Here is a 72,089-nt window from a genome sequence, read left to right as displayed (position 1 = left end):
GTATTAATAAAGAAACAATTTGTTTCACTATTTTCATAATTATAAGTACTGATTATAGCATGATTATTTTTTATGTTTTTGTATAACTTGGAAGTATGTTTTTGAATGAATAAATGACCTTTCTATGAAATAAAATCTGTCTTTGCAATGGAAAGATGTGGGTAAAAAAAGAAAGGAACTGAGCAAAAAATGATATGCCAAGATATCAATATGATTTAAAAAAAAATATTTTTCCTATTTGATGATACTCAAAAACACTTCGTTTTGTAGCTGGTACTAATAACAACAGAAGAACATATACATGTATAAATGTATGAAAAATACCGGGAACAGCTCATTATTGAATAGCTCATTTACAGTAATATGCACAATAATATTGTTGCACTCTGATTTCTGCCTTTCTACTTAAACAATAGCAACATCGAGTAATAAAGCTACAAATTAGTTTCGGCCTAAAATAATTGAGCTTAGCCCTTTCAAACTTAAGGCTGCATTGGGCTACGTTTAGCTTTTTGACAAATAGTTTGCTGGATTGCTGGACAAGTCTTAATACACAAGCTGTACACGTTCATCCTTATTCTGAAGGTTCAATCATTTACAGTGAAGATGTTGATACTTATACTCGAAAATGATACCAATGTAGAAGGTATGCTCTTGCAAATTCATCCTTTATTCGTCAAGCCTGTCTAGCGTAGGCAGGTCCTGTTACCCAATGTAATTGGCCATCCTGATAAATAGCTTGTCATCACCCTCACGTATATGGCCAACCATTTTTATTTGAAAATAAACCCCCAGGTACATACTATATAACCACGTCAAACTGATGATCAAAAACTCATATTACAATTTAGTCATTGAAAAAACAAAAGACGTAACTGTTAGATTCAGTTTTGAACTTGCTCGCTGATGTAAAATAACTTATTAAACCAACATCAGAAAAAACGGAATATTCATTCTTCCTGACATTATTTTCTGTATAGAATGCCATTCCCTTAGCGTTTAGTTATTAGATCATTTAATATTTTCAAAGTGTAAAATATTCAGAAAATCCGACATTGCCAAACAATAAGGCATACAAACCTGTCCATATATTATATTGGTCTTATTTGCAATGAGGTATTTGGTATTTATCCTTCCTTGAGAACATAATACCATTACCAACAAGAAACGCCGCAATGCGACGAAACCAGGTTTTCAATGATTGACCCACGAACTTCAGCCTGTGTCAGTTTTTTTTCTGTTTTTAGTAACAGTAACCTTGACCCTAGGGACCCCAAACGCAATCACATGAAATGTGTTCATAAACTCTTCCTTTATACCAAGTTGAGTCAAGATATGTGAACCCTAACTAAAGTTGTTCAGTTTCAACCTTTTTTCTATTTTTAGTAACAGTGAACTTGACCTTGACTCTAGGAACCCCAAATTCAATCCCATGAAACGTATCAATAAACTCTTCCAATAGAATAAGTTAAGTAAAGATATGTCAACCCCTTATTTTCATGATATTGTGCCATTTATCTTGACATAAGTTGACTTCATATTAACATTTTTTTGACAGAATGGTTACTTTGTCAAATATTTACAATCGCTCTAGACTTTCTTAACGATGAACATTAATTCATATTGTATAACACGTACGACCACTGATGACATTTGTAAGGCGGAGTTCTCAAAACCTCGTTGTTGACTTGAACACACAAAAAAATACTACGCTACGAATTGCATATTTGTCTAAAAATAGTTACATACATGATGTCGGCTTGTTTACATTTATACATTTACATAGCATAATTTGAAAATAATAACGAAGAGAAATAAAAACTTTCGTCTGCATTTGACAGCCAAAACAGACATGACGGACATCGTTCCAAATTATGTCGAGATTTTAATAAATTTTGAATTGGATTCTTTGTCAGGTTCAGACAATTACGTTTGAGCGGACATAGATTAAGAAACATTTTTCGGCAATACTTTTGTAACAAATGAAACCAACTGCTTGGAACATGCACCTCCTTAAAAGCGATTCGAAGCAGTTGAAGAGGATAAAATACAGCAGATTGAAGGCCAGCATCAGTCTTATTCCACCAAAAGGATTACAAAATGGGGACCAAACCTATTTCAAGGTGAATATCTTCCGATTACTTTTAACAATACTACGAACATTTGAATTCATTTCCAACCTTTATCTGTAGAATACCCATGCACCACTTTGACAGTTCAAATGTTATACTCAAATCACAACTATGAGTAGGAATATTTAACCACATATTGATGCATAGGACAACTATTGAATATTCAGAATCCATTCAGAGAAAAATACCTGAAAACATATCAAACATTTACAAGTCAACACATTATTTTCATAAACTAATTAATTATGTAACAATAGAATTCTTGCTACCATACAATTGGCCAAAAATGTCCAAGGCTCTTAAAAATGAAAAAATGAAATGAGACATAATCAATTTTTTTTAATCAATCCCCATGTTTTATTGATATTTCATAAGAATCTCATAAAATGTTTTTTTATCAGTAAATTATAAGCCATATGTAATTGAAATGCGATAATGGTAAGCATACACAGCTTTCATACAAAATGCATATTTTTTTAGAATGGCACTTTGAAATCTATGCTACTGAGTTAGATTTCAAGAACGTCCCGATTGAAGACCTCGATCAAAAGCTCCACAATTGTCATTGCAAACCGACACCGAAGCAGACTACAAATGTAAACAGTCACCCCCAGTTCACCAATCGAAGAAAAATCATGAATAGACCCATAAAGGATATCGGGCGAAACATTGAAATTATTTGGGATGTTCAATTTATAAAGAGCAATCGAACATTAGATGGAAACTAAGGAAGGAAGATCAAGACCTACTAAACACAAGAACATTCTGACCTCATGAGATCTGAAAAGCATTTCAGGGTATCTCAAAGGGAACGAGTCGTCCCCGATTGTCCTGTGAGAATGTGCTTGGTATGTACCGGCCATACACTTCGAAATCGGTTGGATGGAATTTCATTACCAGCTAAGGAAGGACAGCATCGAGTTTTTACATGACTTTGAACGAGAATACTGGGTCCTAGAAGATAATTTACGCCACAGACTGGGCACTTTGTTCAGTTAAGGTAATGCAAGCTAAAGGAACGTATGACGGCTTCATGAAAAGCATTTGCAAAGCCGCTCAATTTGATCAGCAATACACAGCACATTTCTTGCGTGTTACAGCCATTCAAACCATGAATGAAGCTGGTTTTGAGGCACGACACATTATGTTTATAAGTGGACATTAAAATGAAGCCTCCTTTAAGTCTTTCAATTGTGGCTTCAGCACTAACAAAAAAATTGTATGAGCAAAATGCTTTCTGCTTTAACTGAGAGAAATTCAACAGACCACCCGTCAGGCTCATCGACTGCTCTGAAACCATATCACCCAACATAAAGCATTCAAGAGAGCAAAATTCTGGCTTATTCCGCACAAATGCTTAAATAGACCATTGGACACAATATAAACCGACCAGACTTATTCAGAGCAGCGATATTTCAAAACTTCACAATAAACATTTCAAAAATTGATGAGACTATGCGAAAAGTTTCTTTAATGGACTGACAAGTTTTGGTTGAAAAAGGTGTACAATTGTTTGTTATTGACATAATTGTGTATAAGCAAGTGTTAAAAAATTCCGATTCCTTAAAATCTGATTTTTTGAGGTATTTTGACATAGCCTGTAAAGTTAATATACCTGTTAAGGATGATCAAACTTTATTTCATCTGAAAGTTTATGATGTAAGCCATTTCCTAAATGATTTTCACTATTATTCATTTAAAATGTCTAATAAAGGCTAAAAACGAGTCAAGCACAATTTCTTGGTTTCTGGACAATGGAAATAATTTAATTATTTTGCCGGCTGAATGATCAAATTTACATTAGTCGTCTGTAAAATTAATTAACCTTACAATCTCTAGATATACTTACAGATATACTTACATAGTTCACGCAAAAAAATCCAAAAAAAAGAAGAAACGAATTCACCATGGCGCAGAGTTATAAAATATGAGGACGGTTTACGCATCATGGGCGATAACGGCTATTTAAAAAAGCGAACGCACTATGAACTTGTAACTTCCCTTCGCTTGATAGTTACTTGAACTGCGTTGAATTATGTAGAAAAAAACTACTGCGTTCATACAGAATAAACGGAAGACAACACGTGATAAATCCTTAAATAAAAGTGCCCAAATATTGCTGATAACGTTTAAACCAGCAAATTGTATTATTTAGGACGTCTGTCTGATTGGAAAACCAAAAATTGTGTTAACCATTATATTGTGCGCGTTTTTAGTTTTGAAAATGATTTGAAGTGCATTTTATGTGAAGTTATCAGCGTAATTAAGAAAATGTGGTGCTAATCAGGAGACTGTATACAATTTAAAATTATGTTGTGCTTTAAAGACATTCAATTGAAAAATATATTTAAAAAGTATCGCCTTTTACAAACCTTGAGTGAAATAAATCAGAGTTGATGTATCCTAAAATGATATTAGCGTGTGCCTGTATCATATTGAGCGTGTGACACTATATCCGACACCAACGAAAACACCAAAACAATCACCAAAGCATCAGATGCAGGTCGCTGCCAGAGTGTATATTCCTGCCAGGCAACAAGATGACTGGGTGGGATATTGAAATTAAAATATGGAAGTGGTTTAGCCTTTTGAAGCAACGCCATGGCTGGGTAAGAGATAGTTTCTTAAATGATGGATGTGGAGGATTCGGAATGGGTGTCCCCTTCTGACAAACAATACAATAGCAAGTTGAGAGATTGTGACTAAAACGATTACTGTTGAGTATGCGGAAGTGTTGTCCCTTTATGACAACCAACAACATGGTTGACTGGAATATTTTGACTAAGATGGCATCACTTACATGTGTTCTATTTTTAAATCAAATTTCACTGCTGAGTGAGAGATTATATTCTGATTCTGAAAGAGAGTGTTGAACATTTCAGTGCAAAAAATAAACTAGCACGCAAGCCCTGTATAGGCCTACTCAGAGTCAGTATCTTGCTTAAATTTGTGCCATACAATTTTGGTCGAAAGCCCCTTCTACCAGTTGCAATCCAATTAATTGAGATTCCCCATTACAGTAACGTCAACCCGTAACCTAGGATCTAATAATATACACTTGCGCCAAAGCACTGTTGAATAATATTATCGTTCAATTTATAATTCATAAATTTAAATTGGCTTATTTTGATGTTTAACAGACAGAAAGGTTCTAGCAATTAAACAAATTGTGTAGTGCCGAATTATTGTTTGTTACTTACAAAGAACTTGCAAATATTACACTTACGCTTTAAATGTGTACTTTATCAAACGTAATAAAAATAATGGTTTGTACCAGGGGTCCAGTACGAAATAACTAAGATTTTGTACCTTGTTCATTAATTCAGACAGAAAATAATTGTAAACCTTAAAGTGAAACTCTTATTCAAAATCAATACTGATAAACCTTCAACTACTTACTGAATAATGCACTTATGGTAAATATTAACTACTGATAACAAGATTGTACCCGTGAATTTAATATCAGAAAGCGCAAAAATATTAAATGATTGTTGAATGCTCAAAGATTTACCGTGGTTTTACTATAGTCTAATTGGATAGAAATACTGTATTTTATGCTCATATTTTTTAATTAAACGCGATATCCTTCATAAGATCCATTGTTTTTGACATTTATTCATCCTTTTAGGAATATTTAAACAATATTATGAATTGTGGTAAATCTTATTTGGAAATAAGAATGCATCTTTAATGAAGAGCTAATAATTAAAAAATAAGTTCGTAATAAATGGTATAACAATTGACTATAACTTTTTGATAAAGCTATTAGTTGTATTCGCATTCATAGGCCTGAGCTAAACCTTAGTTACAATAGGAGATAGATTAATTGAGATACTTTATTTTACCAAGTAAAGTTTAGTATATTTACTTCCCGATGTAAAATGCAAAATTTAATGTTGATAGATCGTAAACTTGCTTTCAGATATATTATTAAGTGCATGCTTGAGATCAGTGGGGGGCTTTGCAGTAAATTTCCTGTTTATAAGAGCATCCTTAATTTTCAATATGCTATCGTTTGTAAAATCCAAATTCATGGTTGAAAATTAATTGAATACTCAAGTATCATTTCATTAGCTGATATGTTTCGTCATATAATTATATAATAGCTAAATGCTTCAGGACGAGCTTTAGTTTGCAAAATATCAACACACATTTTTTTTTTGGCGTATTTGCTGTACTTTTTTTAAGATATCTCAAAAGAAAACTAAAAGTCTGTTGTATACGTCATGTATGTTTATTAATTATATTTATAAATCTAAATCGGCATCAAACATTATTATATGTTAAGGTGGTGGTATGGTTATAAAACTTTTTGATGATTGGTGTCATTCATGTTAAAGGACAAGTCATCTTCAGCCTACGAACATTACGTATGCGATAACAGCCAACTTCAGCCAACGTTCAAACCAGTTCTAACGTATGCAAGGATATGGCAACGCCCAGCCTACGTACACACGAGTAATTACATATGCAAGAAAATGTCAACGGCAGCCTAGTAAAAACGAGTAATAATATAAACAAGGACATGTCAACGTATGCATACGTACTAACGAGTCATTACTTGAGACTCAAGGGTGAAAATGAATGTCATGTGTCTAAATCAAGTTCCCACCTCAATAAACAGGTAATTGTCTGTATGTTTCTGAACTTTATTAAATGTGTCGAAATGTTCACAGCTCCGTAGATTATAAGGGTCCACGTATTGGCTGTAAACGGATAAAGCTGTAATAAGTACGGTGGAAGTTCTCCATAATTAAATTTATTTACTAGGATGAATATGTGTTTGCATTCTTCTTCTATCAGGACAGCCAACCAAACATATATAATCAAGTTTTCAATCGGCGCAAAACGAGTTAGACCCGTCGCTATTTCTGTTGCCTCATTTTGAAGTTTTTAGAATGTTTCATTTTCATATTCATTATAATTAACCCATACTACTGAATAATATTCAAGGTTAAGCCTTAGTAAAAAAGTTTAAGTTTTTTTTGAGCATTTCAGTGAAGTTTGATATAAAAGCTTGCATTGGACCAAGAACTAATTTCTCAGAGTAAAACTCCATGGAAGCGTGCAGGGCAACGCTCTAGGGTAACAACCAAGGTAATGCTCCTGGGGTAATGCTCCTTTCAACTTGATGGGTAACGAGCAAAACAAACAAACAGCTGCTCGGAGCTGTAAGCTTTCCCACTGATAGTTAAATCACACACGTAAGCGGATTCAGAGAATTTCCATCTTTCCCTTTAAAATTTCTCTTTGTTATTATTGTCACTATAAACAGGAAACTGTATCATTTTCTACCGCTGTAGGTACATGTACGTATCATGATTCCCGTGATGTTTTCCGCTTGATGCAAGATTATGCATGTTAAGTTATTTGTCAATGCTTAGTTTTACATATAAATATCATTAATACGGATTTCAAAATCGTTACTTTTGTGGTGGTTCTGTATATACAGGATGCACATGTTAACATTAAGTAATCTTTGTTTAAGACAGGCACTTATGCTATAAGTGCAGGCGACGATTATAATCGCTAGCTTTCTATTGTTGAGGACTGGTTACCAAGAAGTACTTTCGATCTAAAAAAACAATGTATTACTAAACTTTCTGAGTGTTAGTGTTTCATTTAACAATGTGGCTGTTGGATGTATTACTTTTCCTTCTGGTAGTATGTTATGGTAAGTAAACTGTTATATGTTTTTGTCATCTGCACATAAATGTAATGACGAATAGTTTATGCATTTAAATGTTAACCTAAAGTGAATGATTTTGCTCTGAATTGTTGGAAGTCAAGGTAAAATATATATTGTCCTAATAAGACCATTTTTATTGGTTAATATTCCTTTTTTACCCTTTTACTCATGGCTACAATTCAATGTGTATGCAGACAAACGTCCATGAATATACATTAACTGACTAATGCTGCATTTATACGCCCGATATTCCCTTGGGTAATTTTGCTCACGGAGAAAAATACATGATACTCATGATGACAATTTGCATCCTGGATTATTTTTTACCTAAGAAAATTATTTTTCTTATAAAAGGCCAGTTGTTTCTGGTGAAGAAATACATGAAGCATTATTATAAAGCTTGACAAGATATTGAAGTTTCTAAAATGTCAAATGTTAAATGTGCCTAACTTTGGTGCAATAGCTCTTTCTTGTTGTATATTACAATTTGATATCCTATACCATTATATAAAATGTTTAAAATGTATAGGCCAATTGATATAACAGTCGGGTGTACTCTCCAAAATGTTAGTTTTTGACATAAACAATAACGTTAAGGAAATAGCTTGTTGTATAATGACTTTTATATACGTATGAGTCTTAACAGATATTATATGGTTAAAAGTGAAAATAGGTACTTTAATAGACGTCAAAGTGTTGTTTAGTTCCTTTGATTTATTTAGTTTTTGATTTGGATTTTAGACAGGAGCTTGCACATATTAAATAATTTATTTAAAATAATACCATACCGCAATATTCCTGGCTTAAAAAGAGTTGTTAGTTTTATTTGAAAAGGAACTTACATGGGGGAACACGTTATACAAACGATTAGTTATAAATAATCATAAATTAAACATCCTTATAAACTGTCTACTTGCTATTACACTGTCAAGACGCTATTTTACTAGCTGTTTAACCTGTACGCAGATTGTAACTTGTATTTGTTGGTTATGGATGTGTTACATTTAAAGCTTAATAAAAGTTAGGTTATGTTATATAAAAGCGACTTTAGTGTTTGAGGTTATATTTGTTTATTGGTCCAGCTTTTTGTAGTCTACTGATTCATATGAGTAAATCAATTACAGCCAAGTTCCGAATTATCAAACCGATAACAACATATTTGCCAAAACACTGCCATCACATTCGATAAAAAAAAGACTTGAACACTATGAATGAACATATTTCTTTAAGCGGGTACGTCTTGTTTGCACAAGTGAGTTATCAAAAAATGGTTTGTTGTAAAAAGGACGAAGCATAAATTTCTCACTAACTAATAGATAGGCATTCAATCCATTCAGACTTAAGGTTATACACTGTTCAATTAATTTCCCTATACATTCAAGTCAAACAGACAACAATTCAGATAGAAAAAAAACATTTCTAGAGTTTAACGTATGTGAAAACCATACATTCCTTAAAATTCAGTTCAAATAAAATTGATTTAAGCAATGAGAAAAGTATTTCGCGTTGCTTCTACGAACATTCACAGTTTCGCACCTTTTTTTTTCAAAAATCCATGCTGCATCAGGCCGACAGATAGCAAGTTCAAGTTCTATCAATTTAGTTTTCCATCTCTGATATATTTATGAAATGTTTAGGTATTGGACTAAATTTAAAGGAAATTCACTACAAATTATTTGCATCACTTAGACATAAACAAAATATCAATCTGAAGTAGCATTCTGAATACAAAGAGGGCATCCGAGACCGCATCCTGACCGCATCTAGTCATTTGGGATTAAATACCTTTACCCAGATACACCTTGTTGAGTCACGGTAATGTTTTGTATATTTTAGTTTTATAAGAAATCAACACACACATATATATACATCCTTGATATAATGTGTAAGTGTATTGAGAGTGTACCGGCAATACACACGATTGTACCATCGAAATGACATTTGAGAACAAAACAAACCAATGTTCGACGATTGAAGGTAGTTTAAAAATCAGCAGCGTCAGATGTCGTGTTTAGGGTTGTATCGAAATCAGGTGGTTTTGATGTTTCTGTGTCACTAAACCGACTAAAACGACCAACATACATCATCTTTTTCACCTACTAAAATGACCAATATACAACACCCTTTTCTTTTCCCATGATCTTTTGATGATTTGTTCTTTAACGTTTGTTGTGATTTAGCATTGCAGAGATACTTTTGTGCGAAGTTTAACCAACATGCCACGTCCTTAACATTTCGCTACGTGCAAAACAACGTCTGCATGATTTTCGCAAAAGTCCAGATACGAACTTTCACAATTTTAAACAGTTAAATATGATATTTAAGTTAAAATGTGACTCTAATCATTAAGGTGTTTAATTGGTCTTGACATCTCAATTATTTAACATTTGCGGATATTACAAAATATGGCGTTGAATGACAAATTACAATACGGAGTCGGATATGGTTGGTATATGTGCGTTTGTATGAACCTACAACTATATTACAATCTTCTACCATTTACGAGATATAGTTCACATTGTTTGCGTAGATCGATTAAAAACGTAGCATGAATAACGTTAAAATGTTTAGGCCTAGTGCTCTTGTTTAACTCCAATGATTTTAACTTGAAAGTCATTCTGACAAAGGCATTGTTATATTTCGCTTACAATTGCTACCATTAAATTGTATCAAGTTCATTGTTACTGATTTCAATTAGTTAACTTCTTTTTGTTCCAAAATTACCTATATTCAAAATAAACAACGAATTCATTACTGCATTCACCAATATTTGCGGTAATCATATGATAAAAGTGCCTCAATTGGGTAAACACTTTTCTTCAGGTATACCCAGGTTGACTTATTTATTGAACCAATATGACCAACAATTCCACCTTAAATGAAAACTCAGCAGTATAATAATTCGTATTAGCTTTTGCAAAGATCGAATGGTAAAAGTAGCATCTTTTGTTTTAACAAGTTGTTTAATGATACGTAACCTAGTGTTTAATCCAGGACATAACATATTTTGATTTTTTAAATATTGTATCAAGACTAATATTCTAAAGTTTCATAAGAATCCAAGAAAAAAGTGCACCTTACAAATTTCATCTATAACTAATATACACCACACTTTGGGTTGAGAACACAATTTCTAAAAAATACCTATTTACCTATTTTTGTGCCGAGATACCCTATTTTCGAAACTGATGTGCATTTTATTAAAACACACACTCTGAATTTTGCTAGGATATCATTAGAAAAAAACAACATGTGGCATATTTTTACCTGTAATTACACGTATGTAAAATAAAATTGATCTATGCTTGGCCATGATGACTATAATTAAGTTTTACATTAGATGAAAATAATATTTTCTCCTTTATTGCGTAAACAAGATTTTTCTTAAATATTTTCCTAATGTCGATGGTTTTTACAAATTGATTAAACCCTCATTAAGAAAATAGTTCTGTGAAAGCTGTCTTTTGCGTAAATAAGGTGTATTTAAGATTTGACCGTGTGATCTATATATTTATCCAAGATAACCTTTTTCGGAACGTTATCGATAACTTACTATGGGGAGATATTAAAAAAACAAAAACATTACACATTTTGGCTAAACAAGAAGCATATTCGGTGTAAACATGGTTTTCTTTCTAATTAACCTTTTCTGGGCATTACCTTGAATTACAAAGACAATTTATCAAAGCAATTGATCTTAATTGCGTTTCCTTTCTTTATTAGGAGCATAAAAAAGGCAAGTTTGCATTTACAGGCATCAGTTAGGCCATTCCAAAGGATTTGTGTCATCACATTTTATATATCGGGTAGAGAAAAAAAAGATCTGAATCGAAAAGCAAACAGTCAAAGCTGACCCGACAGCCATTGACTAGTACATTGCGTCAATTGGCAAGATGGAATCATTTGTGAATATTCCGTAAAATACAGAGGGTCATTTGATGTCAAGTATCGAACACTAATGACATATCACCGTTTGTACTGATTAGTTGTGTAAAGGTTATACATGCTTCTCACTTTGCGTGTGCCATGGGAATCTAAGTTTTTATGGTCATATACACAATAGATAGGTTCGTCTATTAATGGTATTTCATTTTGATATAAGTCACAAGGTCCCCTAAGTTTTCACATCTACTTATAAGTCAATTTCTGATGCTACGGAAGAACGGTCAATGGCAATTCAAGTCTGTTTTTGAATAAATTACATATTGATGTTCGTCATTGATATTCCAGTAAAAAGTAACTACTTTACAGTATAGCCCAATACGTTTTGCTTTTCGCGAAAGCAAAGAACCACAATTACATATTTCTATTTTCACTGACCCACATTGCTAACTTTTTTAACCAAGTTAATGAAAAAGGTATCCGCAACGTCCAATTGGTGTGTAAACACTATTCAATGTAATTGTAATGCTAGTTGTATCTGAAATGTGGTATGCCTTGTTCAACTTTTTACACAATAAATCTGAACAATTGGTCACTTATTTGTAAAAGACAAAACGCACTATGCAATAAACAAACTAAAAACCAAGACCCCAGTGTAATGAACACATCCCCACCCAAGCACCACCACTGACACCCAACCCCTCCTTCATTGAAATGTTTTGTTTATTGTTTTCCAAATGCAACATTAACAGCGATTTATGTTTTAAACGTGCCGCTTTCCACTCGACACTTAATTATATATAAGACCTGTTACCTTACTCTTAAGTGGAACACGGATTGCTTTTTGAAGTATAATCATCAAAGTGATACTAATACCATATCTGCCAGTTGCTTCGTTTTCCTGTGTAAAAAAACAAAGAGTTCTCGTCTTGTTCATTTATAATAACATTCGTTATACAATTTTCCGCATTCGAAATGAAGATTAAGAATGAAGAAAATGATAAGAGTAGAACACTCATGAACTTGACACACACATTCATGTAAAAGATTCGCTTTCTCAAAATAAGGATACATCGCATTCAGAAGGTCATCCAAATGCAAATGTTCACTTAAATCAGACATTTCTGCAGTATAGTGTGGCGGTCGATAAATTCTCACATCATTTCAAAAGATATTCTAGATCTGGATATGTTTGCACTGTATTGATATGTATTTAAAAATAACCAACACAAATACAAGTTGCCGTTGCTTTATTCCACGCCACGCGGTACTGTAGGCTCAGGACCGGAAATGTTGGAAAGTCAGATTAGGCGGTTCCACGTCATAACTGATTGTGCAAACAACCTGTATTTGCGTTCTGTTTCTAACACAACAAATTTACTGATGATAAAATACACATTTACTAATGATAAAATACATTAGAAAGAACGCAAGTTTCGCAAAGCATGAGTCCATTGTTGATAAGGTTACACGCTACCATATACCTCATCATTATCATCATCACTATCATCATCATCATCATCATCATCATGATTATCATAATATCGATTGACATATTCTTCGTAGTACTATTAGTTTTAGACTTGCTAATTACAATATAAATGATAACCAATACGACTATTGTAAAACAACTTTTTAAAACAGATGATGAACTCTTGATTGACAATAAGTCCTTACATTTCAGCGTCGGCGCAAACCAAGCCTGTTATCACACCGTCCGGTGTGGTTCCAGTTGTACAAGGGAGTAACCTGACTCTTACATGTTTCATTGAAAGCAACGTAACAACAATTAATTACCAGTGGTGTTTTAAGAATCGAGCAGCTGCATACTTTTGTTTTAGTGCGATTGACCAGGACGGGTGTGTCCAAATTTATGCAGACGGATCTCTTCATGGAATTCAATGTCTTGGCAACAAATTGTTCAACCTGACTATCTACAACATTCAGAATTCTGCTGACGGGAAATATTGGAAGTGTAATCACGTAGTGGGCAATACATCCAAGAATAGCGAGCCTATAAAGTTAGACATGCAAGGTACAGGATGTTATTTCACTTATTATTTGAAAGTTTTAGAAATGTTTACCAACACAAAACCTTGTATCATATATATTAGATGAATCCGTCCTTTAAACATACATTTAAAAGAATTTAATTACATGTTTCATGCACAAATGAAACGTGCAACATTTTCCATACATCTACTATTTTCGTCGGTGTTTCCAATCAAATCCAATGTTAACGCACTATTCACGACGAAAGTCAAACTATTTGTTTATTTACCCGAAGATTATTTGTTTGATATAATACGTTTACTTGTATCTTTGGTTCTGGGTTTTGTTTTGCTTACCAACTGTAAGTCATATTTGTCGACAGCAAAGCGTTAGTGTAATAATAAATATTTACATATTAGGCTCTTTCCTATTGTCCGAAAATATCATCCTGATCCTGACCTTTTTGTGTATCAATCCATTTTATGAATGCATTCATTACACGTTGATGACGGCGATGATATCACTTTTCGTGTGCGATTTGTGTATTATCTGTCACTTTCGCGACAAGTACGACGATGGTTGAATTTATCGAATTACTTGATTAACATTTCAAAAGAAGCTTAATGTAAATGCACCTGTAGTTAAGTGGTAAACGTATAAGGTTTCTTATATTTTGTGCATAAATATATATAGCTTCGAGTCCCGGTCACATCACACCAAATATGATTGACACACAACATTTATATAAAATAACTTTAATGTTGTTTTATTAAATGAATTCAAAATATAGAAATAATACATGTTTATACTCTCCATTCTAAAAGTCACAATATTAAATACATACTGCGACTCGGTATTCGATAATGTCGGGGCTCGAACTCACAAAGTAGATTCAAACAGATATTGCCTATAGACTCTACTAAGGTACTGGTGCGTTACTAGTGTAGTTATGGAATCAGTGCATAATAAGTTTGTCAGTGAGTATAATATAAATCAATAACCAAATTTTTTAACATGTTGTGTATGAAAAGATATTAAGATAATTTAGCTTTGAAACTGTGCTTACATCAAGTCAATTTTGTTGAGTGATACCTTCCGCTGGACAAATTATATATTTATATAACATAATATTTTGCAACCCGTCTGCAATGCTGACAGGTTAACAATTTGTTTAAAATACCAGAGGACGTGTGTCTCAGGGAACCTTTTGTATTTCTTAACATTTCTTGTATTTTATTATCTTAGTTCTAAAGAATCAATTATACGAAAATGACTTTCATTTTATAATTGTATTTCAAAATTGAAGTACAAATTTTCGATGTTTGTACCGTTCTTGACATTCTGGTAGTATGCATGGGACTGGATTTATCCAAAGGCATGCATAAGTGTAACTTATCCGGACTGAAGGATTAGTTAACACGTTCTTTAATTTTTCATATAGTACTTGTGATTCGTGCATGGTAATTTATAAGCTAAATGGCAAAAATGAGCACAATAATTCATATAGATAGACTCTCACATCAAAGAGTATACTTAAAATGCCGAACACTTTTTCTGTATACTTTATATTTTTGTTTCTGAAATACTTATCATCCTCTCTTTTATCTGATACAAAACAGTATCATTATGATAATTAATGCAACTCTTTTACACTGAAACCATCTTCAAACAGTCAATAAGTTTCCGATATTTGACAATGCATTATAACTTTTGCGTATAGAGCTGGACAATGGAAGTTCCTTTGACAATATGTCATGCACAACACACGTATCAACAGTATCGTTGTGACATGTTAAAGTGCATTATTTTGTTGTTTAAACTAACTAATCGCTTCGACTTTCTGAAATAAAATGTATGATATCAACTTTAAAGACGTGCTAGAAGGTGACAAAGATACGTTGTCCGGACCGTCTGAAATATTGTTTTTGGTTATCCTTGAAAATCAAAACTTGTTTATGCCGGGTTACACCGGGTACAGGTCAAAGTCGCTCAGACGTTCTTAAAGTATCTTCACTATCGCCAAGGTGTTCAAATTTAATTCCTAGGGCAGAACAACAAAATGTCACAATATAAATGACAACATGCTTCCTTCTGTGACGAAGGACATCCAGGTGTAGGATGAGAGACGTATCGTCTGTACCATGTTGAATATTGGTAGAAATCATTAGTAGAGATCATTAATATTGTGTATGCATAAGACATTCTACATTGATAAATATTGTAGCTACTTCGCTGTTATTTCAGAATTAATCATTCGTGCTAATTTAAAGTGACTTTCGATTTGTTTATTGACTACAGGTAGAGGAACTGCGATCATGTGGTGATTGGAAAAGATGTACTGGTTGCATTTTTGATTGTTTTGAATGTTTAGTCCAATCTTTTGTTAATATCTTATTATTAATATTGTTTATCTTATATTATTTTTAGTCATTAACGTTAATAAGCAGAACGTCTATAACCAGTAAGGTATATGCAAAAAAAACCAGTAATTATCTAAAAAGAATAGACAGAAATATGAAATATATCACTCTAACTGCTAAATGTCTATATATGTAAAACAGAGAAAAAAATCACATAAGCAATTACATCTAGTCAACAAAATTCCTATATTGCTTTTCATACAGGGTGATGTAACTTGTAACTTGAGCAAATGTCGCAATATTTGAGAAATAAGAATATATCTATAAACTAGAGATCACAAAGCTTTATCATATTCATGCACATTCCTCGTGTAATATTTCTTTTTTCTCTGCAAATGGCTACTTTTAACATATTGAATTTATCTGGCTTTGAAGTGTAAACTCTATCTTTTCAAGTATACCAATAAAATAAAATCCAACGGTGTAAGGTGACAATAACGCGGTGGCCACATAATGTCCATTCTGAATGCAATGAACGTGTTTCGCACTAAAACGAGCACTTGTCCTGCGGTATCTGGTGTAGCTCCGTCTTGCTGAAACCAAATCTCATTAATGTCAATGCCTTTTCTAATAAAACAATGTCAAATACCGACCATTATTCACTGTTTGTGCCTCACAATCCGATTTGAAAAAATAGCCCAATCACTTATGTTGGGCTAAGTGCCGATACCGTCACTTTTTCGTCGTGAAGTGCAATTTATAGGTAAAAGCCATGTGTCTCTCTCTCGCATACTCGACAATTATGCTTTATTTGAACACATATATTTTCAGCTGCGACATTATGAATAATCGTCCAATTAGCAAATGCCAATCTGAAGTATTTTTCTTTTAAATGACATAACAGACAATAAATGTTAACAATTTTAAGTCGTAACGTAATGTTTTATAAACACTTCCATAACTAGAGGAATTTGTAATGTCTCCAAGAACTTCTCTCTCTAATTTGCGCGGTGTTTCCTGTATCATTGGCTGAACCTCAGCAATAATCTCTGAACCCTGGCTTGACCATGGCCTTCCATCGTTGTTTTGACGGGGGTCCAACTGACCAAGTCGTTTTAATTAATTTCACAAGGCGTTGTATTTGAAATTTAGTAAGTTTCTTATATTCTGGGCAGCCTTCTTCAATGTCGAAATATTGAATAAACAACATGCCGGAAATCACACAATAACGTTATCTTTGTTTACGCGTACTACTGAATTTATTGAAAATTAATAAATTATTCCAATTGTAATATCATTTTTTAGCATATATGTTATCTTTTAGAAAAAAAATAATCAAAGAAGTATCATACTTTACAGATCACGTTTAAAATAACTGCATGAAATCCTAAAAAAACAACCTTTTAAATGCCTGGATTGAATATTGGCTAAACAGAAAACCTATTACAAAATCATATAACATTATTACATTTGACAGCTACGTTCACAACTTGTCCGCTAATATAGACAATTTCCTATTCTGACCTACATTCCTATCACGTTTTTTTGTGTAGGTGCATTTCTTTCGGATGTAGGGATACGGATGTAACCTCGGTTCAAAATAATCCAATGAGATCACGGCTTACAAATCGTTTTAGGCAGGATATTGTTAAATTGTTATATAAAATATAAAAAATGCCGATAGCTCTTCACAAAGGAGATTCTTCCTTTTTTTATAGGCTATTTCGTTGGTCGGAAAATGCTTATGAATATTATAGTTATACGAAGTTTCCATCGACAATTCGCCCAGGGTATAATATAGATTATGATACGCTGGGGTACCGAGGATGGTTTTAAACAGGAGGTTGACTGTTTTTAACACAATGAATTTATTGGGGAAAAAGATTTATTAACTTCCTTTTTTGTACAAAAGTACACATAAAAAAGGGTTTTGTCTATTTTCGAAGCGTAATTATGGTAATATCCTTAATGGTTTTATCGCATGACATAGTTTGAATCGTATTGAAATAGGCTTAGCAATGATATACGTAATTCTTTAAATGATGCATTTCTTCATTTAAAAAAAGGCATATAATGTTGTTTTTAGTAAGTATTGGTTTACAATACAGGAAAAACTATGACTCTAGTATAACGTTTATTCCCTCTACATTGTATTTAAATATTGTTACGATTCTTTTGCGTCGGTTCTTCAAGCAAACAAAGTTGAGCAAATCTAAAAATTCATCTAGTACATCTTATAACAACTGTCAAACCTTTTGGCATTGTTTATAAATGATTAAAGTAACTGTTAAAATACAAAAAAAATGTACGTCGTCCAGTGTTGCTGTAGAACTGACCATTGATCCTCATCTGTACTCATTTACTTTTGCTTTCGACCAGATTTTGAAAGCCTTTAGAAGTTTACAACTTTACATATGACATGGACGTTCACGGCCATCCCGTGTAACCCGGTATGAGGATATTAACCTGTATTGATATTTTTTTTTTTCAAATAGCTTCAATCACATTTTCAGAGGGTATCGACTACGTCTCTCTGTCCCCTTCTACCACGTTGTACAGGGTGATAGAGGGAGAACAACTAGAGGCTATAACCTGTTTAGCCACATGTATTCCGGCCTGTACGTACACATGGTCCACATCAGGAAAAACGGTCAGTGCTACAGGCACACTGGACCTCGGTCAGGCGGAAAGAAGGGATGCAGGAACCTATATGTGTACGGTTCAGAACACGATCTCACGATTTTCAAAAAATGGACCAGTGGTGAGCCTCGATGTCATATGTAAGTTGAATGCATACAACAACTGTCGTTGCACCATTCAATTAAATTTACTATAACTGGCGGAAGTTCATTTGCAGATACTATAACATTATCAGTAACAGCGGCAATTTTGTTTTCACCAATATTCGAAAAGGAGTTATAAAAACATTGTTCTTTTACGAGTTTTTGTTTTATGTTAATCTAATCATTTAAGCATTTTAAAACAACAGTTATCGAATATGACTGATTTTGATTTCAATATGTACTTCAATCATTTAAAAAAATCAAAAAGTCCAACAAATGTAACAAAAGATGGACTAGTCGTGAGCGTTCACGTCATACGTAAGTTGAAATTATTAGGGAATTTTCGTGGCGCTTTTCAATCAAGTTTACTATGACTGGTGCAATTTATGTGCAGATCCCAAATGGTAATCAGTAACAGTGCCGCTCTTGTTGTCACACTCTTTCGGAAATGATTTATATTGAACTTTTACAAGCATTTGTTTACATGTAAAGCTAATGAATACAGCAGTTAAAAGTATATTCAACACTAACGATTATCCTCAACAATATGATCTTTGATGTACTTCAATCATAGAAAAAATAGGAACTGATTTCAAAAATGTTCTAAAAGGTGGATTAGTTTTAGGTTTGTTCTACTATGTATGTTAAAACAATCGAGTTGGAAATGTCGTTACTTGCTTATTATTTTTTAACACTAAAATTAAATCAAGAAAAATCTGAAATTTATTTATGCGTTGAATTTATCATATATCTGCACGGCATGGAAGCCGGAATGAAGAGGTTGGGATGGATCAATCATGAGCGTCTATGCCACATGTACGTTGACTGTATGCGATACATTTTGAAGCGCTTTTCATTACTTACTGACAGTGTTTCACATACCATATTTATACAGAAATATGTTATCATATAACTGGAGTAACTGGAAGAGTCATTCGATTCGATGACGATGATGATGATGATGATGATGATGATGATGATGATGATGATGATGATGATGATGATGATGATGATGATGATGATACTTTATTGACATAAACCGTTTGAACATGGAAGCCTAATAAACTATTGTAAACTATTGTAGTTTTTTGAATCGTATAGAAAAATGTTCAAAGGCTCATTCACCCTATTCTTAAAATAGTATGTTTTATTAAAGAAATCGTCTTCTTTCGCTTTCGATATAATTTTGTTTTACAATACACATAAAACTATGATTTTAGCGTAAACTAAATTCCCTGCGCATTTAGCGATTTTCATCTTTATCCTGTGTAATCCGGCATGATTTTATAAACAAGAATTGCTTTTAAAAATAACTTCATTCGATATTTCAGACGGTCCTGACAAGGTAACTCTGTCACCTTCTACAACGTTATACAGGGTGGCAGAGGGAAACAACCTAGCGGCTATAACGTGTTTTGCTACGTGTAACCCGGCCTGTACGTACACCTGGTCCAAATCAGGATCAAGGGTCAGTTCTACAGCAACTTTGTACCTCCGTCAGATTGAGCGAAGGGAGGACGGATCTTATATATGTACGGTATTGAACCCGGAATCAAGTATTTCAAAGAATGGACCAGACGTGAGAGTTGATGTCATATGTAAGTTGAATTTATGCTAGAATTTACGAGGCGCTTTTCAATCAAGTTCATTATAACTTGCATAATTTAATGTGCAGATACCAAATCGTCATCAGTATCAGCGGTGCTGTTATTTTCACAATTATTCTGAAATGATTTGTATCAATTTATTGTTCAATTACAATCATTTGTTTGCTTGTAAAACTAATCAAATCTGCATTTAAAAGCCTCTTTGGAATATGATTTTAAAACAGTGGCTTACATAATTATGATACATAGCGTTTGCTTTAATACTGCCGCTATTAACCGTAAGTGTGCAACGCCATAACGATATGCGATAACAATATTAACAAACCGTTTTCCTTCTTCTTTTTATATAGTCTGACAAACAATAGCTCATATTATAATTTCTACGAACATAATACAGATGTCAATAATTTACGAATTCAATAAAACACATTCTAGTTTTTCTGGGTCATTCCTCGCAGATCATATTATGTACTTTTTATGTCGCCTCAAAAGGTGACGTTTATGTATTACTCTTGGCGTCAGATGTGGCGAAGGGAAGTATATATTACCTTATCATATTGATACTTGGTGACAGTGTTTGTGGGCACAATGACATTTTCAAATTCGATCGTTGTTGTAAGATGTTAAAAAAACTCAAGACCAATATGCCCAACTTGATTGTGTATAATTCCAACATGATGAAATTTGATAACGGTATTTGTGGACATACTTTATCGATCAAGTTAGACGAGAGATGAATGCCTCAAATATTTAACAAAAATGCCCTTATTACAGAAAAACATAGCTGGTGTATTACTTGATAGGCAGATGATAGCCTTCTGATTTATTATCCGAATATGACTGAACTAAGTGACAGTGCTTTTTAGAATTACTTTCTTTACTAAGTTTGACTTTGAGATAACTTAAGGTGTATCAAGCGTTATGGCCGTCATGACTACTTCCGGCTTACTCATTGGTTTCGTACATTAACATTTTGCCCCCGTAATACATCTTACCTATCGCCGTACTAAAGTCTGATGAACATCATATGTTTCCTTCTGCTTGCATCAGATGTTGTTATGTTTTAAATGGAAGGTATTTCTTCACTATTTATAAGTAAATATATAGTGGGAATTGACAATCACCGATGTTTTTCTTTCTTAAGATTTGTAACAATCAGAAAACATTCATATTCAAAGTCGAAACAAATCATTCTTACCAATATTCTTTTCAATCTGCGAGCGTAAAGAATGACCTTGAACAGGTATATTCGTCTCTAAGAGTGCCAATTTACCAGGTAAAACACTGAAATTGATCTCGCATAAGTTCGTACGTTTATGTTATTTAATAAAAAATGTTTTTTGTTTATTTTTGTATTCCCTTGGCTAATTATATTAAGAAGACGTTTTATTCATCGAACATATGTTGGCCCACATACATGTTAATTATTATATACATAAAACGTGAAAAAACATTTTACAGAGGTTGTAAATTTAAGAATTGCTAACATATAGTTTTCATATCGTAGTGTACATATACATTATCAGAGTCTAACATTGTGCAAATATAGTCTTCGTAAACCCATTATTGAAGCAAGGAAGTTTTACAAGTGCAATTAGTTTAAGTATTTCGGTAAACACTTCCTGAATACAACTTTTGCCTCCATCGGGTCTGTCCTATAACATGATTCTCTACAAAGACCAGTGTATTCAATGATCAGTCCTAAATCTCCACTCTGTGAAATCAAGAGTGTATTCAAGAATCTATCCTTCATCTCGACTCTCTGGAGTCAACAGTGTATTCAAGGGTCTGTACGTCATCTCAACCCTTTGGAATTAACATTATGTTCAAGCGTCTGTCATACATCTCGATTCTCTGGAATCAAAAGTGTATTCAAGGGTCTGCCCCTCATCTCGACTCTCTGAAGTATACAGTGTATTCAAGGGTCCGCCCCTCATCTCAACCCTTTGGAATCAACATTGTGTTCAAGCGTCTGTCATACATCTCTATTATCCGGCATTGATATTGAATTTAAGAGTTTGTCGAGCATCACGACCATTTGAAATCAACACTGTACAGAACTGATACATAGTTATGCCTTTCACTCTCTTAACAGGCCAAATAATGCTGAAATGCGAATTACGCATTTTGATGTTTTCATGGAGAGGTTTCTGCTGTTGGAAACTCTTATGTTTTTATACCCATATAAAGTTATATCTGAGATTTTTTTTTGCGTTTTTTTCCGTCCCATCACGAATCGTCATAACATTTTGTGTCGTAGTTGCTCAACACGTATTGATAATACAAACATCAAAAAAGGAATTTTTATAAGCATGAGTAATTTAAAACCTTCACACTGGTTACATTGAACTTTGTCTTACAAGAGTTATGGCTTTTTTCTTATATGGGTAATTTAGTGTTTTTTTATAGATTTATTAGTGAAATAAATATGAAATTCCACTGTTACAAACATTGAAAATATCAATTAAATATTCTTCACTGTTTTTAAAGTTTAGCCTGTTCTGCGTTCCAAATCTATCATCGCCGCACACACTTTTTGTAAAACCAATATCAACGACGTCTTTCTGAAATGAAGTAACGTACGCATACAGTTTTACTCGTTTTTTATAATAAAATGCTGCCAAAGGCTTTAATACTACTGTTGGGCGCAAATAAAAAAGAAGTTTGTTTCAGTGTCTGTGCAGTACATTGCACCTCGTCAACAATAAAAGTAAATATTTCACTCATGGGTGTGTCACTCGTGAAATACAACTTCTGGAGCTAACTCGATGAACTTTATAACGATCTTACACTGAAGCAAACTATTATCATCTATTCAATGGAATGCGATTATCTGAAATCAGTTTTAGTTTCATAGTTTATTGCATTCAACAAAATGATACAATCAAATGAGTGGAATAGAACAGTATCAAGACATTTTCAAGAGCATACAATGTTAACGATGTTATATAAAAGTAGTTTCTATGTTCAATTATTTGAGAGACGTTATTTATGATATTCTAACTCAAGTTGCAAAAAATAGGAATTTTGAAATATCATTGAATCACATTGATTTCTACCTCAAAAGAATGTTAAATTTCGTTATTGTTGGCCAATGGCAAAACTATTTTTTAAACAGTTTAATCCTTAGTTCTTTGTTTTTGGGCACACTAGAAGAATGTGGTATTCCGATTCGATGAAGTTCATGTTGCAGGACTTACAAAATCTTTAATTTGTGGGGGTGTTTTTATATATTCCAGTTTCAATTGCCAACTGGTGTGATGATGTTCGAAATTTTGCTAAAGTATATTTTAATTGTTTTTCAGATATAGAGTCAATATAAATTTCTTTTTTTAATGTATGTTTGTATAGAGCGTTACTGGTTAATTTTGAGTTGTTGTTAACTTTCGAGAACCATTTTTGGTAATAATTATCAAAAAATATTTTTCTGATCAACTCAATACGATGGTTATCAATTTCTTCCTGTTGCCATACGTAACTAAAACCATGTTCTTTTAGGGTGAATTTTACTTGAGAGACCCAATTTTATTTTTAAAAGTTTTATTTTTGATATCATCGTTTTTAAGTGTATTGTTTACCTTTTACTATAGAAGACTCTTTTAAAGATAAAACTTTTTTCCAGTATTTTATCATGTTATACTTTCGATAGACAGATATTTGAGCTCTGCCCAGTTCTCCGTAAAGGGCGATTATATTAGTAGATTGTTTACACCTAACATGCTTCTTATAAATATTGTGTGTATTTATTCGCAATCCGTGGCTGGATGGAATCCCCATATCTCAAATATTTACTATCGATCCCATTAATATATCAAATAATTTATATTTTGTGATAAAGGTTATTCAGTTGTGTCAACAATTTAGAACATTTTATGAAACGAGAATAAAGCAGGTTGTTTGATTAGTTTTTGAGATCTTAGGAAATTTCCATTTTTGAATAGATGTATACCAAAGTACTGAAATGATCGACAAATTTCAATGCGTCCATTATAAATTAATAAATCTATGTGCGTTGATCTGCCGTTTTCAAATATCATTGCTTAAGTTTTGCCTACGTTCATTTTTAATCCCCATGTATTACAGTAAGTTTCAACATTTTCTAACGTTACTTTTAAACTTTCATATGATTTAGCGAATAGTACCATGTCGTCAGCATAAACTAAAAGAAACAGGTTGATATCTTCCAGGGAAATAAATACCAGGCAGGTCAGAGTTTATATTTTTTATAAGATCATTTATAAATAAAAAAACATTGCTAATAATGGAGAACTAGGATCGCCCTGTTTGACGTCAGAGGAATAATTGAAAAAGGGGAAAACCCTAACTTGAACTTAACGCACGATTTCATAGAGTTACATTGCTTTCAGCGCTAAAACACAATAAGTTCTGATATTTTCATTTAGCAGTGTTTGCCAAAGAAAAGAGTGATCAATGCGGTCAAAAACACAGTAAAGTTTTTCATTTTACTGAGCGTTTTCATTATGATCGAGTGTAAGGTAAATATACAGTCTGATATTGATTTTCCTCTTTGAAATCCAAACTGGGTTTTTGTTAATTATTCGTGCTCTTTGACCATAATATTAGTCTATTTCAAAGTATTCGAGAGTATATTTTGCTTGGATGCTATTCAGTGTGATTCCCGTATAGTTTTTAGCATCGTTTACATCACCTTTTTAAATACTGGGGTAATGATTCCCTTTCCCAATGAATGGGGGTATTCATGAGTATGAACTATAAGATCGAACATGGCTTTTAAGAACCACTAGGTAACGTATGAAAAATTATGATGAATCATGTGGTTTAGCCACGAGGTAAAGTTTAAGTCAATCCAGTGGGTTAGCCATTAGGTAACGAATGAACTATTATGATAATCCTGTTGTTTAGCCACTAGGTAACATTTAAATCAATCCAGTGGGTTAGCCATTAGGTGACGTATGGACGGTTATTATTAACCCTATGGGGACACTCGGCTAAGTATGAATAATTTTGATAAATGTGACTAAGCTACTAGGCTACGTACAAACAAGTGTATAGTTATGGTGAACCATGTGGTTTTGCCAATAAGTAATGTCTCAATCAATACTGTGGTTAAGCCACTAGGTTACGTATGAACAATTATGATTGATCCTGTGGTTAAGACACAAAGCTACGTATGTACAGTTATGTTTGATCCGGTAGTTTAGCCATTAGGCTACGGATGAACAATTATGATTCATTCTGTAGTTTAGCCACTTAGATACGTATTAAGGTATAAGTCATGTAATACACATTTTTAAAGAAATCTTAAACCATCAACATAGTTACAATAATGGTACACTATGGGACTTATATCCAACTTTTGAAGATTAAGTCACCATGAATTAAAAAAAAATGTTTTAATGTGTTCATCCCCTAAACAACACAGAACAACAAGTTTATGTTTTGGCTTTATTCTAATCGTTACCACAAAAAAACAGAAGTTGGAAATAAAAATAAGTTTAAGTTTACAGGATGAAAATGTTTCAATGACAACTTTTCGGCAAATAGTTTTTTTCTGATGTTTAAAAAATTAAAGCAATTTTACTAAATTTATAACAAAAAACTAGTTAAATATAAGAACCACTGATGAAATCATTTAAAATCTTTTCTATGATATTTACAGAACAATTTAAAAGAAAATTTATGAAACAAAACTATAGTAGGTTTGAAAATACCTTTACCGGCTTGAAAAAACACAGCAACCAAGCACCATCGAGGGAAATTCATAGTCGTGTGGTTGTCTTTCAGAATTATTCGTTGTTTATGTGCTTAAAATCCATCTTCACCAGAGCGCTCATATATATTTGTTTTCAAATGTGGAAAAATCAGCCCATACCCAGCTGTGTTTTCCGCAGTTGCTGTTTTTATCACACCAAATGAAACCAATGATACAATTGGCATAGTTTTAGCACGTTCTTGACTAAATAATAAAACTCGATTGTGCAGCTTTAGCTTGCAAACTATCTTCTAGCACACATTTATTACCGTGATCAATGACAACTTTTAAAAAAGGCTTCCAAAACTCTTCACATATTTCAGCAATAAGGACCTTGTATTCAATACCAAGAACATCGCGGAAAATATCCTTTTGTTTATAGGGAACACCATCCTAAAATGTTCAATGAATCAATCATTCCCTGTGTATTTTCCAGCAAAGAATCACACTGATGAACGCTAGTATATGCTGGAATTATGACCGGAAAAACGCCTCCCATTGTGGGCAACAAAATTGCATTTCCATGCCCCTTGAGCCAGTTTAAGAAGTCTGTGGAGTCTTATCTCCATGGGCTAGGGGTCACAGGTTTACCACCCACCATTATTTACTTACCATGTCCGATATATTGCGTTTTTAAGTATAATTCCATCTCTTTCCCGAGACAAGTATAGCATAACGATAGGGGTTACTACGATGAGTTACGACGACTTCTCGACAGAGATGACAGTTCAAAACGTTCCTCCAATTCCATTTAGTTTAAACTTTAATCCTATGTGCTAGACTTTAGAAAAACCTTTAGAAATATCGCAAAATATAATACATGTATATTTGACTTACGTATTTGATTGTATGTATCGATAAGTTGATATACGTTTTAGTGACATGGTAAAATTCCGGACTTTATGGAGTAAATAAATCTGTGAAAATGAAAATAATTATAAACATGCTTAAAAATTATTTGTTTCATGATTTTCCGAAACAACTAATAAGTAAAGGATGTCTATAATACACAGACTATTCCTTATTGCCCTTTTTGAATAACGGCATTCCATGTGCATGTTTACAATTTTCTGGATAAACGCCTGTATATCTTGAACGGTTTAAAAGCATTCAGAAAGAAAACTCAGTATTTGGCCTATTTAATTTGGACCAGTTGATTTGTTAATATCTAGATTGTCCAAATGTTAATGATTTCCTGGTCATTAATGATAAATTCATTTTAACAATAGCCTTTTTTAAGTAAACCGTAGTTATGTACTACTTAAGTCATTAACATTAGATATGGATGTAAAAAAGTTATTCAGTGCGTTTGCAATGTTTACATCACTGTCTTAAAATGATGGTATATCGACATTAGTTTTCACAGTTATCCTTTATCAACAATTTACGGTTTTCAAATACTGTGTCGAATATATTGAATATATGGGTCAGTCGTGAGAGTCTATGTCACATGTAAGTTGAATGTCAGCGATAATTCGTGAAGCACTTTTCAGTGCTGATAAGGTTTCACATACCATCTCTGGATAGAACTAATAGGTTTCTTATATATATTTTAACGTTACTAAGTAAATTGAACCATTAACCATTGACCATTTTGGGAGATGGATTCATTCTAAAACTCGTATTTGATGATTTATGGAAAAGTCCCCCCAAGTACGTACACGATACTAATTATCGTTAATTCCGGCCAGAAGAGCCTTGTTAGTGTAATTAACTTTTAGAAACATGAAGCATGCAGCATACACTATTGCTTTATCCGGTGAAACCCGACATGGGGGATAACCTGGTTATAAAGTGTTCGGCCACATGTTGTCCGGCCTGCAAATACACTTGGTCAGGATCAAGGGACCCAGGGCCCATACAATGGGTTACGCTTAACTTTAGAGCCACACTTGACATCGGTCGGATAAAGAGATTGGAGGCCGGATCCTATAATTATCTTTATTATATACCCATCATTAATCCACTTCCAATACATATCCCAAAATACGGTAGTTCGTATTCCACTCATAACAAGTATCGTTGCGCGCTGTAAAAATGACGTCATAAAACAAAAGAGTGTGTCGTTAAAATGACATTAATTATGAAAACATTATGCTTTTAAGTGATCTAACCAGTAATGAATATAATAAACATTATTAGTACTGCGTTTTGATCCGGAATGTCGTATTCGACTCTCGTGGATTTTTGCAGATTTTGATTTTACTCGGCTTGCGCCGCGTGAAATCCGAATTTGCAAAATTCCACTCAGTCGAATGCAACCTCCCGGATCATACCGCAGTACTTATTACCCTATTGTATTTCTTGGAGCTTCTACTTAAGCTAGAATCTGTTCAAGTGTATTCATTGTCTGGCTTTCGTTTTTGCTTAAACATTAAAATCAATGCAGGTCATATACTATATTATTTGTGTTGCCTCAAAATGCGACGCTTAGATATCATTTTTGGCGTCGGTAATAATTTATAATCGAATCATGATGATACTTGGTGACGGTCTTTGTGTGCATGATGACTTTTGTAAGTTTCATGGTTTTGGGTTGCAAGATAGTAGTTAAAAGTTAAACATTTTGTGTAATTAACAAAGCTATAATAAGCTTAGGTTATTTTCACTTTTCAAATACAAAAGTCGTTAATATTGTTTGAAAGCAGAATAGGATAGTAAAGAGGATAAGACTGAAGAAAGAGGGTAGGGTGGTTGGTTTAGATAAACAACTTCCAGTGCCTGTTCTTCACTGAGCCCTGATTGGTAGTATTAAATAGCATGTGTACAGAAAGGAGATAATCCTGGATTGATATAAGGTAGTATGTGACTGTCACTGGCTATCAAATTTTTTTGTCATTTGAATAAAGAGGCGAACTACACGTAGTTATAAGCACGTGCTTAAACGCGTGCTGTTAATGAAAATCTCCAAGTTTACAAGATGTGCGTGATGAGTGTCCATACTCGATTTTTTATTTAATAAAATTATTAATCGATTACTAGTATATTGAAGGTTACTAAGCACCGAACGTGACAATATATGCACTTTTTCGGTGTTTTCACAGTTTGCAAAATGCTTAATTGGAATTCAATGGCTTCCCCTATCTGTATTTATGATCAGGGTACATCTTCTTTTATTACCTTTATTCCCAATTAAATCGATAAGTGACATGGGTATATGCACTAATTGGCATGTCGTACCACATTCGCGAGTGTCATAAACCGAGTGACGTAGAAGACGGAAATCACGGGCCAGCGCGTGGATATTATGCAGACGATCTAGGACGATCGCATCTTCGATTATTTTTTTTCAAAAATGAAAATCCACGAATTCAAGTACCCAGGAAGTTGGTTTTTTTCGGCAAACCACGAACTTTCATGCCCAAAAACATTAATGATTTCACAGTAGTTAGTCAAATGTTTTAACAGCGTTGCTGTACATACGTATAAATGATGATTTAGAAAACACAAACAGTGAAAATGTTTATGATCGACTAGCAATTTGTTTTAGTTCATGACTCATATTTGCATAGTCACCCCACTTCATTTTTATATTACTTCGTTGTATGTAAGATCTTGGTATATATTTCAATATAAATTGATAGATATCGATTGATATTTTTAAACCAACGTTTGAGATCTGGTCAATAACAACTTGCTTTTTATCGGCGTTTAAGCTATTTCATTGTGTTCAAGACATTTAGTTCGAAATGGCGTATAGTGATGAATTGTGCATTTTAAATTTATTGTTTATTTACTTGAATCGCTCATTCCATGTACTGTCCGGTTCTGTTTTAAACTGACACGCTGCATCCACGGTCAGTGATATATTTAATCCGTCGTCAATCCTCGATACCGTTTAGTTTTAGTAGTATTACACATCGAGTTGAGGTCAATATAAAGCAATTTAAAATTATTGTTTATATACTTGGATAGCTCAGTTATTTTGTCAGTGAGTGATTTACTGGAGGGTTAGAGTTTAAGCCCCTAAATTTATTCTCTCTCGTTCTTTTTTGTTGCATTTTAGTTTTCTTCTTCCATGTATATCAATGTATTGCCCGCGTCGTTTATCCATCCACTTACATAATAAGTAGCATTTTACTACCGAGAAAACATATTTTTCAATCTATATTTCTGGATTGTATTTGTTGCTGTTGGCATGACTTGCATTAAAATCCAAAAATGAAATGGCGCATTGCATGTTCGTCCAAATATAATCATATTACGACCGTTCATGTTTAAACTAAAATTACGGAAGTTTCGGATAATGTACCAAATATAAATAACGCTAGTGCACATGTAATGTTATACATTTGACTGGATCATACATATATTTAAGGTGGAAGGTACACGATATGCTCAAGTGACATTCACATTTAACATGTGAATAGAAGTGTTTTTCGAACTTCTATCGGTTTCCTATCTTTCAAAAATGTTACCGTAACTTTCCTTATGTTAGACACAATAGGTTGACAATTAGTTGTTAATGATTTAAGAAAACGCTGTCGTCAAAATGATGTTGTGGTGTCATTTTCGTCATGTTGTTTATCAATATTGCGACGTCGATGAAGAAAGCTGTACATAAGATAAGAAATTAACTAAACTTTAAATACTCCACCATGTGAAATGAATTCAACAAACTTGGTCAGTTGAGGACCGCCGACATAACACAGATGGCAGACCATGATCAAGTGCAGAGAACATTGCCGAGGTTCAGCAAATGATAGAGCAAACACCGAGCAAATCAGAGAGGGAAGTTATTGGTGACATTACAATCTTCTTATTATGGAAGTGTTTATAAAGCATACTATAACGACTTAAAATTGTTTCCATATTCATCGTCTTTTATATGCTTCATTTGAAATAAAAAGACAACAGATTGTAATTCGGTAATTGGGCTATTGATCATAATGTTGCAGTTGAAAACAATTGGTTTCTGATAAAGAATAATTGTCGAGTATGAGGGAAAGAGGCATATGCCTTTTATCTGTAAACCGTACTCCTCGACATAAACGTTTTAGTATGGGCATTTACCTCAACCGATGTAATCAGGCCTTTAATCTTCAAAACGAATGGTGAGGCACCAACAGTGAATAGTGGTCGGTATTTCACATTATTGTTACACATGTTCTTTCCTGCGTTGAAAAGACGGGGTAACACCAGATACTGCAGGATAGTGACTCGATTGACTGCGAAACACGTTCGGTGAAAAGTTCATTTTATTAAGAACATACAATTTGATAACCGCATTCTCAAAGTTATTTGGATTTCTTTTTATGTGTATATTTAAAAAATAACAGTTACGTTAGCGATTACACTCCACTGACAAGTACAGTTGAAACGTTAAAGGTAGACTTTTGCGAAGAATCGAGAAAGATTATACCAGACATGTGCATAAATGTGATAAAGCTTTGTGATCTCTAGATAATATATGTGTTCTTATTTCTACTAGAGTGCAGCATTTTCTAAAGTTACAAGTTACATCACCCTGTATAAAATGCAATATAGAAAATAATTTTATAAAATATGTTTATTTGGTGTAATTGCCCATTGCGATATTCATTTTTCTCTGTTTCACTTTTTAAGACCTTTAGCAGTTTCAGTGATATTCTTTAGAACCATGGCTATTATCGATTTTACTTGTGCATATCTGGTTATAGATGTGCTGCATAACGTATGTGACTAGAATAATTAAATGATTAGACCAATATTTAGAAAGTAGCCCGTACTTATATACCAATCACCGAATCACCGCAGTTCTATTACCTATGTAGGCAATAAACGAATCGATGATCAATTTAAATTAGCATTACACACTAGACCATAGCTTGTTCACAACACATTACAATCCAGCTCACTTAGGTGTCTATTCAAATTGTATTAAGCCACTTTAATTTACTCGAATTATTATTTTCTGAAATAACAGCGAAGTAGCTACAATATAATAAATGTATAGCGCCCTATACATACACAATAATCATCTGTACATTTTATTTCCTAGTTTTGAGTAAAACGAATAAGGAGCAAATTATTTCCCCTTGTTTATAATGAAATAACCGCCAGGTGGCGATTGATAAGCACGATGAATTCGTGCGAATATAAAAGTAAAGGCATTCAGCTTTGGGGAACCGATCCGTTCACATCGTTTCAATTGATTGTTAAAATTTTACAAGAACATGTGTATTGTGAAAATTTTCTATTACTATGCAATTTCATCATATAATGATAAATCTGTGTTTTCATTTGTCTTTTAAAAACATAACTATGTAATATACATTTGTATAACTTAGTACGTTTACATGAAACATCGTTGTAAGATGTAAGAATGTTATATTATTTTATCATATGTATTGTTTAATCAAGATTCTGGCTAATCGGAGTAAAACCGTGTATGGTTTCATTCAGTTGTACGATGAAGATGGTTGTTTTTTGAACTCAAGCTTTGTCTATGTGAAATAAAATGAAGCACTATTTTGCTTAATCATGTTGACTTGACTAGGTTGAAATGCCCATTTGGACGTTTTTCACTTTTTTTCATTAATTAAGCGGTCTGAGATACATTCTATAACTACTGTTGTTATTTCAGATGAAACTGTAACTTATTGTTGTAAACGGCTTACACATTTAAACCACATACATGTGAATCACTTTGTACAAGGAGCTTGGCAAAAAGAAAGGTTATAACTTAAAGAACATATTCATATATTACTAATCTTTAGTTGGAATTAATTTGAAATTGACATTATTGAACGCTGGTTTTACAAAACGATCCGTATAGCTTATTTAAACGATTATTTGCATAGATAAAAAATAAAATATTTATAGATATTAAAAGAAAAATCCATTGCAACACCTATTTGAAGCCTAATTTCAATACTTAAAACATCACCATGCCAACATATGTGATCGTTTTCAATAGAAAAAGACACACTAATTTTGACACTTTACACTCATAGCATTAATGCATAGCTAACTGACGGTTGACAATACATGCTATGGCTCTAAAATGTTAACATAACAATGATATATATGATACCATGGCAACAAATATGGTATATTAAAGTGAATTATATCCGGATAGTTATAATGATATATAAAGGTCAGCTATTTTTAAATGAATTATCAAAGTAGATTTTAAGTAAAACGATGTTTGTTCTTATATAATTCATTGAATATTCTTTATTGGAACAGCACGGCCCATATAAGCTAAGTTGACTTTTAACATGCCCTTGTATTGCTCGCACTGTCAAGGATGCTTTTTGTGAATGCTTTTGTTAGTTTTGTTCTCGAATATTTGAATGGGGCTGGTCGAAGATCGGGCTGGTTTTTCTCGTCAAACACATGGTTTCCGTCAATAATTTCAATCCGAATAGACGCATTGTGGTATGCGTTTTGCTTAATCACTTTTGTTTACATAATAATAACCTATGTATAATCCTTTCTGAGCTACATCTATGCTATATTGGTAAATGTCAAGGTCAATATTCCTTCAACAGAAAAACACGTTTTCACTAACGTCAAAACTGGAGGAATAAATTCTAGTGACAAGAATTGTTATATTACAAGAGTACATTTAGATTGTATGTGGTGTCAGTTGCGTCAATGTTAAGGAAACTATTACTAAAATTACCGACGAGACAGTTTCTGTTTAATAATTTGAGCAAGGAATATCTGAACGTAAAACAAATTGGTTTATAGCTGCATATGTAACAAAGCATGTTAGTATTGCATTTTGAGTCGGAAACTCCAGCTAGATGTCACTTTTTATTAAAAGTAAAAGATCGGTGTTCGTTTAATCATCAAAAACAAAATCTGCCTATTTACTTGATTTAAGAATAGCATGTAGCGATGCATTGTTGTGTATACGGAGGTTTACATTTTAATTGCCTTGGTGCTCGTATGGTTAAAGTAGCTGTTATAAAGAAAATCATCGGTTTTGTCTCAATTAATTACCTATTTGTTATGAATATAGATATTTAATCAGATCAAATGTGGTATACCTTGGGATGGTTTAGGTTATTGTGAACAATGTCGTTATAACATATATTAGCAAAGTTAGCTCAAGTTAATAGCAGTTTGGTTGAAATTGAATGTGAAACTATCTGTATTTGCGTAAATACCCAACAATTCGATTTGCTAAAACTTTATAACTGCATAATCTAAACTCTGGTTTTCTTGCGTCGAGGTCTTGCAAGTTTAATTTTAGAACGGCTACACTTTTGGTACATGGCATGCTAGGCCCGAAGAGAAAATAATTTCCCGAATTAATAGTTTGATTGACAACGACTTCTTTAATATGTTCTACTTAACATTCGCATGATGTACTTGTTTCCAGAAATAAAACAGAATAGTGTTTATTGGATATTTGTCTCCTAAAATTGGTTTTATTGACAAGATAAAAAACTACTTTTGCAAATTTCCTAAATCATCAAAATATCACCATGATTTATGTAATGAGTGTAATGTAGAATGTTGCTTACATTAGATGTAGACGGATCGTTCCTGTAGAACATGTTATGATTTAGATACTTTAAAATTCTTCAAATTCTTGTATGTTAAGGAAATAATAAGATAAATTCTTCTTTTCGTAATCACCTTATTAATTGTAAAATCTTATAACGTTTAAAGCAGTCTCTTAAAACACATTCTAAAGCACATACACAAATAATATTTACAGAAGTATATCCCATTATGCAATTATTCAAATAGTAAAAAAGTGGTATTTTGTTTCATTTAGACGGGCCAACTTCCCTGATGCTGAATCCAAGCACACTACGCTACATTAAGAATGAAGGTGACAAACTTGGTCGAATAACTTGTTCTGCTGATTGCTTCCCTGAATGCAATATTCTCTGGCGGAAAACTAGCGGGGTATCATATGTCGTCAGTAATAACGCCTACTTGTCCATTGGAAAACTCGACAGAACGGAGAGAGGTACATACAGATGTGAGGCTATCAATCGCTACACACGATTAAAGACTACAAACACGATTACTGTCCATGTCAGATGTAAGTTTTTGCAACGCTTGTAATAGTTAATAGTATTGTTGCTCAGTATGGTATATCCTTATACAAATACATATTTAACAATTTATCATTCGTTCGTTATAAACAATTTATTTAAGATTGCGTTACAAAACATTATGATTACTGATTTTTGAAATTGTATCTAGATTCTACAAGTAAACGTTTCGTTCAATCACATACTACAATAGTTTGTCGTAGATGTAATTTTAATAACACAACAACTAATGTTCGCAGCAATTGTATTGTTCAACTTGATCATTGTAAGACAAATTTTAAATCGATATATTCTGTTCTATTTTGTTTATAACGTGTTGTTTATATGTATGCCGCTTGTATTTGGTATCCAATCAATGTGAAATAGCCAAACTGTCAGTGACATAGATGCACTTTAAACGCTTTACAACCGCCGCAATACTATAAAAGTTGTATGCTCCATTATTGTGCTGTGTTGTATTTATATTAATTTTTAAATTTCATCAATTCATGTTGATTTAATGAGGAAACATGGGGTTTCTCATCTTGCACCTGACACATCTAGACCTGTTCATTATTTTTTATTGAAACAGAGATCTGTAATTCGGAAATTGGATGTCGATTATATCGTTTACAACGCGCAAATTCAAATAATAAAAACAAAATCTTTGACGTTTCAGTTATATTTTTGATTTTACTTTTCCTTTATGCTTGGAGCGGAACCTGATGAAAACTCTTGAATTGTGCATTTTAGTTATTTTCATAATGCCAAAAAGTGAGAATTAACGTTAAGTTATTTCAGTCTTTTTTCGTAATATTGATACTAGTAACACATTTAAACACCCAAAACTTGTTAAAAAATCAATTTTTGTATAAATGTTTCTTCATTTTGTAATGATAGTGTCTTACCAACCGTTCTCTGTGATCACACATTTTTGGAATAGAAAACCGCTAAAATTTAAGTTTTTTTTCAGCCATCATCTGGCAATGTTTGTTATGCTAGACTAAATTGACAGAAACCATCATCACATATTCATTTCATGTTTCAATATAGATGGCCCAGACGATGTGACACTGAACGTTCCCAATTTCCACACAGTAACGGAAGGAAATGCCGTCAATAACATTAATTGTTCAGCGGATTGCTGGCCGAGATGTGTCTTTACTTGGTCTAACTTGGCAAACAAACAGCTAGTGAGCTCCTCCGCGGTTCTTAACTTTCGGACAGCGCGTCGCGACGACGCCGGTGATTACAAGTGTTTGGCCAGAAACTCTGCATATGAGTTCTCGGGGGAGGCAGAAAAACACTTCACCCTTAGTGTTCAGTGTAGGTTCATTTATCGAAAATGTATGTCTGAATATTATTGCATTCATGTTCCACAAAATTCCGAAATCATCTGACTCCTGCTAATGTTTATATACATGTACAGTTCGCAACATGACGCATTCGATACTATGAAAATAACATTTGATTCATTATTTATTTACACAATAACAATAAAGATTAAAGTAATGGTGAACTGTTAAACCATTTAAATGCGATAATGATTATTATACCAATCTAGCAAGTCTAATCGATGAGCGTCATTTGCTAAATGAAGCCAAGCAACTAAATCAAGGCGTTAAATTCTTTCCAGAGCCACGGCCCTATATTTATTTTAAATTTAATTAAAATTATTATGTTTTAAACAATTAATACATTAAAATGCATGTATGGTGAATCAGGAAGGGTCCTACTGAAAATTTATAGAAATATTATAATGTCATGATCAGATACTATTTTCAAAATTCTTAACTCTCGAATAATAGCCTGATCAAACTAATATATAGTATGCTACGCGAGGACATTAACAATAATACTATGTATAACGGTAATAACTGGGCTTATCATATACAAACCTTATTGAATCACCTTGAGATGACTAACATTTAGCTTAATCAAAATACGTTATATATTGATAAAATACCAATAATGCAAAGAATAATCGACAATTATAAATATACATGGCATGGACAAATAAACAACCTACCTAAACTTTGCTCATATTCATTATTTAAACATGATTTTGACCAGGAAACGTACCTAAGTGATATAACTGAAAATAAATTTAGAACTGCTTTAACCAAACTAAGAACTTCATCACACGATCTACAAATAGAAATAGGCAGATATACTAATACTCGTCGACACGAAAGATTATGTAATATTTATAACATGATAATTATTGAGGATGAATACTATTTCCTTCTAGTTTGCCCTAAACATAGAGAATTGCGAAAGAAGTATTTAAGCATTTACTGCAGATGGCCAACCTTAACAGAATTCGAAAACCTCATGATTACTAAATCACCAAAATTACTTCGAAATTTATCAAAGTTTGTACATTTTTCATTTTGCAACAGAAATTGAAATTAAACGTTTACTCTTCTTCCGTGCAAATGTTTGTGTTCTTGTGTACTTGTACCACTGTATTTCACTGTACGTTATTTTGTGTATGGCTATGATTTTGTCACAACATCTATGCTAATAAAACTTAATGTTTTGTTATATACCATAGACATCGAGCCATGGAAGCAAAACAAAGTGCACATTTCTTACTAGGGACCGCAAAAAATGACATCGAGCGTAGAAAAATATCGACCCTCAAAATATCGAACAATCCGATCGAATGTTATATGAACATAAAGTACAAAAATCGTTACTGTTTAATCCGGTTCAAACCAACGAGGATATCGAGCAATTCGATATCGAGCCAACGAGTTTTGGCTGTAATGAATCATTGTTTTATATTTAAACAAAACAAAACTAGTTGAAGCAATTTCTATTACAGCTGTAGCAAGCACATGTAAAGATGTACATTGGGAATGTATTTGGGGCTTATGTAGTCAGCATCATTAACACTAAAGTGATAGATTTGCTTGGTGATAGAACTTAGTATAAAGCAAGCTGATGTAGAGGTATACCTTTACATTACATGTGCGGTTGGTGAGGTCAAAGTCAAGGTGGCAGATAGGAAAAATAGAAAAAAAGGTTAACAATCAAGAACTTGAATTGATAATGTGAATTAGTGCCTATTTTATGTGATAACACATTTCTAAATGCACGTTTATGATGATAAATTTCTCTTGAGAATGGCATATGATTTTGAACGAATGTTAAGTAGAAGGCTGAAGCAGATATTCACGTTGGGATTGCATTTTGAGTAAGTATAAAGTTACTATCGATGGTATGGTAATGTTAAAGAACAACAACACTTTCATTTGTCCTACTGTTATTTTTTTCCCAAAAATTGGTTCGATGCATTGCGTCGCTTCTATATCTAGAATAAATGCGTAGGTTAAATTGTTTTACTTCAATCATCAAGATCAGTTGAAAGATGCTTTTTTCCCCATTACATGTCGCCATTAACTTCGAAACAAGGGTTTGCATGAATTATACGCGAGCTATTAATTTGCTCTTGTGCGATGAAAATGTAAGAATCAAAGAACACCGATAATATGTGTACGGCATTTTCGTAAATACATTTTAATTGTAGAGGATATGTTTATGAAGAAAATTCAGTCTTAATATTATTCCATTTTGAAAATACCTTAAGGCTCATACTCATACATTTTGTTAAACGTACATATCAATACGCCATCTCTGCGTTTATTTAACAGATTCACCTGACGTTTTCATAAGCGAGTCCTCAGCTTTATTAAACGAAAACACCCCTCTTGATCTTCTCTGCAAGGCAAGTGGTGAACCAGCTGTGTACAACTACACAGGCTTTCTGCAGCGAGTGAATGGTATCGTGATCCCCAACAGTCATGTGGAGAGCCTTGGTGTGAAGGAAAGTATATCTGTTAACATTCCTTCCCTCCAACTTCAGGATACAGGACTTTACACTTGCTTCGTGCATAATGGAATTATTGGCATCAACAAACAACTCATTCAGACTGCTTCACAAAGGGTCGAGGTCCAAGGTATGCCTAGGTTTTGTGTTTAGAGTAATAAAATCGTTAATGTAAAAACATGAACGATGACTTGGCATATTTCCTATATTAACACTTGCTACGTACATAATGGGATTATTGGCACCAAGAAATAACTCATTCAGACTGCTTCACGAAGGGTCGAGGATAAAAAAATGTCATTTTCTTTTGATAACTTTGGCAATACACGTGTTCACAATGTGTTCGAATATTAAGTTTGAGCATCTCTTTCGCAGGGCTTAATTACTTTTCAATAAAAAAATTACAAATTTCATTCCAACCAAAAAATAGGAATGGGATGATTTTCGATCAACAGTCAATGAACATAAAAATGTGCACAAATAGTTTGTTTTTGATATTCGTGGCGATAATCTTGGACGCCATTTTAAACATCTAACGATGCCTAAATTTTGTGCGCGGCCTTTAAGCAGATTATTGTTTTAGAGGATTTTGGCTAACAATTTTACAGACCTTTTTTAATATACACTGTTTGGTAAAACCGCTGCCGAACTAGTAAACAACTTAAATTAGGAACTTGACTTTGGTTAGAAAATGCCTTTAGGCTAACTATCATTTCAATTTGATTAAATAGAACATATAACAATTTACTTACAACGCTACATATATTATTTAACCTCATTGTGATGATTCTCCTGACCCCTGTCGGCATAAACTCACAGCTGAATTACTTTCTAAATGTTTCTTCGGGTCTCTGTTTCGGTTATAGCTATAAAACACGTGTTAAAATAAAATAAAAACATTGCCATTGATATATAGTTTACTTTTTGACATCTTATTTATTATGTGTGTTTTTACTCACACAGTATTACCTAGTGTATTTGTGTGCCTTAAGAGTGGTACTCGGGCCGATAATGTTAAATTACCCAAGTCGTGATATATTAACTTTACTGTGAAGAAGGTTAACGAGCAGGTACATTGCGGCCAACAAATAAAAGCAGCTGTTACATTTGCTTGTCAATGATAAAACTACATTGGAGATTGTACGGCCACCGACAATTATGTTATTTTTGGTCAGAAAAGATATTCGAAATTAATTGAGACTCAATTCTGGCTAAGACAAGCGCTTCCGACAGACCCGAAAAGTGGAAATACTTTAAACTTCTTTAGCAACACAAAACGAAATTAAGTCAAAAGCAAACGCCATGAATGGGTTTTTCCTATGTCAGAAAAAAATCATTTAAACATCCACTTCTATATTATACGATGATGGCGATGTTAAGACATAGACAAATGACATTGTGCAAGTTAATTTTGTTTTCCCTTGATTTATTTATCGAAATTCGTATTGGAAACTTATGCTTTCCTGGCGTAAAAACAGTTATTTTAAACGATGACGACTCAAACCTATGTATTCAATATTTTCCTATCTTTTTCTCGTACTATAAACTTCCCCATCTCCCCACTCAACATCTGACAAAATCGTAAAAATATGGAATTCTGAAAAAAATATGGGATTCGGTAATCCTTAACTAGAATGATATGATAACGATTATTACCTTTGATAATATGCATTCCTGACATTGTAAGAAATTTCATAATAAACCTTAACGTGTTTAATGTTATGAAGCTTAAATATATAAATTTGATAACGTTCAATTGACTGATTTGATTACTACAGTCATGTGTCAGCACAAACAGATAATTTCTTATCAAATACCTTATTGAATTAAGAATAAAATAACAACTGCGAATTAAAAAAGATAGCAATTGTATCCTGTAATCCATAATGTAAAACAGATGATCACATCATAGCTTTAAAGGCATTCATTCCCTTTTCGAGTGCATCCCTATTCTGGTCGGGGGGGGGGGCTTCAGCAGTGCCTTCATAACTCGCGTTGACAGCCTGTCCTCCACCAGCATCACAGGCCTTCTTCAAGGAAAGCCACAGTCATATATTGGGATACTTTTCTCATATCCTTCCTATGATTCTGAAATAGAATAAATGTATTTCAATCGCCATTTCTTTTATTTATTTATTTTTATCAGTCACTACAAGTAAAGACATTTGTATTAGTATTATATCACCTCATCATCAGCTGTTTTTTTATGGTAAAGATAACTTATTAAATATCAAGAGATCGAGGTAGTTTTACAAAATCAACAGAAACAGGAAAAATGATTTGGGAACACAAGCATTATATCAAAAAGATATCGTTTGAAGAAGAAGAAGGCTGGCAAAGAATTTGTAAATATTTTCTTAAGATTAGAAATGCTCTTGCCATGAATTTAATTGAATAGTCAGTAGTATGTAAGTGTGGCGTTATTGGCATTCATGTTATGTAAATAAAAGCAATCAGCAATATTGTTTAAGAAACACGTTGTTACATAAATATGTATAGATTTTTCGAAGTGTCGAATTTCGTAATTAGTTATAGGTAATATAAATGGTAGAAGAAGAAAAAAACAACATATTAAAATTTTTACAGGCTATTGATGTCATTGAGAATGCCGTTTAATTGAATATCGTTTTACTGGACTATGAAAGTAAATTATGTATGTTGTACTCAGCAAAATCATGCAAAGTAAACATGTATACGCATTGTGTTTCATCTGTTTGCAGCATCGCCACAACTCCTCCTGGAGAAAACCAATTTTGCCGGAGAAACGTCAGGAAACATCACCGTAGCCGTTCCGTTTGTTAGCATTCCTGAGTACACAACATACAGTGTGCTAAGACACGATGGACATCCCGTATTGACGAATGGAAAATATTCTTTGCATATAAGGAATGAGTCTGTGTATCCTTTGTTCTATGGAAAGCAAGTCAAACTCACTGGAAATGTTCTAGAAATAATTATCAGCGACTTGTCAGAAAAGGATTTCGGCATATACAACATACAAATAACCAATGACATAAATACGGCAAAAATTAGCATTGATGTCAAGGCAACAAGTATGAATATGATTATTATTATTATTATTATTATTTGAATTGCTATTAATACCGTCTTAAGACTGAAGAAGACTTCGCTATCATCTGATTGTCCAGGTCCTCCTGTTTGCGATTCGTCAGTGATTTAATTTCTTCAAACAAAATCGTAAATGGGTATTAGATCGTCAGAGTAGTAATATTTGTCATAAGAGATAGATAACTGCTAGTAGTATTGCCCTTGCGATCAGGAATATAGGATATTTTTATAAGGGACTTTCAAAATGAACCGCAATTATGAACATAGCACATCTTGCAGTGAAACCAATGCTGCCTTATGAAACCTTATTTTTATCTGATATAGAAGAAAACAAAGTAACACTTCATATTGCTTTCAAAAAAAATCTGTTATAAATTAAACTGATGAATATTGTTGTTAAAAGTATTGATTCATACCTTAACGTAACTATCATCAGGACATTTTTGTTAAAAAAAAAGTGTTTAAGGCATCGTTTTGAAGCAAAAAATATTTAAGGCAAACGGTATAGATTGCCTAAAACATCATCATTACAAGCTTTAAATACCGTTTTCAAACATATACATGCACATTGTGGTTTGCATTCATTGCAGTCATGTCTTAATGTTCTGATTCATATAGCATAAGAGATTTTTTTTACATAAAACATTAATAATTATACACACAGTAAACAAAAGACAAAGAAGCAATGCCTTAACGAAGATATTGTATAGCTTTAGGACGGAACACTGTCCATTTCTAAGCAATTACAATGTACTTATTAAATAATGATCAGGCATATATAAACCCTAAAACAACTTCCTTGTCTGTATTATTTTATTTTCATTTTATATTCACACGATAACTGTTCACCTCTTCTAAATCACAGCAGCTTTGTTTGATTAGTATTAACTTGTAACTTGTTATCCGATCAGAATAATTTGAGATAATTCCTTGGTCTTGCAAACTTTTTACTGTTTCCGACAATAGAGCAACATCATCTGCAAACATAGTAAAAAATACTTCAATATCAGAACGGGACAGTTAAACATTATGTGCCTATTTCGTTCAATATGAGCATGTAATTCATTTATAAGAAGTCGCTAAAAACAATGGCTCAAATTGCAGCCCTGTCTTTAACCTTTTATGACACCTAATACACATTGTTTTATTCTTGATAACTTACTTGAATAACATCTAGTCAAACTATTGTAACATTCGGTCTGAATAAAATGGAATATGGCTTATACTGCATACAAAATCGAACGCGTTCTTAAAATCTACAAAAGTAACATATAATTGTTTACCATTTTTATAAAGAAATGACTTACAACAAAATTCAAAACATAAGCATGATCAATTGTGGTATGACCACATCTAAATACCTCGTATGACTATTTAATATATCTGCAAAGAAAAGTAAGCCTTCTGCTAAAATACATCCACATGTTTTACTGAACACATCTGGTATGACTATGCCTATATTACCGATATCGCTTATATTGTACCAGACATATGGTATCTGATATTGAGCTTTAACTTTCAGGCAAGCCGTCGCAGCCAACAGAACTGAATATTAATACTTTGGACAACATCGCTTCCCTTGATTGGAAAAAAGGGTTCAATGGAGGACATGAACAAACTTTTGTTTTGCAGACGTCGCTTAACTTAGATGACTCATGGACGAACAAAACAGTAATTAATGAATCAGATTCAAAGTATATAAAAGAAAATGGAAGGTTTCAAGTACAGTTAACTAACCTAGTTCCAGGAATATATTCCGCTAGACTGTTGGCTTTTAACATAATTGGAGATGCTGATCCTGTTGAGTTCAAAGACCAATTTGAGATCAAGGAGTTAAACGAAGGTATGCTTTCGCATTCTGCCCGTATTTTATGAAAAATAGGTTTGTGTAGAGAAGTGTTTAGAATAATATGATTAATTAGTCTGGACCCATATGTAACCACAAAATGCTTACAGTAAAAATAACATGGAACAATTTACATGAATATTAAGGATGTTTTGCAGTGTTCTAGAGAAATCTTATTTCTTTTTTAGTTAGAAAATCGTGATTCTCGAATATATGTCAACGATTTCATAAACGAAACAATTATTTATAATAAAAATATGCTAGTATAAAGAAGACTACTTTCGACATCTGACCACACAAACATATTTAGCCATCGACCTTTTTCTCCGTTAGCATCGACATTGTGTAATCTAGAAAAAACGTAAACAAAGTGAACGTATTGAGTATGCTGAAGTTGTATAAATGTAAATTCTAACGACTAAAATTTAAAATAGTTTAAAAAACAAGGAACTTTTGAATGTATATTGCATGACACGCCCGACCCCTCGCAGTTTCTTTGCAATACCATACTGCCAAAGATATTTGCTTGTAAATCCTCATATGTATAAACGAAAATCTGGTGTTTGATATAACATCTGGACCTTACTATATTCCACAGTATCATGAATTACTATAACTTACTGTTGATTTTTTTTATATACATACCACTTCAAAGCAGAAGAGGTCCTGGCTTTAAATGGATTTGGGTAGTCACCTGCATATCAAGCTTAATTCCTCTGCATCTCTATTGTAAAATGATTTTAAATGTTACATTTTCAAATATATATTTAGAGCAAGCAAAGCAGAGTTCAAGAAACACACTAACCACTTTAGTAGATTTTAACAGGGGACCGCCGATATGTGTAGATTTTAACAGGGGACCACCCATATGTTTGTATTGCCAGGAGTAAAATGTTAATTTATATTTGGACAATGAATATCATGGATGTTTAGACGTTACTGTCCCGACCCGATCAGTAAAGTCCAACTCACGCCGCATCCAACATTCATTTAGGATATCTTGAAGAAGATTGTAAAAACAATCATAAGAAACTCACAATAAGATATGGCCGACACGATTGTGATTACATGTTGTCCGATCACTCTTGTTTAACTATTTCAGCAGTTGCGGTACCATATGTACACATAAGTTTTCAATTTTATATGTCCATTTGCATACATGATATATTGTCATGACCTGTGATCCTATTTAAAGTTGGTACAGTTTGAAATGGTCTTACTTGTTGTATACTTACTAGTTATATTATGTGCAATAAATGACAAAACGGCATCCTACTGTGTTGAAATAAGAAAGAAACATTTCAATTCTGGTCTGCATCATGTGTGAGATGACAGCCGCTGCATCCCCACATTTGTAGCGCAATATTTAAGCTAATAGTAATATAGGGCATAATCCATTTAATGACTTTGTCCTTAAGATTTGTATTAGGTGAAGCGCTCTAAAGAAGTTGTAACCTTTGGATAAGCGCCACACGATCTTGCGACAGATCTAGCACTGGTGCTTCGACTTGATTCATTAGTTTGCAGATGTTTGTTCCGGTCGTTCAGTACTAGTAATTAATAGGTTTATATTTAATTCTTCACTTTACTCTTCATGGTTTTCATGTTAATGCTGGGTCGAATAAGACTGACGTTGTTTTAATTACTGCTCAATGTTAGGACAAATGTAATGTTATGGCCATACAATTTAGGACCCGAGTAGTAGTCACGTGTTCCAGTAACCACTTGTTTCATTGCCACTTGTTTCATTGACCGTTCCGTTCCAAGGCGGTTATACATCATTGATCGATCTATTTTGATGCGTGTTTGGACTTTTTGTGGTCTGAGTGTTTGTATATATGGTGTTTATACGCATGTGTCTCTAGGTTATTGTCGTTTTGGCCAGAATGGTATGCGTCGAATCAGGGTTTATTTTAAAAGTTTAGATTACTAGGCTTGTCCTTTCATTTTATTATTGGTCCTCAGCTCCGGCGCTCCACATTGGGAATAAAACAGTCAGGACATTTTATTAACCAATTTTACTTGGCATAATTGACTTGTATTTTCGATGTTTATATTGTGCCTTTTCGTATTGTTTTTTATTAAAGAAAGGATGAACATACAGTTAATCTGGCATAAAAATCCTTCGAATAAAACGTTAAAAATTATGGTACTTGATACAGATGTTTGTTTTGGTCTGAATGACATGTGTATGACGGCATGCAATGACAACAGTATTTTGCTTAAGAAAATTGTACCAAAGAATCGTTGTTTTCGTGTTGCATTTTTTTATTTCAAAATATGAATAAATAACAATCTCGAACTTTCGCTGCAAAAGTTGTTTATCGGAAACTCCAAGACCCCGACTGTATCAGTCGTCTCAACTAACTTGTGTTTTCAAATAAAATAACCAATTGAACCCAAGATCACGTTGATTTGTTTGTCAAGGGTAATCATGTGTCTAACAATATATGTATTTAAGAGTTATGACTATTTATACCAGGGTTGCTCTATGTCATGTCAATCAAGATGTGCATCTAATACCAACCAATATATAAAGTCGTACAATTCCATCAGAGGAGATGAAACTCGACAGCCTTATACAATAACTTACGGATTCAACACTGTACATTTCAAAACCGAGCATTACATCAAATATATATATTCAATAAAAATGACACTTAAAACAATTGTTCAGTCTTCAGCTTCAAATGTTTACGACCTTAAACAGATTTACAGTGATTTTCCCATTATCAATCAATCTAGTCTGGATCTTATTTTTACATTCATCTGAATATTTACAATATTGTAGAGAAGCAAACACCAATACCCGGGGCTTTGATAGGTGGAACAGCAGGAGGAGGCATATGTGTGATTGTGCTGGTTATTGTTGTTGTTATCATCTTTCTAAGGAAAAGAAAGACACAGAAAGGTAACTTGTGGCAATTTCGAAACACCTTTCACTGCTTTAAAGTTTTTTTTTTCTTTGTAAATGTTACTTTTAAAAATGTTTGACGATAAAGATACAAGTTATTATTTTGATACATACTGTATTGATCCATTGTAGAAAACGATTGATTATATGCAAAATAATTTTCATTTCCAAATTAAGCATTTATTTTATATTTATTATTTTTTATGTTCCAGGACAGGAAGATAGCGATTTGACGAACGGACAGTAAGTTTATTTGTGTACACAATGTCCCTTGATCCTGAGTTATAATGGTCGACATAAAATTTAAATACATGCAATGATGACTTATTATATCGTGGCAATTATAAAACGAAACATTATAAGAACCACCAAAACGAGTAGCTCATGAAATAATGCAATCGAGACAACAGGAACAATCAAAGTAGCTATGAATTAGCGAAACTCCCATTTAAAGGCACAATACTAATGCCTACAAGACACTGAACGATATATAACTTATCACTATAAACGTCAGTGTCATCTGCCGCCAAACTAACATCTTTTGATGTTTCATCTGATACGATAAAAAACATTGTCCTAGTGTAACATAGATATCTGTAATATTGATGCAGATATCATTTCCGGAATTTTGAAATGCTTTATGTCAAGACTATAAATGCTTTTGGTGGTCAACCATTGTTATATCAGCGTTTAAATAGCCTACCAAGTATTTTTCTTTGCATTATTGGCTACTAACACGCAAAAAGAGGTACATGGATTTCCAAAACAAAACTGTCCTATTGTACATGGCAGAACATAAGTTGATTTTGTTTGGTAAAAGGCTAATTTTACCTTTCGGAATATCTGACGAAACGTTTGTTAATTGATGGAAAGACTCTAATCTTGTTTCAAACAGCCTAAATTATATCATAAATGGTAAATGTGATTCCTTAATCAGACATGTTTTAGCATTTGTGTTTATAATATCAGTGTAGTCATTTATGCGTTGTTAAACTATGTATTTTCTTTCAATGGATATAAGAAAAATGGATACATGTTGAACAGTACAACGCGCCTGATGTAGATTTTATAGTGCTACACTAACAAATGTTTAACGGTATTGAGACAAAACGCTTATTTATAAAACAACTAAAGGAAGCAATTTTCGATTGCATGCACTTTAATAAAACATATATATGGTACTATGTATTACTGCGAATGCCACTAAATGCCATTATAAAGTAGTAATAGGAAACCACGCAGTCAGCTTTCATTGATGCACGCATGGAGAGATGAAATTAGTAATAAGTTTACAGTCGTCTCTTCAGTTTGATCAATTTTTCGATAACTTTTTTTTAAGCCGTAAAAATTCCATTTCAGAAAACTGGAGAATTTATCTCACCGTACACAACCAGACGATGACAGTAAGTTATTCAGGGTTTTTTTGTTAATAAGGTAAGATATATGTCTATTATTGATGCTTTTTATTTATTTATGTGAACATAGTTCGTGTCTGTAACAATTTTTTTCTTTTTCGAAATTTTTCAGACTGTTTATCTTGTGCGTTAAACAAAACAAAAAACGTTAAGATACTCAGTCACGTACTCAGTAATGTTAAGTCAACATATTTTTTTCTTACATATAAAGTGCAATTCTGCAATATGCCCAGAATTGTGCTACATATATGCGAATATTTTGATGATCATTGGTTGAAATACCTGTATCTGTTTCGATATCGACAATTAAATTTACTATGCTAAGATGTCATCAGCCTTGATTTTATATTATTTATATTGAATATCAGAAATGGAGACATGTCATACAAGATATTGCTTATATGCTAGCCTAAAATATTAGCGAAACAATTCAAGCAGTCATGCAGCCTTTGCTAACACTTAATAGTACCAAACTCTATACTAAAGGCACATTTAAAATTGGAATATCATCCATAAAATGCTGGCATGTCGTCATATAACTCACACTAAAATACTTCAGAAGTCATGTCCCTATATGCAATTTGAAAGCATTTTCAGTACATGAACTATATAGAGTAGCTGACATATCAAGTTTCGCAAAATTCCATAGAAGTGTTCACATGGATAATGACAATACATACAATTAAAGGAAAGCGCTTGTGATTTATTACAAAAAAGGTCTGTGAAGATGTTGGGATGCTTCTCATTCATATATGCATGTATTGTTTTCATAATTGTCGTCTTCCCTTTTATAAATACATTGCTTTTATCTAGGAACAATTTGTTTCTTCCAATACACAACTGATTGAGCTAGATGCGTTCACTGTTTTCACGTAAAAAATAGTTTAATTAACTGCAAAGTAGTTCTTAATTTTTCATTCAGTCTCTTTCCATTTAGACATTCCAGATGAGGTGGATAACCCGATGTATGTAAGTGGAGATGATGTGGACATTCCAAAGGCTACAACTACTGATATCTATGCAACGCCTGACAAGAAAAAGCGGAAACAAAATGAAGGTGCCGGTGATATATATGCAGTTGTGGACAAGAAAAAGAAAACGAAACACAAAGGTTATTCATTTATAAATTATTGTATTAATAATTTTACTTCCGGATGCGAGATATAATAATTGATTATTAAATAATAAGTAATTATTTAATCAGGCGTGATATAATGATAACGATCAAGTGAACGGAGGATGACTTGTTGCAAAGGTCAGACCAATAGGGCAGTACTTACATGTCTTAAGGCACAATGGTCAAATCAAAAATATTAGAGGCAATATGGACAACTCTCCTTTAGATTTAGACATTATAAATAAAATGGTTAAAAACACACAATAGATCGGTCAGGCTGTGTAAAAGTCGGTCAGTAGACAATATCATGTTCGTTTTAAAAGCCAAGGACTCTTGACACATCAGTGGCTGGCTGTTTCTCGACCACTATGCATGCAGTAAGCGGTTAGAATTTAGTAAAATCTTTGTCCGCAAACAATTATGAGCAATTTGACCGGTCGGTTGCCTAACATATAATGTGCTTTCGTCAGTTTGCCAAGGTTGAAGGTCACAGCCAACCTTTAGATCATGTTCGCTCTAATACTCAAGAACGGTTCGGCCTATCGCCAAACAACTTAACAAGTACAGTCATCGGCAAAATAAAGCATTTTTTCGAATAGTTTTTATTCTGAAAGTAGTTTTCCTGAGAAAAGCTGATTTCTTTATGCCGTAATCTAAATTCATTGTCAGCAAATATTTTGCTAGTAAATCGTTCTCTATATTGTCTTCTTGCCTGGAAAATAACGTTTTTTTACTTATGCCAATGAAAATGAGACCTTTCGAAGTAAAAGTCGCATTTTGTAAAGAAAAACACACTAAAAATACAACATTTGCGACAGACCGAAATTGGACTGATTACAATAACATTTGAAAAAAGATCATGTAACTGTATGAAGATATAAATAAACTCCTCAACGATATATATTAACACAACAACGAGTATAAAGAGATTCCTTTGAACGATGAGATTTTTTTTTCTTTTTAATTTCGCATTCCCTAAAAACAAAACGATTTCACCTATGACAATAAACATAACGAAAAATGTTTATGTGTTATTGCTACCTGTGTATAACAATGTAATGCAAATCGCAATTATTGTGTTTTGTGTCGGGGTGTAGGTTGCTTCTATAAATAGATGACCCCTTATGTTTCAAGGTCAATAGTTTAAAGGTGAATATTATAGTCAACAGTCACATTAAGACTTGTAAATGAACATTGGTCAGTAAATGGCTCTATAGTGTTCGGTGTCAGAAGTCCAAAGTCAAAGTAACAGTCATTGTTTCTTCATGTTTTTCGTAAGTTGCCATTGCTAAGTGCAATCTGTTGTTGTTTGTTCAAGGTCATGTTTAAATATGCTGGTTGTTTGAAAATCTTTCTTCGCACAATAACTCAAAAATAAGTTGACATAGTCGTAGCCAATATTAATTTAGGAGTCAATGTTTCAATGATCAAGGTCATAGTAAATGTTTATCTATTTCCTAGCACCAACACTTTTAAGTAGGTTAGCAACTATGTCAACGTGGTTTAGATAAGAATCGATTTCAGTAAAACTTCTAGTGTTATCAATAACTACCAACTCAATAGAACTTTCCACAACTGATAAATGTCCTTTAAAGGTATTGGAAAGCCAAGAACTGTATTACAAGACACGTGAATCAGTAAAAATTCCAACAGATGACCTATTTCATTGAGTTCTTACAAATCACATTGTATTAACCTTGCATGGTGCTAGGAATGATATTCAATTATCATTTTCAGATATAGTTTAAATATGCTTTGCAGGTAATATAACAGGCATTTATGGAAACATTGACAACATACAGATAACAAAACAGAATAATTGTGCAGGAGATAAATCACAGAAAGTAAGTTAAGATTAGTTAACTGTTACACATAAAGAATGATAAGTTAGTGCCGTTATAGGGAAATGTATTTGGCAACTTAGCCAGTAAAAACGTTCTTATCCATAACACAAATCTCTTATTATTTTTATCTTGTCACATACAACGCATATGTTCAAAGTATATCTTTCTTTTGTAAAATACGTGAATAACACTCAATTTGTCGAAGAACATATTTCAAAATATTTGCTTAATTGAATGCAAAATGCATCATCATATATAGTGAACATACCTTGCTCGCTCTGATATCACTGATTCATAACATAATGCAGCAGAAACTAGCCCATTTACAGTACACGAAGTTTCACGTAGTTTAAAATATCATTAGACATTAAGTGTTGACTAGTCACACATACTATTTCTCGATAACGTATTTTAATATACTATTTCCTCAATTATTTTCTTCATGTTTGCAAATGTTTTAATTATAACTGCGTCATCAAACTGATGGCATTGACCTTTTAACTCAATATAAAATTAATATAAAAACGGGGAAAAGATAACTCTCTTATTGCCAGAAACCGTTTTGTTTTGTTTAGATATTCTAAGAACAAAATATATTCCAAATATCCCCTATTACTTCTTCAGTAGTCCACAAAACTTGGTGATGGAAAAACTGAACGGAGATAAACCTCACTTTAAACTTGATTTAGTATGTTGCGTGTTCCGTGGTTATTGGGCAAGTGTAGGGCCATGATACACTAAACAATGCGTTCTACTATATTTTAATAGATATAAATTGAAGTTAATTTTAAGTGTGTATCTAATATATGCACCCATAAACGTATAACCTAAATGTTTTTCGAACCATTCCACTTAAATTGTTTTTGACATGTATATACTTGTCAAAGTCCGAAGGACTCCACCCGTGCTGTATCCGGAAACAGTTTTTCAAATGACATCACTACAACGCGGGAAAAGATCAACCGCTTGAAATCACTTTACAATGTAAAATTGAAACCCTTATGCCAACAATACATTAACATATCATATATTTACACTTTCTAAAACGTTGATTTATATTCATCGCATGATAACCGCAACTGCCTAAATACAGTTCATTTAAGGAATGTTGAGGTGTAAATATATAATAACGGTTAATATAAGTAAGCATACTCAATTATCTGAACGCATATAAGCAAGGGAGACATGTTTGCTTATTTGAAGTTTAAACAAAATATATATCTCTCAAGATTCAGACCGTATTACAACTACGACGATTCAAGATTACAAACAACCACTAGTTTTGTTTTATTTATTGTATTTCTCAAAACATGGTGAAGCTTACTAAACAATCTTCGAAGAAATGATTGTTTGTTTGAATAACAGTTATATCTTGTTTGACGATAAAATAAAACTATTTATAAACGAAAATATCTATTAAAGGCCTCAATTTCTTCAAATTATTTTATAAAATTACACCTTTTATAATACAATGAAAAAAACAGGGAAAAGCCCAGTAGTCGAATATTCAATATATTAACCCCTTTTCAGAGTCACAAGGCAAGACCCAAAACAACACTGTACTAGAGATACAAACACCACTCATACACCACCGAGAAAATCTTTACAAGCCCGCAATTTACCTTTAACAAATAATTAGGCATTAGATTGACAATCTTTTTAGATTATAAAGGAAAATATAAAAGTGCTAGGATATTAAAGTGAATAGGGAATAAAAATATTTTTTTCAATTGAAAACATAGCATATGATCGAAACAATTGAATGCTTTCGTCTTCTTAGTATATTTATGACAGCGCGTTTGCGGACTAATATTCGATTGAAAAATGTGTTGCCTGATAAATAGGATTATACTTGTTTTGTATGAAACTTTTTTCAAGCACATTTTACTGTGTTGTGGTGTGCATATTACTATTTCAGAAGCGGGTTCATAAGGATGACCTCGTGTATGCTGAAGTTGTACATGCAAACCCATCTAAGGGGAAAAAGAAGCTTGTCATCAACGACATTGAAGATGTGACCGAATATGCCCAAGTGAAATTAACAAGCCGGGCTGATCCATTTCCCGATAATGACGGAAAACATGAAAAATAATATACACGAACACAATTAAAACACTTGTAGACGGCGTACTAACTATTAAGGTGTATCTTAATAATGTTACTAATTTCTAAGGCCCTGTTCTAAGTGGAAGAATGCAAGTCTGTTTTTTTCTTTTATCGTCATTGCACACATGTCTGGCTTTGTGTTAGTTGTACGCCGATTTATAACTTGTAAATATATTGTGTTTAATTATGATATGGGTTAAGTAGGGCGAAGCTCCTGAAAAGCGATAGTTTCGATTCACGAAATTATCATTTACAGTAACTTGCCGTTGAAAAATGTTTTTGAATCACGGCATCGTCGTCGTCGATCTCTTAATCAACATAATTATCATCAACATCATAGTCATCATCTTTATCTTGATTTTCAGCATGTTTTATTATCATCTTCAGGATCAACATTATTATGTTCATAATAAAAAAAACATTGATCTAACATATGCAGTTGTATTTTTACTCTAAGCTTGTTAAAGGTAAAAAATAAATCCGCACTTTTAAGCATCTTAGTTATTATTTTTAAACAAAGTTTACATTCGGTTTTATCATTTGCAAAGTAATAGCAACAGTTCAGCAGTTTCAAACATTGATATCGAGAGCTTATGTTTGAATTTATATGGTTTAAAAAATAAGCAGTTGCTATCTACATAGTTTACCTAATCAGCTTAAATTGAATTGGACAGTACTAATGCTTTACTCGCGGGTAAAGGGACCCATAATGTTTGATCGATATTTAAATTGAAAAACGGCCAAAACAAATAATCCAGGGTGGAAATTTGTTTTTCCTAACGCCAGTCAACTCGCAGAAAGACTGGTACAAGGAAAAAGTCCATGGGCATCAGCAAAATTTATAGCATTATGGAAATCATATTGCTCGGACATCATCTAAATACTGATTTAAATAGCAACACTTCTTGTCTTCAGTTTTGTATGCAAATGTTGGCATTTTTATTGATATAAGGTACTTATTTAGTTAACAGATGCAAATCATGTCGACATGTAAGAAACCAATGGCTTTATTATGTACTCCAAAACCTGCACGATGCTAATGTACTGCTCAATCAGATTGTCCAGATATCTGCCCACATCAATCCCTTACAGTTTACTCAATCTCAAACAGTTATAGTAGAATGAAGTCCCACAAAGCCAAGCGAATTGAACACATCCTCTCGAAAACGACGCATGTGCGCATATATACTGCAACCATTAGCAATACTTATGTGAAAAACTACAGAATCCTTTTCCTTTTTCTACTTCAAGTGCCGCCTTTCAACCATAAGGTTTATCACAACTTTTATTAAAAGAGTTATATAAGTTTAAAAGAGCAATCGTTTGTTGCGATTTATAAGTAGTTATGTTTGTATATAATTTTGTCGCTGTAAGATTCAATTAAAACCATTTTGAAATCATTAATGGTCTTGCTTGCAATTTCCTGATATGAAAACTTCAAAAATAAACCTGACCAACCAGCTTATCTTGGAGTAATTTTCCTAAATTTTAAAAAGACGACAAGATAAATGTAGATTATATAGTTTTATTTGACAGTCGTTGCTGACAACTATTATATAGTTGAGTTTTAAACAGTTTTACACATTCAAATGGGATCATTTTAATGACTTCAGTTTTGTTTCAGTATCCCTTGCATTGTATAAGATATGACAAAGGAGGGATATCAAGCCAATGATTGGGACTAACCCTGCAAAATGCAGAACGTAAGGTCTCAATGGTTAGCCAAGTGTAAAGAGCAAGTTAGTTTTCATTTTTTTATAAACCGCAAAGGGGCTTTAAGGTTGACTGGATTACCGAGACGTTACTATCCAAAAGTAAACGACGTAAAGAACACAGGTTCTCTTATGCAAACGTATGATATCGATAGCCCTTCTTAAACTGAATATGCCTTACAACCCTAACGGATTTTCCGTTATCGGAAAATACACTATGGTAACGGACATCGACATAAAAGACAATAAGAGATTACGCATACTCGTGTGTTCATGTTGTTAGACTTTCGGATAACTTGAAAGAGGACATCAGTGTTGTATTCATAGTCTTCTTTGTTTAGAAAATGTGTTTTCTGTGGCAACAAAAATAGTGATGAAGTGAAAATACAATCTGAAAAAGTGAAAACAATGTACCTTCATGAAACATGATAATGTACCGATGCTTAATAATGCCGGTTTTCCTTTAGATAAACAGATGTCAGGCCAATTTGTGGATTCTATGGCAACGAAAAATAGTGATATGCATGTATATTTTTAATCACGAAGTTTACGGATAAGGTAACCGGTTCAGACCAAGGACGTCATTATTTTGTGAACACGTTTACACATTTTTGCTTTATTAACTGTAATTTTGTGAATCTTAAATACAATATTTCATAAATACACGCAAAATAGTTATTTATCAAAAATGTACAGATAATAAGCTCAAAATAAGTAAGTTGTCATACGCGTTGGCACAGATTTTCTCTCCTCGCAAAGGGATATCATTCAGTAGGAAATTTTCATTTCGCATCAAACGCATGCAACTGTTGACTGCTACTCATGTCATTTACCTTTCGCGATCGCTAATTTAGGTTTAAAAACTAAAATTGTTTAATGATAAAAGGATACAAAAGGCTTAAAATGATTTAAATCAATTAGATATTACTTCCATGAAAAGAAAAAGAAGAAATATCGGTAATACATCGCAAGATCTCGTAGTAAATGATAATAATAGCTAGTGACCTACAAGTGTCTTAAACTTCGGATAAAACTATATTTGTTCGCCAAAAGGATTATTTAATTGAACATACTACAAAATGTAAGATAAAATAAGTGACTGAAGATTTAATTCGATTGACATAAATGTAACATTGCTTGTCTAAAAATGAAGCAAATATTTTCGGATAATAAAGCATTCATTTTAGCAATAAACATAAGTGAAGTCCTAAATTCTGATAGGAAAAATGTTTAATTAGTTAATCGTGAGAGGAACAGAAAAGAATGCCTTGTTGTACCTAGTATATTTTTTTTTCCTGCTTTATTCGCGGAAAAAGGGTTTAAGAAGGCATTTTAAATCTACGTAAACATGGATTGTGTAAGCTCTGGTAAGTAATTAAACAAACACTTATCAATTTTACTAAACTTTCATTGTGTTCCAAGTGTACATTTGTAAAATGATGTTACAAAGACAAAACTACAAACGTCAAAAGGGTCAATCTGAAAGTGTAGCTTTAAGGTTCATCAGCATCAGCATCAGCATCAGCATCAGCATCAGCATCATCATCTTATTAAATTATAATAATGTCATTATCATAATGTTATTGCCTTAAGTACACACTGGACCTTACGTCCCGTTCATAGTTTCCAGAGGTTAATCTAAGGCTAGAGGGGGAGGGGCTGAGAGGGGGAAGCAAATCCAACCAAAAGGAGAGCTTTTGGAACAAATCTCAAAAGTCATTGCTCCCCCCCCCGATTTAAAAGGTGTGCTTTACTCATTCAAATAGTGGCATTTCTCCCCTCTCCCCATTTGGTACGTCTAAGCCAAGGCCCATAACACAATAATAATTTAGTTTGAGTAGTGACCCTTGATATACCGATACAGCCCAAACTAAAGACCGCCTTTCTCCTGTTTCGATTAAATCGTTCTAAATAATGTGTTGAACATGTTAAACGAATCATTCATGTTGCATGACTTCTGACCTGCATGTACCTGTGACCTGTATGTCTTGAACAGGTAAAACTCGTCGTAAATGAAACAAATGCGGGTGTACTACTTAGTACTGTCAGTTAAAGCTCATTAAAGGCAGTACCCATAATTAAATAATTACTATAGGATACATTCATATATCGCGTGTATATTTGTATATATCTGATTTAATAATAAGGATTGTTGTAAATATGTTTGGCTTTATAGTACAAATTAGAGATGTAGTTAACGAACCGTATTTAAGGTGACCAGGTATCAAAATTACAGACCTTATCAGCTTGGTAACTAGTTATACGTTACTCTGCTTGAGTGACTTTACACTTCCAGATAGTGCTACAATATAATATTTGAACAGACAACACTAATGTAATTTATTTTGTGTGAAAAGCTTTCAAGCTGTCGTCTATGAATCTTTGCATTTTGTATGGCCATTTAGCAGAAATATATTTTTTCTTCACAACATCGAGATACACAGTCGATCCAAACATTGACCGGAGGCATCCGCTACTGGAAGTTGAGTAAACGAAGCTCCGAGAGGCTCCGTGTATTGACATAGGCAGTTGTGATGGTTGAAACGCTAGATGAGTACTTTAGCTGTGGCGATCACGGGGTTGTTGAGATTGAGCTACATAGAGCCAAAATTACTTGACGTTCGGGTTTATGCATATGGAGCTGTACATATTGTTTCAACTCAGTGATCTGTGTGAACTACCAAAACCCTTACATCCAACCTGTTTAGCACAACAATAAGCGTCATGGCATAGGCCAAGCCACACACTACTGAAAATGTGGTTGCTATTGTACCCAGTTTGATTCGTTGTCAGCAAAGTTTAAAAATAAATAAAATCACGATTTGTAAACTTTATTATTTAAATCGACTTGGAGTGCTTAAGACATACATGATCTGTCATAAAAATAACCCAACAAAACTCTATACAACTGTGTTAATATTTATAGATGCATGTGTAATGATAACAGATGTTATATGTTATATCATCAGTTACATGCCGTTCTTAAGGTGCAATAAGTTGAAGGTATTGACCAGTTACAACTGACTGTTTCTAAAATGTACAAACGTCAAACATTATAAACTTAAAGCATCAAATTGTATATCACTATTGATGCAAACAACTTTTAGCTCCTATCTAATGTTACAGAAAATGTATTTTGTACTTTGAAATGCGTTTGTTTTGTCAGGAGTCCTTCCAAGTTTACATCAGTGATAATACCAAGTTACCCAGCTATAATACATTTATATCCTATTTTATTATCCTTACTATTTACCCAACTCTACCTCCATCCTGCTGTCCTGTGATTCATTCAGTCAATGTAAGCCAAACGTTTTACTAAACTTTCTCGATCGACTGGTGTTCATGTGCAAAGTGCAATATTCGCTCAAACACTTTCTGAAGTGTGATGACTTGTAACAAACATTATTCATGAAATATATTTCATATTTAAAATTACATTGTTTTCTCTCGGTTAAACATTTAAACACAATATAGAGTGTCGCACTATAAATCTATATGCCTACTGGGTAACGTCGAAACTAGCCAAAGGCACACTTTGTGTATTTATTAAGTATTAAATTAAGCAGTAATGCAAACGGGACTAAGACCAAATCTCAACGACGTCAATTCCGGCATGACAATATGTGCACATACGATTCCGAACGTTATATTTATACCTCCAATTATCTGTTACTTTGCATCTGTTTTAGGCATATTAGAAACAGAAAACAGATGTTTCATTGTAAAATTGCAATATATTTCACTTCGTAAACAGCAAAAGCTACAGTTCACGTTTTTAAAAGTGAAATATTCAATTTTGCCTTTCATGAGGTGAAATACATTGCAATCTTACACTGAAACAAACAATTGTTCTCTATATTTTATTCAATACGGAAAACCATGAATGTGTATAGTTTATTTCAAATGTTCATAAACAGCGGAATGTGAATTGCGATTATTTATATATATTCTGAATATACTATGTTTAAACCAAGTAAAGTTGTGTATTTTAAAATATATACTGACTCAAATTTAATTAAACGATAAATGTATCACACAGACTTAATAGACGTTCATACTCATAATACATAATACAAGTTAATATAATATAATAATATAAACATGCTTATTTTGCACAATGCGTAAAATAGAAAAAAAATAGAAATTAATACATTGCAAAAACATTTTGCAGACATGATCTGAAATAACATAGTATGAATAAATTAAAAATATTATCATTTTCTCTCTTCGCTGAGGTTTCTTTAGAACAAGTTCCGTCCGTTTGTTTTATTTTGCTGTTCAAGCTCAGCATTGTACTGGCAGCACAATTATTCCTAGCCTTTTACTAATTTACTAATGGTACCACAGACTTGCGATTGTCCTGTAAGCACTTTTGAATATTCACTTAAAGCACCGTCTGTACCGTGTTGATGTAAGTAGGCTCCTCTGCAAACAAACCAATATGAATGAAAATAGAAAGGACGTTCATATTTCAACGAAACCAAATGTAATATCGACAAAAGGTGTAATGTAAGTATTTAATGAGAACCAAAAAATATACCGAATTCACGCTGTTGAAAAAGAGATAAAGTCGTGTCTTTTTCCACAATTGGGAGCCGTCGAATATATATTACCAAATTGTTGTATATGATATAACAGTTGTTTCATGTATCAATATGAACATTTATGATTTTCGAGTATGTTGATATGGCAATTAATATTTAAATGTTCTAGTTCAATCGATTTGTTTATTAAAAACGAAGTTTTGTAATATTTTATGTGACATATTACTATAAGTTTATCTGCATTCATACCTTTTCTTTCGTTTACATTAGGTTTTGAATTTGACACATCCAATGGTGTATACAAATCCAAGTTGTCAGGCCTGAAAAGTAATGTTTAGTGATATTAGCTTAGCACCGTTGTTTGGAATGAAACAAATCCTATGATGTATAGCTTTATATCACGCCCGCAACAAATTGCTGTTCGATCACGTGATTGCCTGATGTTTTACCATATGGGATAAGATAAAAGCGCTGAAAGTGTTAAAAATGTTGTACAAGCACCAAGCGTTATTTTAATATTTTACAATCCTGTTGTCAGGCAATAAAAATCGAATAAAAGTGTCGAGTGGCCCCAAAATATAACCCATAAGCGCATGTCATTGCAAAAGACTAGGAAGTGAAAATCAATGAATATTTAATACATTTAGCTAGTTTCATAACAGTAACGTATAAACCTACACAAACTAGTATATATAACATTCTTTTATCTCGCAGGTGTATTGCTAGTGTAAAGTTTATTAAATAAAACCCAATATTGGTTTATAGCGTTTGTAGAAGTAACCGTAGGACCGGGTAATTTAGTCAACACATTCCCATTTTCTGCGTTATAAGCTATAACTATATATTCTGCTCGGTTTCCGACCAAGATGTATGTACGTGTGTTTGAAATTAACATTGACGTTGCAATCTTATGGACGTGTTTTAATTCAATGGTCTTTAAATCCCTACTGTTTTAAACCGCATAACACCAAATGTCATATTATGTAACCCCGGCGCATACAAGAATTTTAAAATGTCTTGTCGAAAAGAAGACCTGACTACACCTCATTACGATTTACGGTACCAAAATTCGTAGACCTAAGGCCTACAACATTAAAAAAGCAAAAAAATGGCAGCCATTGTCGTACACAAAAGTATTAATGAATTCAAAATGCCCAGAACAGTTTCCCTGTGTATGATTACCTGCACTTTATTATGGTAGGGGCAGGTAATCCAGACTGAGTTTAGCTTATATAGAAGTGAAAGGTATGTAATTCACCGAAATGCATGCAAAGTATTTTTGCCGGTAGCTTCCTTGAGACGCGAGTTGACCACACGAAAGCATGATTTGAGGGATACAACATGAAGTTTTAAAGCAAACAGTTTAAATGAAACATCGGACAGTTTTCAGTTACTGTTACGGAACATGGAATCAAGTTCATCTATGCTCTGTTGCTATAGAAAAGGCACGAGCCGTGGTTTGGGAGACGTTCGTATCGACCGTGTTTGACGTATTCATATGTTGCACAAACGTTTCGGTACATTCAGTATGCACTAACGATAAATAAATAACGGCAAAACCTGATCTTTGTATACACTGTTTGGATTGCGGTCAAATCCTTGTTCCTAGCTATAAGGCCACAAGATCCAAGTATGATCCCGGCAAAAATCATCAAACAAATACACAGTTCATTTGAACAGATAACTATTGTGTCAAATAGTCGAGAATTACCCAAACAATATAACATCAAACAATATATTTCATTCACAAAACATATCTTTGATTAATTATACACATGATGACGCATGTTAGTTTCAGCTCAACTACGATGTTTTAACTTACCTATTTTCTCGTTGTTCTATAAAGTAAAAACAGAAACACATTTAAACAGTACGACAGTAAAAATAAAAGTATTGCATGTGTGTTCATTATTGTATTGAATCGTAAAGGCCAACAATGCTTTGTTTCTCTAAACAACACCCTGAAATTTCTATGAATAACAAAGAAATAAGAAGGAAGATAAATACTTGTGTTATAATGACTCCAATTTGACAGAGTTTTAAACTGCTTCTAGGTGTGTGTTACCCCCCAAATAGCTATTACAACCGATTAAATACAAATGAGCGGTAATTAAGATGTAGTAAAAATAGCAAGTCAAAAGTGTCAAAGATGAAACATGTATGTATATATTAATAAACTATCGAAATAGAAGATATAATACTAATATATATAAATATACCAAAACAACTAATGCCAAAAATAAAAATATAATTATTGACGATAGAAACTATATCATATCGGAGTGTGCTACGTACTTAGAACATCGTAATGCGATGCGTTATTTGTCATGGAAACTTCGTCGTACGTCTGAGCTGCGTTACATCCAGGACTGTCTGTGTCGGGTCTAAAAATGTAATAAAAACGCTCTTGACAAATCCGATCTTAACAAAACCTTGATTTTTTTTCAAATAAATAAAGCAATGATAAAATAAAAAAAATATAATCTTCCCTAAAATCAGCTTTATTATCTCAGTGTACTCCGATTGTTTGAATTATAACATAATGTATCGAATAATGCATACATCGTTATTCCATACATTACAGTTCTTTAAAAGTATACAAAGTGCTTAATATTTCAAACTTAATTGGTATGTTTCTTGCCACCGTGTCGAGTTTTAAATAACAACATGTTATAGAATTTAGATGAACAACTGAACAAACATTCCGGAAAGAACCAACAAATGAATATTTTAGATTTTTTTCATTTACAGCAATAAAAAGTGCAACACTCCCAACAGCCCTTATTACAGGCTTTATTTCAAGAGTCATTAGAACATATTTATAATATCTGTCATATGTTTCCGTTCCGGATAGAAAAATCCGACCCGAGGGCACCTGCGTTGCCAGGTAACGAGGCTTGCCGAGTTACCGGCTACACAGCGTGCCCGAGGTTAGGATTTTTCGATCCGGAACGGACACACATGATTTATATTTTTTCTAGCATACCTTGAATTTCACTTTTTTGTGAACAATGCATAGAAAAGCGCAGTTTTGTAAATTTCACCAAAAATCACGTGCGATGATGTTAGCTGACGTCATGACGCTCATTATTATTTATTCACTGCATACGTCAAGAAATTCCTTTAGTATCACGTCTTTAAGGGTTATTTTGTTTTGTTTTGAAGGTGTGTTTTTGTAAAGTTATTAGTTATGGAACTCATCTATTGATATCTCATAATTAAAAGTATACAAAGTGCTTACTATTTCAAACTTAATTGGTATCATTCTTGCCACCGTGTCGAGATTTAAATAACAACATGTTATAGAATTTAACAACAACTGAACAAACATTCCGGAAAGAACCAACAAATGAACATTTTAGATTTTTTTCATTTACAGCAATAAAAAGTGCAACAGTCTCAACAGCCCTTATAATAGGCTTTATTTCAAGAGTCATTAGAACATATTTATAATATCTGTCATGTGTTTCCGTTCCGGATAGAAAAATCCGACCCGAGGGCACCTGCGTTGCCAGGTAACGAGGCTTGCCGAGTTACCGGCTACACAGCGTGCCCGAGGTTAGGATTTTTCGATCCGGAACGGACACACATGATAGATATTTTTTCTAGCATATCTTGAATTTCACTTTTTTGTGAACAATGCATAGAAAAGCGCAGTTTTGTAATTTTCACCAAAAACCACGTGCGATGATGTTAGCTGACGTCATGACGCGCATTAATATTTATTCACTGCATACGACATTTATATAAAATTACGTCACAGCGCGTGACTCATCTGGCATGGGGGGATGCCAGATGGAGTTTTCCAGCACGGCTGAATTCACCGGAAATGCCTAGCCGGTGGGCTAGAATTAATTATCCCGATGAAGTAGAGCAAAATAAATAAAATGTGGCGGAGGTACGGGGCACCTTTTAATAGCCGCTTCGATAAACTTGTAATCATTATTTCCTTTCTGACACATCTCTTGAAAGAGAATGACACCACGTCTATTAAGTACAACGACAAAATAAATAAACCAGCCAAATTGGATGTGTTTTCTTAACAGAATCGCAAACACTTACACGTTTTGCCCAGCAGGAAAATCTGTAAAAAAGAATGTTTGGCATTTTGATTTAGCCAAAGTATTTAGGAAAAGGCATAGCGACTCAATATATCCGTAAAATTACTCTTAAAAAGGCACTTGTCAGACCACAGAGTAGTATGACGTCAAGAACAACGCGGTTATCAAAGAGTTTGGTTATATTATCAACTAACAGTACGATTTCTATAAAATCAACATATTCCTTGTTGGTGTTTAAGAAAATAAATTATATTGAATAACTAACATACCTATTTTTCGTACAACGTTACAATTCACTGCAAACTTCCGTCTAAGAATAACCAGGACGACTAGTACGACCAAGACTGCTCCGATACTTGCGCCAACAGCACCGCCAACAACTGTACCAGCATCAGAATCTGGTTGTATACATAGAACCAATTTAATCAAATCGTGAATATTTTGTTTTCGTTAATTGAACTGCTATCACATTATTTATTTCTTCATTTCAGATTTTACTTTAAATAACGGCAATTTTGTCTGCTCAAATCATATGACAAACACTCACAAAATTCTGGCAAATCTCGCCAGACATATGTATTAGTAAATATGATACTTTTAGGTGATATTATATTATAATATATATCAAATGAAAGTGTGGTTTGTGTATGCATATCAGTTTATTTGTAAAAAAACCTAATTTTAAATTAGCAACCGTTTAGCATCTATTTGAACATACGGGCAGATGCAGAGATTTCAATAATAGATTACCACAATGGCAAAAGAATTGTCACGATACTACCGCTACAAAATCATCACCAGTTTGGACATTAAATAGAACAACTGCTTCACGATGCTACCGCTACAAAATCATCACCAGTTTGGAAATTAAATAGGACAACTCCTTACTGAGGCATAAGGTAAGGCCAGCTTTAAGAAATACGCTTTAGATTCAATCAGGAGTTATATTGGTATGTTGATTAAATTATTAAACACGAAAGCAATCGTCGGGTAGGAAATGAAGTAAAATCTGCTGATTGTTCTGAAGTTTTTTTTTTTTTATTTCTGCTCATGAAAGAAACAATACTCGATATTGAATACATGCAACAAAATGTGTGCAGCGATACACATAGCTTAAATTTTTAATAGTGAACAAATGGCTGAATTAAATTAAATTCAATAAAACGAAATGTGGTTAATTTAATTTGTATTCGAATGTATTTGTTGTTCTTTCGAAGTCACTATTTGTTTATTTTTTTGAATACATTAAGAATATGTCTTAATGTATGTAAGGGTATCAAGCAAAGAACAAGTTTTATAACAAAAACAGTCATCGTCTTCATTGAATGGTTGACAACACACAACAATAATAGATTACAAAGCGTTTCACCAAAATGTTACTAATACTTGATAATTAGTTCGTTAACATATTAAAATTTCTCTTTTTTTCATATGGTCTTAAGTATATATTGGAAATGAAATATTTGAAAGTGGTGTTGTTTTTTTCCATTGCGATTGAAATGATAGTATATTAAACACGGATCGATAATTTTGAATTACTAAATTTGCTTTGCTTTGGGATTATTTTTAGAAAATTCTCATCCGAATCTTGCAACAATGCCAAACAAATAAATCGACATGGACTGTTTAAACAAAAATGATGTGTTCAGCGAAATACCATCGGTATATCGTTTGTTATCTAATAACACTTTGTCACGAATTGGAAATTACCATGTTTATTAGATACAATTTCATTGTGTGTTCATTGTGTGTAGGAAAGTTCAACATCCGGCCGCTTTATGTTCAAGGTGGATAACGTTTAAAGCATAGCTAAATAAATGACTGCATTCTATCAATTGTGGTTTCGAAACAACAACCGTGCCATTTTTATAGACAACAATCCAAACAAAGGACTATTTTGACATTATGAATTATTCATATAACGTAAATTTATCACCAAGACGCCATACACACTGCCGGACCAAGTAGCTAAAATGTTGATCGAGAAAAACACAATGTCAACAGTTCAATGTAGGGAACATTTATACTCCAAGCCTTATCATGATCTAACCGTGATTGAGGATAAGTATTAAACAAAAGTAGGGACAGTGAAATTTGTGACAATTGTGTCCTGTTTGTTATTTGTTTGACCTTGATATGTATGCCTTTAGATATAAGATTTGTGAATGTTTATTGTGAAAGTTTCATTAAATCTCCGACGGATTTTGCCACAAAAAGTAGGAGCGAGCGAGAGAAAATAAGGGAAATCAAAGACGATCGTAAGTGAAAAGTAAAAAAAAAATGTGTTTTTCCAAAAGTTTTGTAAAGAAATATTTATAATTGCGAAAATGGCTCTCAGTTATAAATGGAAAGGTTTTGATTATATAATATGGAAATATGTCTCAATATTAAGCAAATGGCAATAAATCCAGTGCTTAACTATTTAATGCCATTGCCACAGTAATTCAAACATCAATACGTAGTTATGACAGCAATCATAACGGGACGTGCATTTACATTTAAGACCAAAAAGAATACTTATTTTATCTAATATGATGAATTATGCACTAAATCATCATTATCTAACACGGCAACATGTTCACTGCTTTTCATCGTTAAGTTTCCAAAATTATATAACAAGATTTAGTGCCGTATGCAGTTCATACAGGAAGAACAAAAATGACTCGTTACTATTGTTTTTAATTACCTCTCGCACATTTATGAACATATTGAACTGACATTCACAAACTGAAATACGCTCATTTTTAAAAACGTAGTACTCACTAGTTTCCGGCCTTTTCAATGTGGTAATAGTGATCACCTCTGATGAAACTGATCTACCGATAACATTTGTTGAATATACTCTTATTTCGTACGTTGTATCTTGATTTAATCCAACAATGGTGTGGTTGATGTTTCCAGCGATAACATCAGTTTCCCCCCAGACAGAAGTTCCAGCTTCCCTATATTCTACGTGAAACGTTTGGGACAGACCTCCGTCATACGCGGGAGTCCAGACAATGTAGATCGTGTCAACGGTGGCTTTTTTAAAATGTTGCAAATTAGAAGGGGTATGAGGACGCACTAAAAGTAAATGATAAGTATTTTAATTCCAGTCATAATGGTCGACTAATTAAGCCCATATTGAGACACTGGCCTAGCAACAACACATTGTCGTACCTCATTTACTACCGAAATCGGTTGCGTCCTTTCCTAATTTTTTAAGGTATAACAAGAACAACGCGTCCGGTTGCCAATCGTTTTTTGAAATTATTTTAGTCGAAATACAATAATGATCAAAGCTAGAGATATAGGCCTGGCTACAAAAAGTACGATAACTCCCCAAAGTAAAAAGTATTCGTGGATTACCTGGCGCCTGCAGTCTAAACGTTCCAATAAACTGTCCAAGTTTGTTGCTCACACGCACGCGATAAAACCCGAAATCTTTTTGCTTTATGGAACTGAAGGATAGTTTAGTTTGAAGACCGTCTTCTGAAATCAGTATGTTGATGTCTGTGTCATTAGAAACGATATGCCACGTATCAAGACGTGAACCTTCCTTTTCCCAAACAAAGTCCGCCACACGTGGTCGTGGAAAGGCTACTAGCGTAAAAGTTTATTCTGCTGGCACTCCGGATTTGCTTGACACGTTCTGTTGTCTAGGGGCCAATGCCGATGCACGAGGAGCACCTTAAAAATTAAACGAATGTATAGTTTGTTTCCCTGAAAATGAGTCGGGTGAAATATCAAGCCTGTGCCGCTAACGTCATAGCGGTTATGTACTTGGGTCACATACTTCACTAGGGGACATTTGGACATGATTTACAATTGTTTGCTTATATGTGTCACCAACGTTTTTCTGGATTGCGTATGAGTTAAATACATTGTTCGGGCCTATGTTTGCCTTCTTTTAAACACATATGTCAATGCCAAATATTCCTTTGCAGCGTCAGTCGATAATTAGCCTAATATGAAAAAAAAAACCGTATACCATAAGATCTGTCAAATAAAATATGTACAACGTAGATAATACATGTAAAGTAACGGAGACATCATTCAAATATTAAAGTGGCAATGTTTTAAGTGATAACAAATATTTTGTTTTTAAATAATTAAAACAAAAATGTAACGCCATTCAGTAGGTAAAATTCAACAATAAAAACTCTGACATAATAATTCCAAGAAGTACCAATAGTACTTACATCTAACAAATAGCGTCAAGGACCTGACATCAGCTTGAGCATTGTGTATATTTTGTGCTGAACACTGGTAAGTGCCATCGTCCTCACACTCACTACTGCTGATCGTGAATTCCAATTCGTTTGTATTACTCGCTGTCTTCAAACCTTCACTTTGTTTATACAATCCCATTTTTGATAATGGATTGCCTTGAGCTCGGCAATAAAATTTGACTTGTGTGTTTTCATTTATTTCAAAGGTTTGCCCGTGATCAACATTCGATAATGTAAAATTCGTCACTTCTGCCTCATCTGAAATACAAAAAAATAGTGTTTGTATATATACACTGAATGATCATGTTTTAGTTAATGACGCTTATTGATAGTTGATGGCTATGTTATTTTGTTTTCAACCATAAGCTTCAAATCCACGAAACTTCCACCGAACACATAGGATTTTATTTTTCTCTTTTGTCGGATTATACGACTGCCTGCATAATGTTAAGACACTCTTGGAATATTGTTTTATTGGTTCTTGTAAGTATGTACATTGTCAACAGTTTACGATTAATGCATTTGGTACTACTTTGGTATGTGTTCGTCGAAAAGACAAGGACAATAGCGTTACAGAGTAATCATCTGACAAAAAATGTCTTTCAGCATGTACCAAACAAAACAGACATGTTTTATTGATTAGTAAGTGTATTAATATACTAGATATTTGCATGTATTTGAGTGTCAATCCTTTGTGATTTAATAGCTTTCATAATACCCAAATCTGTATTTTTCTGTTCAAAAACCTCAAAACACCGTTACCGTTTGTGGCTACAATGGAACATGTGATTTTATCAACTATATCGAATTGATTATACAATTGCCATATCGACTGAATAATTTCCAATTTGGATCCAAATATGTTTTATAGCAGATATGTTTAACAACCTTATAGATTGAAGATCATTTTCAAAATATGAGTTTTTTTATGAAGGCTTCGGTGTTTACCCAAACCACGCATATTTATATGCCGCCTATATATTTACTTATTACTTATTATAGTTTTCTTTTCAAATTTGTATAAATTCGTTGAATTTGACTGGTGAATTAAAGCGAAATGATGCAAGATCATTAAATGAACACACGTCTAGAATTTGACCAGACAAACGAGCGTACACATAACAAAGCAGTAAATATAAACACGCAATCCGAGAAGCTCAGAAGATTACAATGCAAACGTGCTAAATTTACGTTTAATATAATGATGCATTTATTCCTACGATTGTTTCATGCCCAATTTGTGGTTTTGGAGATATTAATACAGGTGTATAACTTACTACTTAGCCATGATGTGTTTCACGATTAGTTTTAATTTGTATTTTTTGTAGTTTTCTCTTTGATATATTCACGAAGTTAGACTGTGCCGAATATCGGACCAGTTACCTTACCCTTTGAAACAGTCCAAAGTTTTGCTAATATACAATTTGAAAATATTAATTTAATATTTTTCTTACATTGTACATCAATGTAGACTGTATTGTAACTGTTGCCAACGGTAGAGTCATATCCCGTGGGTTCCATGAAGTTTGTAGCATTACATCTGTAGTATCCTCCCTGGGCTCGACTAATATTGGCGATGCCAAGTGTCTGCTCCGTGGCGACTGAAGTCATATCAGATATGTTCTCCCATCTAAAGATGGTCTTGTTTGGAACACTAGCTGTTACTTCACAAGCCACATTAACTTGGCTTTTTTCGAGTACTGTAATGTTTTTCAGTGGCTTTACCACGGGTGGAACTGAAGTAAATATTAGATAATCATCACTACAAACACTAAATTGGTTTTCAGGTTAATTTTCTTAAGGCTGAAAGATGGCAACGATAAGAAAAAAATAAATTATGCGCGCTTGCACCACAAACTCGTTTTTACATTATTCGGAATAATCATTTCAAAAACTCTTTCACTCAGTTTGATGACTTTCAAGACACAAATTTCTAATTAAAAAAACAAACGTTATATCTGATTACTGACTTGTGTTCAGTTGCAAATGTCGGATTCCAGTATAATTTTTTTGAACATATATGTGTCCTTATTATTGAAGTGAAGTGTTTATTCCTGGTCATCCTATTTTTTTTTATATTTTTGGAATCCCAGGTATGGGGTTTAAACATATGAAATGTCGTTGAATATTTGGCTCTGCTGAATTGAGGTCATCTTCTATGTATATCAACGACCAATAAAAATTATAGCCTAAGCCTCTTTCAACATTGTTTGCTGTTGATATTTTGTTATTACTTTTATATCAGCATATTTTCTCAAAGATCTTCGTACAAGTCATACGTATCCCCCATCAATATCAATAGTGCCATCTAAACTATGAAAAACACTCTTTAGGGGAACAAGGCAAGGGCCCAAACGACAATGCACTTTAGACACAAACACTAACATCACATACAGAAATACGAAACAAACAAAAAACCTACACCAAAATACAAATACAAACACCACAAACAAACAATTCCCTAACTACAATATTTTTTTACGGTTAATGATTGGATAACCCCCTTGGAAAAGTCAGGGAAACAAAAATTCAGTAGAACTCGAGTCTACTGGGGGCTTAAACTAGTAAGTATGGCCATAACCTCAGTTTGGTCCCATCAATTATCAAAAATTCTTAATTAGAATATATAAGCCCCACCAGAGCACGCATTAACTTGAAAACAATAAAGAATACCGCACAAAGAGCATATAAAATGATACGCATCAACTTGAAAACAATGACGAATGACGTTACAACATATGAACTGATAAATTTATTGTATATGGCCCGGATACCAATATAACATGTATGGGAAGTAATCAAGAAGGAGCAACATTGTTAGCTTATACGAGAGATAAGGTAGATAATAATCCCACCTGATCGAATATCGATGCAATCTATTTAAGCTCAGTTTTCTTCGTAATTACCCGATCCCTGTTTAGTATATTCTACAGTGTGTTTCATGCTGTATATATCAAATATTTGACGTAACACTTTTGAAACTAGTTATCTTTCAGGTTCAATTGTGCTTTATTATACATTGCATTAGAATCACGAGTCAGATTATTTGCCTTACAAGATAATCAGTTTTTGTAAAACAATCGTCAATGAAAATATCAATTTTCAGGATTTCAACCACTTTTGTCGCCACTCAAATTCTTAAACCACAAAGAGACGTGTCACATCTCAGCTTGTTATCATCTAGCTTTTTCTATATCTGCGATTTTTCCGATCTAATGAAGTATGAACCTTAACATGATTCCGCGCAGGTGAGTAACACTTGGTCCTTACGGAGACAAGCATTCAGATTATTGTATTATTTCCTTGTTTGTGCCTTGTTTGAGCATTTTACACGATTCGTAGTTTAGGGTTGTTTTCAGTGGTATGAAGACCACTTGAGGAGAAATATGCCCATCACTTTTTTTGTCTTTCTACCTTTTCAATAATAGCTCGCCCTAATTGATCCATGATTTCTTCATTGTACCTTTCCGTTCGCTCTTGCTGTTTTGAAATTTGTTTGGTAAATATTTAATCTTCCAAATGCTAATCCACGGTTTTCAGAAAATACTGGATATTCGTCTCGTCATCGTAACTTTCTAATGTGTTCAACATTGCCTTTTAATATTTTGACTGAATTGTGTGTAATGGCGATTGTTTTGGCATTCTAGACGTTCTTAAAATATGGTTATATTGGAGACAGATGTTGTAATTATCCATTTAATAGATGCAAACATGTTTCCATTTAGTGTTTCCGGTTATATGTGGAAAAACGTTTGATGTTATCATCATATCACTTCTATCAGTCAGCCAAACCCTCAACTTTGCTTTCTGTTTTTATCACTTTACTTTTGGTAATGCTAAAAGTTACTCCAAAATAACTTTGCACAAGAGGGGCAAAGACATCTTGATCAATATTTGTCCAAGTACTGCCAGACTGCCTTTGTGTTTATCCATAGTATTAAGGAATTTTCGCAAGCTTTCGACAGCGATAAGCCTGGCAGATTGTACATGTTGCTCTTTCTTTGTCTCACATATAGCTTTTAAAAGTTTCCACAGTAGTTGCATTTGAGCTTCAAACCTTTCCTGCGTTTCAACACTAACATTCTCACGCACAACGCACAAGCAGGTTCCCAGCAACACATATGTGCATCATCTTCAACAATAGTATTGATAAAAAAGTAAGGGCACTTCCGATAGCGGTTGCTATTTTCAGACTGAGGTTCAAGTGCACCCATACGAGATTGTAATATCCCAAAAAGAATCATCTATTTGAGAC

The 72,089-nt window shown here is 33.2% G+C and overlaps 2 protein-coding genes across 2 annotated transcripts; one reads left to right on the top strand and one right to left on the bottom strand.

Moving 5' to 3' along the window:
* Positions 1 to 13,392: 13,392 nt before the first annotated feature.
* On the top strand, positions 13,393 to 53,292 carry LOC128235677 (hemicentin-1-like). The gene is made up of 14 exons (XM_052950480.1): positions 13,393 to 13,738; positions 18,569 to 18,835; positions 20,170 to 20,436; positions 34,896 to 35,168; positions 36,214 to 36,486; positions 38,820 to 39,125; positions 41,716 to 42,048; positions 43,587 to 43,907; positions 46,702 to 46,821; positions 47,037 to 47,067; positions 48,184 to 48,227; positions 49,177 to 49,350; positions 51,118 to 51,200; positions 53,119 to 53,292. The coding sequence occupies exons 1-14, from the start codon at positions 13,732 to 13,734 to the stop codon at positions 53,290 to 53,292; spliced, it is 2,673 nt and encodes an 890-aa protein (XP_052806440.1). The 5' UTR covers positions 13,393 to 13,731.
* An 8,557-nt stretch (positions 53,293 to 61,849) lies between these two features.
* On the bottom strand, positions 61,850 to 69,412 carry LOC128235676 (synaptogenesis protein syg-2-like). Its single transcript, XM_052950478.1, has 7 exons — positions 69,289 to 69,412; positions 67,805 to 68,092; positions 66,972 to 67,214; positions 66,387 to 66,686; positions 63,893 to 64,021; positions 63,625 to 63,646; positions 61,850 to 61,946 (listed from the first exon to the last, which is right to left on the bottom strand). Exons 1-7 carry the CDS (start codon positions 69,353 to 69,355, stop codon positions 61,850 to 61,852), a joined length of 1,146 nt encoding a protein of 381 aa, XP_052806438.1. The 5' UTR covers positions 69,356 to 69,412.
* Positions 69,413 to 72,089: the final 2,677 nt, after the last annotated feature.

Source organism: Mya arenaria, chromosome 5, assembly GCF_026914265.1.
Source record: "Mya arenaria isolate MELC-2E11 chromosome 5, ASM2691426v1".
NCBI lineage: Eukaryota > Metazoa > Mollusca > Bivalvia > Myida > Myidae > Mya > Mya arenaria.
This window is presented reverse-complemented; position numbering and strand designations above follow the sequence as displayed.

Excerpts from the sequence above, each read along its gene's own strand:
- LOC128235677 (XM_052950480.1), top strand. Across the intron at positions 36,487-38,819 it reads CTTCACCCTTAGTGTTCAGT|ATTCACCTGACGTTTTCATA; the intron begins GTAGGTTCATTT and ends TTTATTTAACAG. Across the intron at positions 48,228-49,176 it reads TACACAACCAGACGATGACA|ACATTCCAGATGAGGTGGAT; the intron begins GTAAGTTATTCA and ends CTTTCCATTTAG.
- LOC128235676 (XM_052950478.1), bottom strand. The coding sequence starts at position 69,355 with ATGGAACCCACGGGATATGACTCTACCGTTGGCAACAGTTACAATACA. Across the intron at positions 66,687-66,971 it reads GTTTAGACTGCAGGCGCCAG|TGCGTCCTCATACCCCTTCT; the intron begins GTAATCCACGAA and ends ATTTACTTTTAG. Across the intron at positions 64,022-66,386 it reads ATTGAAAAGGCCGGAAACTA|ATTCTGATGCTGGTACAGTT; the intron begins GTGAGTACTACG and ends GTATACAACCAG.